At 42.2% G+C, this 72,089-nt stretch overlaps 1 protein-coding gene across 3 annotated transcripts; it reads right to left on the bottom strand.

The window, feature by feature from the left end:
* Positions 1-2,929: 2,929 nt before the first annotated feature.
* Positions 2,930-38,104, bottom strand: GNE (glucosamine (UDP-N-acetyl)-2-epimerase/N-acetylmannosamine kinase; the record flags this gene model as incomplete). Of its 3 annotated transcripts, XM_079548830.1 has the most annotated exons (12): positions 2,930-3,165; positions 4,460-4,576; positions 5,228-5,410; positions 6,313-6,534; positions 9,120-9,249; positions 12,375-12,585; positions 18,000-18,087; positions 18,695-18,907; positions 19,338-19,490; positions 20,662-21,113; positions 22,910-23,118; positions 38,054-38,104. In XM_079548830.1, 12 exons carry the CDS (start codon positions 38,102-38,104, stop codon positions 2,930-2,932), a joined length of 2,265 nt encoding a protein of 754 aa, XP_079404956.1. The 3 variants fall into 3 exon arrangements, with proteins under 3 accessions (XP_079404956.1, XP_079404957.1, XP_079404958.1); XM_079548831.1 differs by lacking the exons at positions 19,338-19,490; positions 38,054-38,104 and having other exon boundaries at positions 22,910-23,073; XM_079548832.1 differs by lacking the exons at positions 6,313-6,534; positions 38,054-38,104 and having other exon boundaries at positions 22,910-23,073.
* Positions 38,105-72,089: the final 33,985 nt, after the last annotated feature.

The raw sequence follows: 72,089 nt of genomic DNA on the forward strand, positions 1-72,089 counted from the left end.
CGGGGGATGCTGAGAAGGCGGAGATACTGAATGCCTTCTTTGCTTCTGTCTTCAGTGAAAAAGCTCCCCCTCGGGAATCTGAGACCCTGGAGGTGAGTGAGAGGATCTGGGGAATGGAAGACCTCCCTTCTGTCAGGGAAGAGGTGGTCCGGGAGCACCTAGGCAACATCAATGTTCAGAAATCCATGGGACCCGATGGGATTCATCCACGGGTGCTGAAGGAGCTGGCAGAGGTGATTGCTGAACCGCTTTCGGTCATCTTTGAGAAGTCTTGGAAGACGGGGAAGGTGCCTGAAGACTGGAAGATAGCCAACGTCACCCCAGTCTTCAAAAAAGGCAAGAAGGAAGACCCAGGCAATTATAGGCCAGTCAGCCTCACCTCTGTCCCTGGAAAGGTGATGGAACAGCTTGTACTGGATGTCATCTCCAGACAACTGGAAGAAGAGGAGGTTATCAGGAGTAGTCAGCACGGGTTCACAAGGGGGAGGTCGTGCTTGACCAACCTGGTAGCCTTCTATGATGTTGTCTCTGGCTGGGTGGATAGGGGGAGAGCAGTGGATGTAGTCTACCTTGATTTCAGCAAGGCATTTGATACTGTCCCCCATGACGTCCTTATAACAAAGCTGAGGAAGTGTGGGATAGATGAGTGGACAGTGAGGTGGGTTGAGAACTGGCTGACTGGCAGAGCACAGAGGGTCGTTGTTGGTGGTGCAGAGTCCGGTTGGAGGCCTGTAACTAGCAGTGTTCCTCAGGGGTCTGTGCTGGGTCCGGTCTTGTTCAACATCTTCATCAATGACCTTGATGAGGGGATAATGGCCACCCTCAGCAAGTTTGCCGATGATACGAAGTTGGGAGGATTGGCTGACACGCCTGAAGGCTGTGTTGCCATTCAGCGAGACCTGGATAGGCTGGAGAGCTGGGCAGAAAAAAACCAGATGAGGTTTAACAAAAGCAAGTGTAGAGTCTTGCATCTGGGGAGGAATAATTCCATGCACCAGTACAGGTTGGGGGATGAGCTGCTGGAGGGGAGCTCTGCGGAAAGGGACCTGGGTGTCCTGGTGGACGACAGGTTGGCCATGAGCCAGCAGTGTGCCCTTGTGGCCAAAAAGGCCAATGGCTTACTGGGGTGCATTAAAAAGAGCGTGGCCAGCAGGTCAAAGGAGGTGATCCTCCCCCTCTACTCTGCCCTGGTAAGACCTCATCTGGAGTACTGCGTCCAGTTCTGGGCTCCCCAGTACAAAAAAGACAGGGATCTCTTGGAAAGAGTCCAGCGGAGGGCCACGAAGATGGTGAAGGGCCTGGAGCATCTCCCCTATGAGGAAAGGCTGAGTGAACTGGGTCTGTTCAGCCTTGAGAAAAGGAGACTGAGAGGGGACCTGATCCAGGTCTATAAATATCTAAGGTGTGGGGGGCAGAATGGCGAGGCCGGACTCTTTTCAGTGGTGAGTGGAGACAGGACAAGGGGAAATGGCCAGAAACTGGAGCATAGGAAGTTCCGCACAAACATGCGCAAGAACTTCTTTACAGTGAGGTGACGGAGCACTGGAACAGGCTGCCCAGGGAGGTGGTGCAGTCTCCTTCTCTGGAGATGTTCAAGACCTGCCTGGATGCCTACCTGTGCGACCTGCTGTAGGGAACCTGCTTTGGCAGGGGGGTTGGACTCGATGATCTCAGGAGGTCCCTTCCAACCCCTACAGTTCTGTGATTCTGTGATTCTGTGACAGAACTATGTATCAAATAAAGACTTAAAGCTAAAGAAACCTGCCTTCCTTAAATGTACACAGTGCACTGTGTGATCTTCGGCCTCTATGCAGGTCCCAGAAAAGCCCTCTCTCTCTCTCAGAATGTTTCCTGTAAAAATTTCCAGAGTGTCATATAAACTGTGTTTTAACAAGGCAAGCCTCTAAGGTTAGCTGCTCCAAGGCTAATAAATACCTTGTGAGGACGAGGCTCAGATTTAACTTTCCATCCTATGAGTTGATGGTAAATGCAGGACATCACTGACACTTCACCTGCATCCCCAGCACTGCTGAGGAGATGCGCTAAGTCACTCTGCAGTGAATGAGATTTCTCAAAAGGCAGTCTTTATGCTTATATATACCACATTATTGGCTGTCAGATAACTGGCCACTGAAGAATAAAGTCCCCTCTGCTAATTTGGGAGACAAAGTGGTAGACTAAGTCCCTTGAGAATACCCATTAAAATGAAATTCAACCTCAAAAATAAAAATACTTACTGCGGGCTGTAGCCAGAACACAAAGGTGAACACTGCTACACTTGTCAGTTTGTTTGGGCTGCTCTTGCAGCCTGCAAGCTCACGAGACAACTGTCTTTCTCCTTCATATGCAAAGCTTCTAAAATGGGACTCTGCCCTCTAACGGCAATGTAATAAATAACTGTATCCTCCAAGTCCTTCACAAACCACTTCTAAATAGAGCTTGCAGAGGCACCTTCTGTTGTTTCCACTTACAGAAACTAACACCTGCTGTTGGTGATTGTATCCTATTTACTTTGTGGGTGGAAACCTGTAAATCGAAAAGCTGGTCACATTGTAGACTTCTCATTTCACAAAGGTGAAAAATGAGAACTGGATCCCCAAGTATTAGCTATAATTTGACACAATACACATATTCCCTACCTTACATCAAGATACGCTCATAAATAATTCAGCTACACTTAAAGCAACATCTGGGCTTTGAGGTGATTAAAATCAACAGAATTGCACAATAGTTCCTACGAATTTTGATGAAATTTAGAAAAACTACAAAAAGCTAATACCTCAATTAGGAAATGTTGAAGTAGTCACTAACTATTTAGAACATCATTACTCTGATTCTGTAGCTGCTCTAGTCAAAAAGATTTTGGGCAAAGTATTCCCTCCACCCATAAGGAATATGAATAGTTCATATCTGTAATTCTTCCAGGCACCTAGTATATTCTACGGGTAGTATAATCCAGTACCAGGCTAGCAGCTCCAAGAAGAGCAGGGTCTGCTAGATTTGAGACCACCACATCCACAGTTTTAACAGATGACAGAGCCTGTCGATGTATCACATCTTTGACAGCATTAATATAGTGGCTGGCTAGAACTCCAGAAAGGATCACAAGGGAGGGGTTCATGGTGTGCAGAATGTTCACAACTCCAAGTCCTAATGCTGTACCAGCTGAAAAAAATAAATGAAATTACATGGAATACTCAAAGCAGTGCAAACACAATTTTTTGAAATAGATCTGATAGCAGCAAATCACTCAGTATTCAGAAGAGTGTTACAAGTTTTGAACTTATGTTATCAGACTGTATTAATCTTTCCTTTAAAAGGAAAAAAAGAAGTGCAGTAGTGCATTATTCAATAATATGGATGTGAAAGATCAAGCTGTGTATTACCAGACTTGTACTCTAGAAGAAAACAGCAAAGCATTATTCTAACTTCTCAGTGCTACCATGTATGTATGAAGAAAGGCCAATGGCATCCTGGCTTCTATCAGAAATAGTGCAGCCAGTAAGTGATCGGCACTCTGTACTCAGTCCTGGTGAGGCCATGGCTCAAGTACTGTGTTCAGTTTTGGGCTCCTCACTGCAAGAAAGACACTGAGGCCCTGGAGCACGTCCAGAGAAGGGTAACAAAGCTGTGAGGGGTCTGGAATACAGGTCTTATGGAAAGTGGCTGAGGGAGCTGGGATTGTTCAGTCTAGAGATGAGGAGGCTCAGGATTGACCTTATTGCTCTCTACAACTGCCTGAAGGAAGGTTGTGGTGACGTGGGGGTCAGCCTCTTCTCCCATGTAACTAGTAATAGGATGAGAGGGAATGGCCTCAAGTTCTTCCAGGCAAGATTCAGGTTGGATGTTAGGAAATACTTCTCCAAGAGAGCAGTCAGGAGCTGGAATGGGCTGCCCAAGGAGGTGGTGAAATCACTGTCCCTGGAGGTGTTCAAGAAATGCTTAGATGTGGTACTGAGGGACTTGGTTTTGTGGGAAATATTGGTGATAGGTGGATGGTTGGACTGGATGATCTTAGAGATCTTTACCAACCTTGATCATGATTCTATGACTATATGTTTCAAGCTAGTAAAATAGTAAATTATCCCATGTAAAATAATAGGCAAATTGCCTCTACTTGCTCAGACTAGACATTCACTTGCATACAATAAGATGTCTTTTCCCAAATTCTTCAATATGAAGACCTTGAGACCTCATTTCTTTTTTTCATTTAAGACCAAACTGATCTTTTCAGGAACTTTTAATCTTATTTATTAGAACAGAAAATCTTCAATATACCTTCTGCTCACACTTCCTCCAACACTTGTGTTTAACATTTCATTACAGGTAGAAATTATACAGATAGAGGTCCTCAAATGTACATTGGAGTTGTGTTTGTAGTGTTAGAGTGCATTACCATATCTGTATCCCCAAAAATCTAATCATGGGAGGGTTTTTCCATCTTTGGCTATCTTCTTACCTGTTCTGAGAATGCTTTCTGCCTTTGTGTTTCCAAGTTTAGCTGCTTGAATGAGATGTGCAGCACTAACAACCTCTTCATTCTTCATTGACATTCCTTCTACTAAAAGCAGATCCTCTGTTTGGAGGGGAGGAGAGAAAGCCAAGAGATAAAAACGGTGATGTGTTAACTTAAATGGAATAAACAGCAGTTAAGTTTCCTATGTCTCTACTTACATTCTGAAGTCTGAAATTTGAGCTATCGGCTCTGCTCTGAATTTAGTGATCACAGTTCAGAGAACTGCTTGTAGAAGGAGAGCATCAAATTCAAATGAAGTAATTCACTAATATGATTGCCTGCACCAAAACCTTCATAAAATCAAATATAAATGTTATCAAACTCAGTCAACAGAATGAGAAGCTGTTGCTGAAAGATGATGCCTGTGAAACTCAACTGCTCACAGAATGCCTGTCAAGTTGCAAAACTTACCACATCATTAAAAAGGAGAAACTGAACTCTGCTACATGTTTATTGCAATTTTGAAGCCAGAGGTTCTAAATATGGCATGACTGCATACTACCATATCTGAAAAAGAATTGTTTGGTACTAATACAGGCTGTTGCAGCTCCTCCACTGCCTATACACAAGACCTTCTAGCCAGTTGCCTGTATACCTGCTATTGTCTCCTCCTGGTGGCAGGTCTTTTTTTCAATGTCTCCTTTGAATTTTTTTTAACTATACTGCAATTTAGGAATCATTTAAATGTTTTAAAAGTAAAACCATAGATACCGTCATGCAGTTTCTTAGCTTCTCTCTGTAATGCTATTCCAGAGGCATACGCTTCTATACATCCTTGGCTACCACACAGGCACTCTGGTCCATCTAAAGATACTACAATATGCCCAAGCTCAGCAGCACAGAAAGAACTGCCATGGATCAATTCATGTTGATGTATGATTCCACCTCCAATTCCTGCAAAGATACAAAACCAGCCAATAGTAAAAAAAAGTAAAATGCAGTCTTCAAACACCCCAGTTCAGTAAGACATTGAAATTGGCTTATTCTAATACAGATTGGAAAAAGTATGTGCATCCATGGTCTTCTGTACGGGAGCCCACAAATGACTGTTATTCAACAAATTTCTCCTATTCAGCATACATACTAAGTAAGCTTGTATTACCTCCTGTTCTTATGTAACAAAACCAGTATATATTGCTTGCTATTTTTTCCAAGCTTATTTAAAATCTGTGGATGACACGGGACTACTGTAACAGATCTTTTAAGCTTGTGGATCATGCCTTTTTCCTCAAAGATGACACCAGAAGTGGCCTTAAATTTTTTTATTTTCAGAGGTTTTAATACTGTATTTCAACAGCTGTTTAGAATAACTAGTCATAAAGAATACTGTAAATGTTGTGGTAAATGGTCAAAAGGACTGTATGCTTAGGAAGAAAAGTCTACATCTGCACTTGAGATACTATCTGTCTTACTCAGTTTTCTTATCTAGCTATTCTACATATATACTCTGATCTTGTATTTCTGCAGACAGAAGAGAAGTAATTAAGATATAGAGCTGAACAAACTAAAATTACTCCAGCTAAAATTGATCAAATTTTGCTTATTTCAAGAAAATGTCTTGTCAGCAACAGCAGAATTTACATTTATCAAGAAAGATGTACCATGCAAAGGGTATCATATCATTCACCTGAATAAAAGTACAAACAGATATAGTGGCACAAGGATTTGTGGTTTAAGAAGTTAATATATCAGAGCTTTACAGGTGCTTATCAGGTGTTTATGCTTTTAAAACCAGATGAGCCTCTGAGTATTCTGGTGTTTCAACTTCACTTTTCATTGAACTATAACATACTCACCTGTACCAGTGATGAGTGTTACAAAATTTTCTATTCCTTTTCCATGACCAAATTTCCTTTCTGCTAGAGCAGCACAGTTTCCATCGTTGTCCACCCAGACTGGCAAGTGCAGAGCATCAGATATTGGGGTTCTGAGATCTACAGAGCTCCACTCCTGAATGAGTTTTGTGGAGTGAAGCACAATTCCTTCTCGAGGGTTTACCCGTCCACCTGTGGAAATACCTAAGTCCCAGAAGTACAGGAGAGAAAAAGCAGAACTAAGTCTCTTTAGAACCTTAAGTAAAAATTAGTTTTTCTCTGTGCATTGAGAAGTATTATTTCTCCTATTAGTGTTGAAGCAAAGTGGTAAGGTAAAAAATTCCATGTATTATTGCCAGTGTTATTGCTACTACTGACATGTAAAGAGAATTGTTACCATTAACCAGTTTTCTCTAGCTGGAGAGGATTCGAAAGCTGATGGACTCTTTCAGGACCTCTGAGAAGCCACTCTATAATAGAGATATCTGGGTCTAGACACCACAGTTTGGATATTTTAGTCATCATTCTAGAGCAGACACTATGTAATTCTGTAGTTTATCTAAAGATACCCAGAAAATCCTTACCAAAAAAAAAAAAGCTTTCCATGCTAACTCAGCAAGAACTTGTTAAAACATGCCTTTACTTTTACCATTACCTATGATAACTAATCAGTAGTACTGACAGTGGCTCTAGGATCAAGTCTAGTCCTTCTAAGTATTTGTAGGACAGAAGAGATCACTTGAGTTTATGATTTTTAGCCTTAAGGAAATAATGATAATTTAGCAAATTAGTTATTCCCATAGAAATTACAAAAGAAATCTTAATTTCAAGTAACAGCCTGATTCAAACTGCCACACTGAATGAGGCAAGTATCAGTCAGCAAAAACAAAATAACCAGGTAAGAAATGTATCTTATTCTGTAGCAAAATTTTTCCTTCAAGAGCAACCAAACAGTAACAGTCAGTCACTGAAAGTCAAAGAAAGCGGGCTCCCAAGGAAATAGGAATGTAATTCTGACACAATTAAACAAATAAAAGGAAAGCTTTTTCTTCACATAATAACACTGTATATTGGTTCTTGTAACACCATTATCCTAATTCACCTAGGTGATGATAAAAAGTTCTTAGACATTTGGGATACCTATTAATGCAGAATTTGCGACCACTTCTACAAGAAGTGTGAGGCTTTCAAGACTGAGCATCTGGGCACAGTAAACTAGTCTGGGTGGTTAAGTCATGGGTACTATGCAACAGGTAGTCTGAAAGATGCAAAGTGCAAAACTGAGACTTCTTACTGACTCTGTGCTTAACGCTGTTTCAAAAATAATAAACTTTCAAAGTTCAGAATAACTTTGATATGCTAGACTGAAGGGATGTTATCTGGCTTGAGGAGTGGGTCTGTTAAACAAGGCCAAGTGTAAAGTTCTGCATCTGAGCTGGGGTAATCCCCAAGGTCAGTACAGGCTGGGGGATGAATAGATCAAATCAGCCCTGTAGAGAAGGATTTGAGGGTGCTAATGGACGGAAGACACAACTGTATCCTGCCTGCATAAAAAAGTATGGCCAGCACATTGAAGGACATTACTATCCCCCTCTGCTTTGCTCCCATGAGACCTCTCACAGAGTAATGTCTCCAGTTCTCAGTCCCCAGCACAAGAAAAACATGCACCTGTTATACTGCATCCAGAGGAGGGCCACAAAAATGATCACAGAGAGCTGAAGAACATCTCCCATGAAGGCAGGCTGAGAGAGTTGTGGTTTGAGAAAAGAAATGTTTGGAGAAGAGAAAAATTTGGAGAAAACACTTGGAGAAGAGAAGACTTTCAATGTACATAGGTAACTTATAATAAAGACTGCAAGACTTTCTACCAGATCATACACTGACTGGAAAAAGGACAATGGTTTAAAACTGAACAACAGGAGACTTAAATTGAATGTAAGGAAGAAAAATTCCATGATGAGGGTGGTGAGACACTGGAACAGGTTCCTGAAAGAAGCAGTGGATGCCCCATCCCTGGGAATGTTCAAGGCCAGGTTGGGTACGGTACTTTGGGCAACCCAAACTAGTGTGCAATATCCCTGCCTATGGCAGGGGCATTGGAACTGGATGGTCTTTAAGGGTCTCCTACAAATTAAACCATTCTATGACTCTACTACAGTGTAAGCAAAATGGAAATGAATTAAGAATGTTGCCTTTGTTTCTGTTAGCTGCAAAACTGATATAAGATTGTAGCCTTTTTGTTCTGCCTCAGTGCGACTGAGACTTCTACAGCACAACCAACCCTGGCCATAAAGAAAGGCTTACAGGTAACAAAGCAAACTGAACTCAGCTGAGGTTGTTTCAAGACCTGTTTCAATACAAAGATTCTGCAGGGAATTTCACAATCCACTTCTGTGTACCATGGACTTCATATATGTTTAATTCAGAGAACTTTTAGAATGTGCCATTCAAATTCAGAAGTATAGAAACCATATAATAAGTACAAACAGCCATTTTTTTCAGTAACATGGGAGCCTTTACTGTAAGCTTAACTGTGCTAGAGATTATGACTTGGGCACTGTTAAAACTCAGATTACCTTCCTGGCTGTTACAGGCTAGAGAAATTTCAGTATTTATAGTCAGCTTCCTGTTTTCATAAAAAGTTAATTTTTTCAGATGTGGTAGGAATGAAGCGTAAGAGTTCAAAATACACAGGATCAGTTTGAAAGAAGTGCTTTACATTAGTCAGTAACATTTCGTTACATGTTGAATTCTCAGATGAAAAGACAAAAAAGTATTCACTAACTTACCTACTCCCAAAATTCTGCAGTTCAGATTTACTGCCTCCGATGCAGCTTCTACACACATCTTTAGAATTAGATCTAGTCTGTCTTCGTAAGTTTTAGGGTTGAGCTGGGTATACTTCTTAACTATTTCACCCTAGAAAATAAAAACCATAAGTGTTCTCCACAGAAATTTACTTTCTAATGAAATTTCTCTTTAATTTCAATACAGGTCAACTTAAAAAGTGAAAGATATATGTATATACATATATATATATATATGTATATATATTTAATACATCTTAGACTTTGGTGCTACAGAACAGATTGTCCTCTGATTCCTGAGGACTCTAGGGGACAAACTTGGAAGAGGAAGGCTTTAAATTCTGTATCTTAGGCCTTACATTCTGCTTCAATTTTCCCTAGCTGAAATAAAATACAGATGGAACATGTGAATTGGATAAGGAAATGTGCTGGAACTGTTGTTAGGAATAAACTGTGACACAGCAGTACTCTTCAGCTCAATTCTTAAGTATTAAGAAAATTAATAATAACTGCTAAAAAAAAAAAAAAATATCCACTGCACTTAAGAATGAGATGCTTCTAATCTGACTGCATGGAAATTTGAATGGTGTTGCTAGCAGTAGCTAGCATCTTGTTGCTATACCAGCCAGAGAGAAGTGCTTCAAATTTTAAACGTACAACTTACTATCCTTTCAGAAATAACCTTTCTTCTAAGTGGTTATGACTCTGAGTCACTGGAAATATTTCTGGAGTACATCTACTGTGACATCTGATGTATGTGGGAGGGAGGATGCAGGAGGAAGGGATTATTTTTAAAGCCTGTGAGTCATGTATTGGTAGTAAAAAAATTAATTACGCACATCTGAATCTGTGGTACAAAAGAACTAACCTTAATGTAATGATTATATTGCAGGACAAGGCTATGAATATGCAGAAGATGCTATTTTCTTTAGCAAAGCTGTTCTTTGTATTATATAATGAGTACTCTACAAAAATATGCACAAGTGAGCAGCAGTGTATTTTTTCCTTAGCACAACTAAGGAAAAAGGAATAACAAAGTCAGTCAGTCTATATGCCACACATCTCACATGTTCTTGCCAGAGTAACTAAGAAAATGCCAGAACTTTGATATTTTTGAGCATTACATTTCACTCCATCAGCACCAGCAATGGTGCTTTCTGTTGTTATTTTAAATCTTATGTTTAGTTTCCTCTTCTGGTTTGGAGGGGAAGGCAAAACAGAGGAAGTTATTTGTAAGACAAAGCCACAGCAAACCTCCTAAGACAGCATCTTTCAAAAGGAGAACTTCCTGACTTCTTGAAAACTACTATTTTCTTCCTGGAAACCTCACCTTCATCTCTGCCACTTGCTGTTAAATGCTTAAAACTGTGGTGTAAATTTTATTATGAAGCGTTGATCTTTTGCTCTGATGTGCTAACATTTTAACTTTCATAAATGCCACCTCAAACTACACAATGCAGAACAGACAGCATTTTTTCCAATTTAGTTACCTTCATCTTTGTGTTGGCAGAAATCGTGGCATTAGTTTGACTGATAAAAAAAATTATAATTGAAAGTGTTTTCTTCCAGACCTCAGCTGCCACACACATATTTTCAAGTGAATACAAACATTCTGAACAATAACAGGTCTATTTAAACAGTTCTTCCCATTTCTTCAGGGACAATGTTTTGTCCTCTTTTCTAACTATGTCTAACTGATTTAGATATCTGAAAGTACACAGTGCAACAGAAGGAGTAGTTCTCCAACACTACAGAGAATAAAAGCCAAAAACTTCATCACAAACTTTAATCAAATCCTTAAAGTGCTGCAGAATTCAGAATTTTTATTTTTCATTATTACTTTGTTTTCTAAAGCAGAAAAGCTGATGTTTAAATGAGTTTAAATTCTTAACTGCCTTCTCATTATCACCTTGATAATAATTGTTGCAAGAATTTTAACACCATAGCTAAATAATAGTTACATCAATACTGCCCCTACCTTGAAGCTTCCAAGTTCAAGTAGATATTCTCTAATTCTGAAATTCTGATTCTGGGAAATCAGCTGATGATCATGGGTGTGTTTACTTGTTTCACTACAGGACACCTTCACAAGTGATCTGACACCAGACTGATACTGATGCCATTTTGGTAGCCTCTCTTTTTTTTTTAGGACTTTAGTTTACATTACCTTTCACCAACTACGTATCTTCACCTTGTTGAGTTAGTTGGCAAGCACCCATGATATGCTGTCTGTAGGAAGCAAAACTATGCACACAATGCATCCTTATCTGTTCTATGGCACAGGCAAAGAAAAGGTTCTTACTGTGCCATGTTAGCAGACAAATGGGTAGGTGAAGTTCTAAGCATGGGTACCATTAACTCTCCCTGCACACTCTTAATTTCAAGCTGTAATTTCAAGCCTATTTCAAAAGTAGTTCCTACTATTTCTGTGATGAAGACATCATACTGTCCCAAACAACCTGTTCCAACTTTTGAATTTACAGCTAAGTTGGATAGTAAAAAATCCTTTAGAGTAATTTTCCACTCTGTAGTTTTAATCTATTGCTATTTCTTCATACACATATTGGACTAATTTTTTCTCCTTGCAGAAAAGGCTTCTACATATCTGAAAGCTTTTTTCTACAGTACTTTTCTCTGTATTAAACAACTCTAGTGTATTCAACTTTTCCCTGTTTTCCAGGCCCATAATTAGTATTTTATTTTTTGCCTGCCTCTCTACAAGTGGTTTACATCTCTGTGGTGTTATGTCTTACACAGAATGCTTTTCCATGTACGGTTTGGTGCCGCTACTTATCATGATGCTGTGTAGGAAGATACTAAGATTTTTTGATTACTTACTACCTTTTCCTCTCCAGGTAGAAGAGATGCAAAACTCTGTGTCCTGTGACCACCCACCATCTCCTCTGAGTCCACTGCTTTTATAAATACTGGCTGTTACTAAAAGTGGTTCTGTGCATCTGTTACATAGCTGTGTAAGTCAACAGGAAAGTAACGAGACAGGGTATGGAACCCTTCCCTCTTTGCTGACAAATGAAAAGCTGCATGGTGAACTCAGGCCAACAAATCAGAAACTTGCTCTGTACTTCTAAGATCATACGACTTTGTGCGGAAGGTATGCAACTAGGACCATACTGCTTCTTTCCTCAAGTCTTCTGCATCCTAAGCATATCTCCATTCTAGGAAAAGAACCACAAAGTCCCCAAAAGTTTGCAGAATAGCTAGAAGGATAGTATTTACCTTCATACTGACAATTGCTACTCGGAGATTTGTTCCACCTAAGTCCACAGCCAAAGCACTCTGTGTCTCTAGAATGTGGTCTATATCTTGAGAGATATTATCTTTGACAGGAGGAAAACAGAATTTCTTTTGCAATGGCTCTTTGAGGTCAATAGATTTAAGGAACTTCAAAATCCTTGGAACAGCATTACCATCACCGTATATTTTTGAGCTATAATATGAAAAAAAAAAAAAAACCAATTTAAATGGAAGTAACACTGCAATCTCCAAATCTTTTTAAATGACAGAAGGCTGTGATACTGTATCATTACAAAATTATAGTATCACTATTATGATAACATTACACTTTTGACTACTCAAGTATATTGTGGTATGTGGTAGATAGAGTACAGTAGCTTGAAGATCACACACAACAACAGATTGTGCAAGTCTGACATTAGCTTTGTTTAGGAATATGCAACATGGGATGGAAAAAACTGGAAAGTTTAAAAAAAAAAAAAAAAAAAAAAAAAAAAAAAAAAAAAGCAAATAAGAGTTCAATTAAAGGCCCCACAGAATAACAATCTAAAATTACAGATACTAAGAACTGAGTTTCTGAACATGCTACACACTCAGACAAGATATCGCAAATATAACAAGTAGTAATAGTAATAAATGGTAGTAATAGTGATAAATGGTATGTTCACAGAATCACAGAATCGTAGGGGTTGGAAGAGACTTCAGAGGATTATCTAGTCCAACCCCCTGGTAAAACAGGTTCCCTACAGTAGGTACCATAAGAAAGCGTCCAGATGGGTTTCAAATATCTCTGGAGAAGAAGACTCCACAACTTCTTTGGGCAAACTGTTCCAGTGCTCTGTCACCCCCATAGTAAATAAGTTCTTCCTTGTCTTTGAATAGAACTTCTGTGTTGCACTTTTTGTCCACTGTCTCTTGTCCTGTCATTGGGCACTACCAAAAAGAGTCTATCCCCATCCATTTGACTCCCACATTTCAGATATTTATAAACAATGATGAGATCCCCTCTCAATCTTCTTTTCTTCAGCTTGAAGAGTCCAAGATCTCTCAGCCTTTCCTTAAGCAGGAGATCATAGAATCATAAGGCTGGAAACGACCTATAAAATCATCCAGTCCAACTGTCTCCTCATCACCATTGCCACCACAAGCACTAAACCATATCACACAGCATGTCATCCAGACGCCTCTTGAACACTGCCAGGGACGGCGACTCCACCACCTCTCTGCGCAGCCATTCCAGTGCCTGACCATCCCCTGAGAGAAACAGTTCTTCCTTATGTCCAACCTGAACCTCCTCTGATACAACTTGCAGCCATTACCTCGTGTCCTGCTCGTTGCCTGGGAGAAGAGGCCAAAACCCTCTTCACCACAACCTCCCTTCAGGAAGTTGTAAAGTGCAATGAGGTCTCCCCTGAGCCTCCTCTTCTCCAGACTGAACAATCCCAGCTCCCTCAGCTGCTCCTCATAAGACTTGTGCTCCAGACCCCTCACCAGTTTCGTTGCCCTTCTCTGGACACACTCCAGGACCTCAACATCTTTCCTGTAGTGAGGAGCCCAAAACTGAACACAATACTCGAGGTGCGGCCTCACCAGTGCTGAGTACAGGGGGATGATCACCTCCCTGCTCCTGCTGGCCACTCTGTTTCTAATGCAGGCCAGGATGCCGTTGGCCCTCTTGGCCACCTGGACACACTGTCAGCTCATGTTCAGCCGAGCATCAACCAACACCCCCAGGTCCTTCTCCTCTTCACACTCATCCAGCCACTCATCCCCAAGCCTGTAGTGCTGCATGGGGTTGTTGTGGCCAAAGTGCAGGACCTGGCACTTGTCCTTGTTGAGCCTCATCCCATTCACCTCAGCCCAGCAGTCCAGCCTGTCTAAATCCCTCTCTGAAGGGCCTTCCTACCCTCAGGCAGATCAACACCACCTCCCAGCTTGGTGTCATCTGCACACTTACTGAGGGTGCACTCAATCCCCTCATCCAGGTCATCAATAAAGATATTAAACAGGATGGGCCCCAGTACCGACCCCTGGGGGACACCACTTGAAACAGGTCGCCAGCTGGACTTCACTCCATTCACCACGACCCACTGGCACGGCCCTGTAGCCAGTTCCTTACCCAAAGAAGTGTATATCTGTTCAGACCACGGGCAGCCAGTTTCCCCAGAAGAAGCCTGTGAGGGACCGTGTCAAAGGCTTTGCTGAAGACTAGGAAGACTACGTGGATGCTCCAGGCCCCTAGTTATCTTTGTGGTCCTCTGCTGGACTCTCTTCAAAAGTTTGTTTTTGGTTTTTTCTTTTTTTTTTTTTTAAACTGAGGAGCCCAGAACTGGACAAGACTCCAGATGTAGCCTGACCATGGCAGAGTGGAGAAGGATCACCTTCCTCAACCTGCTGGCCATGCTCTCTGCAACACATCCTGGGATACACTATTCTTCTTGGCCACATGAGCATACTGTTCACCGTACCTGCTGTCCACCAGAGCCACTAAGTCCTTCTTACAGCTACTTTCCAGCAGGTCAGCTCCTAACCTGCACTGATGCATGCAATTACTTCTCCCCATGTGCAATACTCTACACTTGCTCTTGATGAATCTTATCAGATTCCTCTCTGCTCAGCTTACCAGTCTTTCCAGGTCTTGTTGAATGGTAGCACAATCATTCGGTGGTGTGTCAGCCACTCCTCTCAGCTTTGTATCACCAGCAAACTTGCTGAGGGTGAACTCCATCCCTTCATCCAGGTCACTGATGATGTTCAGCAAGATTGGGCCCCGTAACCACCCCTGGGGAACATCATTAGTTACAGGCCTCCAACTGGATTCTGCCACTTATTGGAGCTATCTGAGCTCTTTCTGTCAGCGAGTTCTCAATACACCTCATTGACCTCCACTCATCTATCCCACATTTGACTTGACCTCATTACAAGGATGTTGTAGGAGAAAGAGTCTAAAGCCCCGCTGAAGTCAAGGTACACAACATCCACTGCCTTCCCCTCATGTACTTAGATGGTCATGACAGCATAGAAGGCTATACCAGATTAATCAAGTATGATTTGCCCTTAGTGAATCCATGTTGACTATGCTTGATAACCTCCCTTTCTTCCACTTGCTTGGAGATGCCATCCAGAATAAACTGCTCTACCACCTTCCCAGGGACATACGTGAGGCTGACAGGCCTGTAGTTTTACGGGTCCTCCTTGCCCTTCTGAAGACATGAGTGACATTGGCTTTCTTCCAGTCCTCAGGCACCTTTCCCATTCCCCATGACCTTTCAAAGATGACAGAGAGTAGTGTAGCAATCACTTCTGCCAGCTCCCTCAGCACCTATTAGAGCATCCCATCAGGGCTTGTGGATTTGTGTGTATCGAGTTTGCAAAGACAATCTCTGACCAGATCTTCATTGACCAAAGGGAAGTCTTCCATTCCCCAGACCTTCTCTTATCTCCAGTGTCTGGGATTCCTGAGGGGCAGTCTTAGAAGTAAAGACTAAAGCAAGAGAGGCATTCAGTAACTTCACCTTCTCAGTGTCCCTGTTACCAGCGCACTCACTTCTCTCAACAGCAACCCACATTTTCCCTGGTCTTCCCTTTGCTATTCAAATACTTAAAAGAAGTCCTTCTTGTAGTCCTTGACCTACTTCGCCAGATTTAATTTCAGGCTAATTTAAGGTGAGCCTTAGCCTTGTTGTATCCCTGTGTTCCCTGGCTACGTTCATATATTTCTCCCTCATAGCGAGACCTCTTTTCCACATTGCACTGACCTTCTTCTTCCATTTGAGTTCTCCCATGAGCTTTCTGTTCATTCATGTAGATCCTCTGCCACCTTTGCAGAACTTCTTTCTCTTACAGATGCACTGAACTTGAGCTTGGAAGAAGTGCTGCTTGAATGTTAACCAACTCTCTCCAACCTCCTTGCCTCCCAATGCTCTAATTACTGGGACACCTCCAAGTAGGTTCTTGAAGTGGTCAAAGCTGGCTCTCCTGAAGTTCAGAGTGGTAATCCTTTAATCCTATTTAGTACCTTTCTTCTTCCACATACGGTTTTGAACTTCAGTATCTCACAATCACTGCATCTCAGGGTGCTCCCAACCATCACATAACCAAGCCCTTCCCTCTTTGTGAGAACAGGGTCCAGCAGCACACCTCTCCTCATTGGCTCCTCCATGATCTGCCACAAAAAGTTAACTTCATCTCATTGCAGAAACCTCCTGGACTGCGTGTTCCTGGCAGTGATGATTTTCCTGCAATTATCAGGGTGCTTGAAGTCTCCCATTAGAATCAGCACCTGGGACTGTGAGACTACTTTCAGTTGTCTATAGAGGGCCCCATCAATTTCCTCCTCCTGATCAGGCAGCCTGTAGTGAATATCAACAATGGTGTCACCCGTATTAGTCTATTAGTTCTTACCTTAGTTCTCACCCACAAGCTCTCCACTCATTCATCAGTCATCCCTACATGGAGCTCAATGCATTCCAGTTTTTCTTTCATATAAAGAGCAATTCCACCATTTCACCTTTCTGGCCTGTCTTTTCTAAAAAGGACATATTCATCCATGACAACATTCCAGTCACATGAGCTGTCCCACCATGTCTCTGTGACAGCAGTGAAATCACGGCCCTGTGACTGCACATAAATCTTTGTTTCCTCCTGTTTATTCCCCATGCTGCATTGGTATACAGCCACTTTAGAGAAGAAAAGGGAGCAGAGGATGCAAGTATCCCTAGAGGGAAGCAAGAGGATCCCCTGTAGCTATACACACCTGTGAGGCAGCTGGCATTGTGGCTCTTGTCATGCAACACAGCTAAAAAACATCTGCCACTATTCTGGTTGGCCTGGTTTATTCCCCAGTTGATTGCAATGGGGTTTTATAGTCTTCTTGGATTCTGCCCATGTTCTGCTTTACTGCATCCTTCATGCCCATGTGAAAGAGCAACAGGGGATAGTAGTCTGTGCTCTTGACAATCTATGGTACCCTCTCAGCGATGTCCCAGATCTTGGCTCCTGGGAAGACCTCTCAAGACTCCCATTTACATCAGTTTGCTACAGATAAGTTTCATTTTTAAATATCTCTGTACATAATAATATCAGACATTTAGTTCTCCAGTGTTTAGTTTTATTATTATACTGAGATCTTTAACCAATACACTCTTGAGTCTTGTCCTTAATGAAACATATGCAACATCCTGAAGTTTTTAAGAGCTCAGTTGTTTTAGAACTGAGGCTCAGTACTGTACGTATGAAGAGCAGTGAATACATCCAGCAGCCTCTCTGAGAGTTTGTACTCATGGCCCTGCACTTATTATGCCTGAAGCCAATCCTGCTACAAAGTACTGTATCTTTCAAGCAGATGTCAAATGTAGACAGGCAGGATGTTCTCCCCATACTCTGTGTTCCACTATGGAATGAGCTGTCTTCATAATTCTAGTCTAAACTAGTACATGAATTTTTTCCTCTTTGCTTTCTGTTAGATGTTAAACTACCAATTATATCAAAACATCATTAGTAACCTCAGATTAGCACACTAAAAAGTCTGTGATCAAATACGACAAGCCACATCTAAATACTTTCCTGAACTACTTCTACACCCCCCCCAGTGTGAAACATACTTACCATGGATACTGCTTACCAAACTGGAGCTGTAGCGCATGCAGAATTTTATCCTGTGTGTCAGCATCACGAACATGAAGAACATTTTCACCTAGACGGTAAAAGTTAACAAAATAGGATGAGTCACCTACTTAAATGATGTTAGAGGATAAGAACTGCTTTACAAATGAATAAGGAAGTAATCATTTTTAGTTCTTCTGAGCAGGAGACTCCAGCCAAATCAACGTTACTCTTACAGAACATGAAGGGTAGAGTACTAGTTTTCAACAGAATTCTGTAAGTATAGTGTAAACCACAGACAAGTGGTCAATCTGCATGACTGAAATACCACAATACAGGTTTATATATACAATACACAATTCCTAATGTGGTGATGGGTTCCTGTTTTTAAAGTGAAAAATGCATACAAGTGAATATGGAAGTAGCTATAAAGGACAACAATTAGTCACCTCTCTGCTAAATGGGATGCACTGCAAATGGAGATCTATATTTAACTTGTCTACAGATAAATGCCTCATTATCTCATCACTAACATGATACAGAAATATGGGAATAGCCAGCAAAGCTTTAAGAGGTTAAAAATTAAGTTGTACTGACACTGCAGGATGGTCTCTGTAAAGCCTTTGTTTTACTTTATTAAGTGAAACAAAAAATCTTCAGAACTACAAAAAAATTAAAGTAGTTATGCAAACACTTACCTGTTTCTCTTCCTGTCTGGCGTGTCCCCAAGTTGATAACAGGTGTGCCAAATGCTCCCACTTCTCTGACACCACAACTGCTGTTACCAATCATACAACCAGCATGGGCAACTAGCTGAATGAACTGGTCAAATGGGACATGCTTCACTGCCCGAAAATTGGGATGATGTTCAATGCCCTTTTTCCTCATCACCCGAACCATCTCTTTGCTTCCTACACAAAAGCAAAGGACATGAATAAAGGAAAAAAGTTCAATGAGAGTCTCAACACACAAAGAAGCGAATAGCAGCCTAATGAATTGTCACCTCTGGGCTGTTTTTGTTCCCTTTCAGGCACATAAACTTAAGTTTAATCCCCAAAATCATTTCAACAAATCTAACATAATTTTTCAGTTAGTGCAGGAGGCATTGCATGTTGCTTCCATATGTAATACAGTTTCCCTTCATCTCCCTTCCACACTGAAAAGCTGTGATGTCCTTCAGCAATTTGGACAAGGACAAGTTGCAGTGGATGCAAGTCTGACGCTGAGATCATCCAGCTATTTCCATCTGGCTGGAGATTCTGGGAAAAAGCACTCTGTATGAACCAATGTATGTTTCACAACTAGTTATCCACCCTTCTGTCACGCAGGCATTTTACTCACCTGCGTCTACATTGGGGAATAGAACAAGCGTTCTCTTGTTAAAGGAAATGAGCGCATCTAGTGTCAGTTCAAACATCTTTATGGAATGTTTAATATCTGTGGTTACAGGATGTTGCAGAGCAACTATATAATCTCTGGGTTTAACATCTTCACCTGTTCAAATGGAAAAAAGAAGAAAAGTGTTTTTTGTTTTTCAGTAGCAGAGAACAGTAAGAGGAGGGAGTGATGTGACAGCTTATTATTTACCTCTCTAGGCATGACTCGTAACTTTTACTCTCCAAAGCTCAACACACTGTTAACTTTCAGGCCTAGATCTCAATCTTTGCAGGTCTAAACCAGAGCTGAGAGCTGTTCTCACATCTCCCTAAGTCTGTAATAACATGAAAGCTTTGAAGCTCCTCTTAACTTTCACTGACGGCAGCAAGAAATGAATCTACTTGAAGGGCTGCTTCACAACAGGAGATGAGTAGGTTTGTGGTTTGTGATTGTCATTATCACTCATTACTTGGGTTTTCTGCCAGCTCTCCATCATAATGCAAAGAAAGACTTTATTCCTAAAGCTACACTTGTTTTTGCGTATTTATTAAACAGCTGATCTGCTACACAGTCACCTACTAATCTAATAAGATTCCATTTTCCAAGTACTCAGACTACTGTGCATTATAGGAGACTGCTTTGTCAAGTTTAACTAGAAAGCACAAAAAATCAACATTTACAGGAAATACTTCTAAGTAAATCAAAAGTGGTAAGCACATATATGGCCCTGTTACAATAAATTCTGCAAAGGAATGTTCAGAATGTAAATTTGCTCAATTCTTTTTAGATTAGTTCTAAATAGCTCTGATTCTCTTTTGACACATTCTTTACACCATAATAAAAGTGTTCATATAGGAAAAAGTCTATTTTTAAATTGTTTGCATCAGAGAAATTACCAATTTAAGAAGGTCTTGGTGGTGGGGTTTGTTTTGTTTGTTTTTTTTTTTTTACTTTGTTAAAGGACTAAATTTTCTGCTAAGACTGATTTGCAGCTTTTCTTACATACAGAATAAATACAGAATAAGGCCAAATGTACAAATAAAGCTATGGTAGATACTGGTAGCAAATACATTCCTTCTCTTTGTTTGTTCTTTCTTTAGAAGAAATACTTTCATAATAATCCCCAATTAAAACAAAACCCACTACCAATAAGTCTGTCCTTCTTTGTTTCCCATACATTTCCTAGAATCACTGGGCAATAGATCCCCAAGGCAGCACAGACCATGGATTAAGAACTCAGTGAGTTTGTCTAAAGTCATTTGAAAACCATAAAGAAGTGGATGCTCACCTAGCCATACACGTATAACACTCATGTAGTCCTTATTTTTGGCAGAGAGAAGCTTGTCATATGAAGGACAGCCTGCTAAAAGGATGCGATCGTGGTCTTCACACATGGCTATCAAATGCTGCTCTGCACTCCTTGTGCAGCACACGTGGTAATGGGCAAGTTTGGTGATAGCATGTCTAATAGAGTCGTCAATGGTCCCACTGACTTCCCCACCTTCAATGTGAAGAATGCGAATATTCATCAGGGCTGCAGATGTGGCTAGTGCCAAAGCATCAAATCTGTCACCATGAACTATCATTATGTCAGGTTTCAGGCGGTTCAGGACATCTGGTAACTTCACTAATGCGAGGCCTACTGATTCCACCATGGCTGCCTCATCCTCCCCTCTCACAATAGTGTGCAATCTTGTATGAATATCGAAGTCATCTTGTTCAATCATGCGATAAGTGTTACTGAAGATAAGAGAGAAAGGGTTAGAGGAAATAGAACTTGGATTTACAGCAACACAGCTTGACAATATAATTGCACACCAGAACACTAGAATAGTTGTACTATGTTTGAACAAAAGCCTGCATATCAAGTCTCCCTCACTAAGGAAAGTAATCTGGGAACACTTTAGTCTATATAAAGATCATTCCTCCTACTCCAATTCCATCAAGTTTTCTGTACACCTTTAATAAAAAGTTTTGCTAAGCATGTTCCAGAACCCCTAGAAACTAAACTCTTTATTCATGTCTTTGCGGGGTCTACTGGAAAACTGATATGGCTCATTTTCTTTTCTGAAAAGATATGCCAGTTCTTCACCAATAAACAGACCCTGCTGGATGAATGTATAAATGCAACAGAAAAAAATGCAACACTGAAGACTGCTGCCTGCTTAAACCTAAGAGAGAGAAAAAAAAAAAAAGTTTTCCCATTTTGTCTTCAACCTATCTACATTCACTGCTCTTATCTAAAGGTTACACTTATAAATTAATTTAAATCAGACTGGAACAACAAAAAACCCTCTTCAGCTAGCGAAGCAGGACTGGCTTATTTTTCCAGCCTGACCATATGCTAACCTGACAACAGGGTTGTTTTTTTTTTTTTTTTTTGAATCAGGTTAGTTTTAAGGTATTGAATTCACATTACCGTATTATTGGATGAAAACAATGGCCAGTGCAAAGCAAGAAACAGAGTGCAGTACTGAGAATGGGCAGCAGTTACATTTGCTCTCTTTGCAGTCTGATGTAACAAAACTACCCATGACCTCACAAAAAATCACACCTTAACTTATTATGTGCCAAAATTGCTGGTTGGGAAACCCAAAAAGTGCTTTTACTTGAAGATATGCATGACATTTCTAATAGTTTAACAGTGCTCGAATGCTGAGACCGTTATGCTAAAACCTTACTTTGACTTGCAAAGTGTTTTCTTAACAGTTTAATTCTCTTAGCCCAGTTTGATAAAGGCATCTGGAGCAAGATCAGACATAAAGAACCCCAGCAAAAGTATACACATTCTTCCTTCTGCTTTCCTCCTTTCCCTCAACAGATAGGAGAATGCTTATCTGGGATATAGGAAGTTCTTAAAAAGGAAAGGATCAGAAACAAGACATTCCATCTACCAAGGCAGGTAATGTGACTGCTCATTTACACATTATTAGGAAGGGGACCCTAATCTCTCCTGCCAAATGATATCTAATACCCCTCCTTCCTCTACCTCTAGTCACTCATTTTGTAAGAAAGAGATTATCCTACGCTGCTTTCTTCCCCTGCAATCCTGGAGGTGAGAACTAACAGTACTTACCTGCAATACCAGTTATATAAAAACTTTATCCAGTTAAGTATGTAAATTACAAGAGCTTCAACTTAGAATGACTGCAAGTTATCTTTTTGCCATGAAAATTCAAAATTGTAACACATTTTCATTTGACGATAACCAGATTCTAAGGTAAGTCCGAATGAACTGAATTGCTCACTTTATTAGAAACTGTGTTGAAAACCTCAGTTCCAGCACTTACACAAAACTTTCTAAAATTCCAAGACTGATTTGTAAAAAAAAAAAAAAAAAAAAAAAAAAAAAAAAAAAAAACAATCTTAGTAGAAGCTGAAAATTGAGATAGAATATAATCTCTGAAAAATGATTTTTAAAATTTTGTTATGTGCTTTCATGATTTCAAGCATTTTGTGACCTAGCATTCAATGACTGTACTGCCAACACATCAGAAACAGAATGAGAATGGAAGAGATACAAAAATCCACCTTACCCATAGTCATCAATCAAGTGGGAACCAAGCACTACGACATCAAGCTCAAAGAACTGTGGTTCTGCCTTAATACCAAACATAATAGGAGCTAATTTTGAATAATCAGCACGGTTGCAGGTAGCAACACAAACACGAAGTTTGTGGTTGTTTCCATTCTTCTCCATGTCTTCTTTTTGTTTCTGTTTTGAAAGATTCTTGAAATATAGCTCCTGAAAAATAAATGAATAAATAAATAGAAACCATTAGTAACAATGTTATAGCAAATAAATGGCACACGTTACGAATAGCATATGTAACTGTAGCCCATAACTATAGACATATACTGCCTTACCCACTGCTAGCAGACAACTGATATCTTACAGTACTTAACATTAAAAGATTTCAGAAAATAAAGAGTAGGGTTGTTCTTTTCATTTATTTAGAACTCACTATTTTAACACATTTTCTTCTATAGGTAATTCACATATTCTATACGAATAATATTTAAATACTACAGAGTTCAATTGTAACTCTTAAACTCTGGAACACTGAAAAAGGGAGCAAACAGTGTAGAAAAACTACAAAGCTGTGGTCAACTTGTGCAGGTAGAAAATTGGAATGGCCAAAGCTCAGCTGGAAATCAATTTAGCTACTACAGTCAAAGACAATACAAAATGCTTTTATAAATGCATCAACTGCAAAAGGGGGATTAGGGAGAACCTCCATCCTTTATCAGATATGAGGGAAAATGCAGTGATGGAAGATGATGACAATGTTAAGATACTTAATGACTTAATGATTAAGTTATGGTTAAGATACTTAACCATACTTAAGCACTGCAATAGGCTCCCCAGGGAGATGGTTGAGTCACCATCCCTGGATATGTTTAAAAACTGTTTGGATGTGGTGCTCAGGGACATGATTTAGCAGAGGGTTGTTAGAGTTAGGATAGTATGGTTAGGTTGTGGTTGGACTCAATGGTCTTTAAGGTCTTTTCCAATCTGAGTGATTCTATGACTTTTTGCCTGCTTTTTTTTGGAAGGACAACTGTTCCCAGGATACACAACCCCTCTGAGTTGAAAGATGGTGACAGGGAACAAGATGAAGCACCTATAGTTCAGTGGGAAACAACAGATAACCTATTACATCTTTTTAATATTCATAAATTCAAAGGGCTGGATGGAATTTATCCATGGGTACTGAAGGAGGTGGTGGAAGCACTCACCAAGCCATTCTCAAAAATTTGCTGACAGTCCTGGCTAACTGGGGAGGTCCCAGTTGACTGGAAGTCAGTGAATGTGACTCCAGTCTAAAAGGAAGGCAGGAAAGAGGATTAAGGTAGCTACAGCTCTGCCTGTACTCATCTTGGTACTGGGAAGGGTTATGGAGCAGATCCTCTTGAAAACTGTCAAACAGCAGACATGGAACAATTGAGAGATCAATGCAGCCAGCATAGCTTTATGAAAGGCTGTGGATGTTGTCTATTTGAATTCTAATAATTCTAAAGTGTTTGACACCATCCGCCACGCTATTCTCCTGGTGAAACTGGCTACTCATGGCTTGGACAGGTGTACAGTTAGCTAGGTGAAATGACTGGATGGATGGGCTCAAAAGGCAAACAGAAGTCAGTCCAGTTGGTGGCTGATCAGCAGTGATATTCTCCAGGGATCAGTCGTGGAGCTAGTTTTATTTAACACTTTTATTACATATCCACTTCCAGAGGAAGGATCAAGTGCACCCTCACTAAGTTTGCTGATGATATCAAGTTAGGCAGGCATGCGGATCTGCTTAAGAGTAGGAAGGATTTACAGAGGAATCTGGTTAGACTAAATCAATGGGCCAAGTCCAACTGTATGACATTCAACAATACTCAGCGAGTTAAATCTATCTGGAAACCAATCACTAGTGGGGTTTCTCAGAGCTCTCTTTTAGGTGCAGCTCTCTTTAAAGTTTCTGTAAATAACTTGGTTGCAGGACTGAAAGGAACTGTGAGTTTACTGATGACACTAAATTGGAAAGAACTGTTGATTCCCTTGAGGGTAGAGAGGTCTTGCTGGGAAACCTTGACAAACTAGAGTTCTGAGCAAGCACCAGCCACCAGAAGTTTAAGAAGAGCAAGTGCCAGATTCTGCACGTGGATAAGGTAATCCTGGTTAGACGCAGACTGGGACACAGGAGGTTGAAGAGCAGCTCCATGGAAAGGGATCTGGAGGTTCTGACTGATGACAAGTTGAATGTGAGCCAGCATTGTGTACTGGCAGCCCAAAGGGCCAACCACACCTTGGGGTGCAGCAGGCCCAGTGCTGCCACCAGGCGAGGGGAGCGGCTGTCCCCTCTGCTCTGCAAGAAGGATATTAAGTTACAGAGAACTGTTCAGAGAACAGCAATGAAACTGGAGACTAGAAGAGTTATGAGAAGTGACTGAGAGACTTGGGCTGCTTCATCTGGAAGAGGCTGAAGTAAGACCTCATCTTTCTCTGGAAGGACCTGAAAGGAGGTTGCAGCGAAGAGGGTGTTGGTCTCTCAGGTGATAAACATAAGGAAAAAAAACCACATGTTGTGCCAGGGGATTTTTAAAATAGACATTAGGAAGAATTTCCTCCTCGAGAGTGTGCTCAAGCATCGATACAGGCTGCTCAGAGAAGTGCTGCAGTCCTCATCACTGGAGGAATTTAAGAGGCGTTAGAGGCATAAACTAAAGGAGCTGGTTTAGCAACCAGACTTGGTAGGTCAGGCTGCTGACTGAACTTTACGATCTTGAAGGTCTTTTCCAATATAAATAATCCTATAATTCTAAACAGTAGGATGACTTTTCCCTATTCAAATGGAACTTTCTAGCTAAGAAAATTATTGGCACAAAAATAAATCAAAGAAAAAAAAAAAAATCTGTTTTAGAACTACAGAATGGAACAAACTGCTAAGAGATACATTCACTGACAGGCTCCGTGAACAAAAGGAAAGTTTTTGCTCAAATCAGTTTATGCATCTGTCAAACACACTTTGGTGAAATACAGTGAGTTAAATATTGACTCCTAATCCCTTTCATACTATGTTGCGGGGCAAAGTACATCAAGATATTAAATAATACAACATTGGGTTAAGTTACAGTAAAACAACAATTTTTGGAGGCAGTAATGACAATAATCAGTAGTTGATCTGGAGTCTATTTTTGATTGCTGTTGCTGTTGTTTATTTTTAAAAAGGATTCTTAACATCTTAACAATTAAGATGCCTCAGGAATTGAATACTTTTTTTAATTAAACAAACAAAACAACAACAACAAAAACAAAACAAAAAGCAAACATCAGCAGGTAACGTAGCAAGACATTTACTCTAATGGACTCTTCTAACCTGTTAAATAGCTGATTAAACTTTGTAATCCTGTTTAATATTTACCTACCCTATATTTACCATTTTACCTTGCTCTTTTCGGTTATTTCAGAAAACGGGGGAAAAAAAAAAAAAAAAAAAAACCAGCTTCAGAGAGAAAGAAAAATTCATTAAAAAAATATAGAGGAACCCAATTTACACTTCTGCCTCCCTTTCTCCCCTCAACAGAAATCACCATTTTGGTAGGAGAACATCAGACCAGGTATGTTTTTGTAGTTCTCTTTCTGAGAATAACTGGATTTTAAATAAGTATTATGCTTGGGGTAAGAAATGTAATGCTATGTCAGATTTTTACTGCATTTTAGTGGCAAGTAAACTAGAGGTGACTTTTCCCAGCTTAATGCAGAAGGATGCTCCTCTCTGACACAGATATAGCAGTATCAATCTCTGTGCTCGTTTAGTTAGCTAGGGAAGCTCTTCCCAAGCAGCTGCTGTGTAAGCACAACAATAACACTGACTGATTTCATGCCCCTTTAATTTTTGGTATTTACAGGGCAATGGAAGTTTGCTGTGGGGAAAAGAGAGAATTACTTCCGCAAGGTCTTAGCCATGATGGAAGGATCAAATTTTGTACTTTCACAGAAGACTCAAGGTCAGATGACAGCCAGGGGTTACATGCTGTGCACTATACACAAATAATGCAAAAAGAAATAAGTTTTTAGCTTTGTCACATTCTGACATCAATATAATTTTCCTTTAGTTGATTCTCTATTACTGACACTATTGCACAGATATTCCTCCATGTCCGCCTTATAAATGGGAAAAAAAAAATATCTCATTTTTCAGTAAATTTTTAAGACAAAGTCTATTAGGCTATTTTAACATCCCACCCTCGAGACAATTAAAAAATTCATCAATTTTTCCAAGTTCTCCCTATTTTTCATGCATATTACATTTTGTCACATATAATAGCCACAACAAAAAAATATTTTGCATAACAGTCATGTTAGGACTATCAGAAATCCGTCTCAAGTTGTCAGTGGTAAAAGATATTTCTAGCTTCCACTCGCTATCCATTAAGGCTCTGTGAAACTATAATCGACATGGTGACTTTTTTTTTTCCCTGATAAAACTCCATCAGTCACAATTTACCTTTGAGAATGAAAGAAGAGCGGCAAAAAAGCAATGACAGCTGCCATGACTGAGCTCATCAGAAATGGCATTTCTCACTCACCCTTGCAAAACAACAATGCCAGCCACCTTCAGCACAACAGATACAACCTGGAACTTCAGCGACTTATTCTTACGACAAATTAAGCTGAATTCTATAAATCCAGCCATAAGTTAATAGTATTTGTTCTACAGTGAGCTGTTACATTTGTATTTTCATTAGACCCTTGTACTGTGTTAATTGAATACCGGATTACACTTTCAGACGGTTAACGCCTCAAACAAATTAATTACTTCCTCCTGCTAGAACTTCCGCAGTTATCTGTTTAGATGATGGCAGCTTTCATGTGATCTCATCTTTCCTTTTGTCCAACGGTCTACTTAAAAAATATTTTAAGTGCACATACAGCGCTCAGTCCCTCAAACTGAAAATGGGAGAAAGAGTGCCTGCAGAGCCACATACACTTAGGTCAGGGCGTGCGTTACCCTTTATCACCACACACAACCTTGAACCACATCACCAGCAGTCAGACCCAGCAGCAACACTGCTTCCCCAGTTCTAAACCAGCCTCTTTTGGAGATGCTCCTGCGCAGCACATCCCAGCTCTGCACGCCTAAAAACAGCAACGAATTCAAATGAAACCACATCGAAGATGTGAAACCGACATCCCTAAGGCGTGCCTTTGAAGCCGCACGAATGACGTTCCCGGATCAGACACAAACCTCTCACCAGAGTCCCGCATACGCTGCCGCACACAATTCCACATTTCAGCTTCAGTTAACACTAGGTTTTGGGCAGCCCCGAAGCGGAATTATTTTTAGTACCCTCTGCAGCACAAGTTTAACAAACAAACCCGTGTGAGCCACGCGCAGGCCTCGGTGCAGGCGGGCGTTCTGCGGCTGCCAGACCGACGGTTTTCCCCACCCCGCAGACGCTCCCCTAGGAGATCCGACCCGCAACAATCCGAACCGAACCGTCCGCCGCCTGACGGCCCGCAGCAGAAGCGAGGCGCTCCTCCCCGCAAGCTCGCTCCTCCTTTCCCCCGGACCCGCCGCCTCACCGGGGCCCGCTTCGTCCCCGCGCGCCTGCACCCACCGCCGCCGCGCCCAGCCCCGCGCCCGGCCGCCCGCACGCCCGCGGAGCCGCCGCTCCTCGCGGCAGACCCTCGCCCTCCCCCACCCCCGACCAGCCCACGCGACGCATGCGCGCCCCGCCCGGCGATGCCCCCGCAGGCGGCGCTCCTCCGCCGGCTGCCCGGAGCCCTCCCCGCGGCGCGGCGCGGCCGCCCCCTCAGGGCCCACCGTCGGTCACCTCGCTCGGCGGCCGCCTCTCCCCGCGCCGCGCTGAGGCCGCAGTGGCGGTGCCGGAGCCGCGCGCGTAGCAGCCCCGCCCACGGTGGGCGGGCGAGGGACAGGCGCGCAGCGGCGGATGCGCGGCTGGGGCACGTGTCTGACCCTCGGGAGGTGCTGCTGTGCCGGGCGGTTCTGCGGCCCGGGTGTTAATTCAGCCGAGAGGGCCTGTATCGACTTCATCCCGTTAGCGTCACTGGCAGTGCCGCGATGGAGCTGCTTTAAAACCTGCCTCCAGGCGTTACTCAACACCTGTGTGTTTCAGATGACTGCAAAAGATGCCTCGTTTTCTCAGGCTGGGTCTGACCTGGATCTGGGTTCAGTTCCTCAGCAGCACTTGCCCACTGTGTTTTCCTACAGAAATGCTTAAGTAAAATGCTGCAGTGCCACATAATCCTAGTCAAAGGAGGGTTCTTCACTGCGATTTTTCTCCCTGATGGATCTCTGATTAGTGCTGCTGAAGCCTGAGAAACTGACAGACTGATGTGGCAGGGCCATCCATCCTCAGACACTTAGAAAATACCAAGCTCATGGCACATTTATCTATTTGGCACCTACGCTCTGACAGTTGTTTAGTCCAAAGTGTGTCTTTCAAAGTGTGTCTTTCTCCAAAGTGTATTCATCCATCCACAAGGGCTGCTCTCCTACTATTTTATGATATTGGCCCATGACATCAGAGGATGGTGTTGGTGGTACAGCAGTAGAGGTGGATCCTTCCCACCAATATCCCATTATATATTGTTACCATGGGAGAGATGGCAGTAGAGGGGCACCCTGATACCATAACGGCTGACACAGATGCGTGTATGAAGCAAAGGTGGGTCACTGAATTCCTCTGTGCAGAAAAAATCACACTCATTGGCATTCATTGACACTTGGTGAACTTTTATGGAGACCAAACAGCAGATGTCACACACTGAGGTGGCGTGTGGCATGTTTCAGCAGTTGTGACAGTGATGTGAAAGATAAGCCATGTTCCAGATGGCTGCATACAGCTGTCACACCATGAAATGAAGAACGTCTTGATCAGCTCATCCATGCAAATAGGAAGATTATGAACAGAGCTGAGTGTTGGCTCCTGTGCATTGGAAACGATGGTTGCAACGTCAGAATAGCACCAAGTTTGCACCAATTGGGTCCCACAAATACTCTCATGGGAACAGAAAGAACACTGTACGCCAGTTTGTCAGGACCTATTGAACCAATATGAGGCTGAAGGTGACCATTTCCTGGATCACATCATTACCAGTGATGAGATGTGGTGTCACCACTGTGAGCTGGAGTCAGAATGGCCATTCGTCAAATGATGACACGTGAATTCCTCATCAAAGAAAACAAGACACAACACACAGCCTTTAGCAGGTACAGTGATGTGCACTGTCTTTTGGGATAGGAAAGGGGTGATCCTTCTGGATTTCCTGGAAGCCAGACAAACCATCAGATCTGACTGCTACTTCATGACACTGACTAGGCTGAAGGCTCAAAGATCCAGAGTTAGACAAGAGAAGGAGACAACCTTTCTCTTGCAGCATGCTAACACGAGGCCCCATACCTCTTCGAAGATGGTGGAGCACATTGCCATACCCACCATACAGATAGGCACCTTCTGATTTCCATCTGTTCAGGCTGATGAAAGATGAACTGTGATGGCAACATTTTCCTAGCAACCAGCCTTCACTGGTGTTACAAGAGCAGCATGCAGGCTTTGCTCATTGCTGGCAAAAGGCACAGATACTGGTGGGGACTACGCTGAAAAAGAGTATTTTGTAACTGAGAATTTGCTCTTTGAAATAGTGCTATTGTGCTCTTTGTATCTCTTGTAGTTTTCTTGTAAATAAATAGGAGACATTACTTTCAGATTGACCTATATAACGTGTTATATCCCTTCTGCTTTCAATTTCAGCTTCTCAAGAAAGATTTATCTTCATAGTGCCTCCTGTGGGCAACTCAACTAAAAGAAAATAAAGGAATCAGAAAAGTTATACTCCTATCCCCTCACTAGGGAAAAAAGAATTGCCTTTTCCCACAAGGTTTTGAGAAACAAGTATAGAAATTTTCAATCATAAGACATTTAAGTGGCTTTTGTTGTAAGAAAGGAATGAAGGGAGGAAGGGAGAGAGGGAGGGCGGGAGGGAGGGAGGGAGAAAAGGAGGGAGGGAGGAAGGGAGGGAGGAAGGGAGGAAGGGAGGGAGGAAGGGAGGAAGGGAGGGAGGAAGGGAGGAAGGGAGGGAGGAAAGACAACAATCCACCTAAGGCAATACTTATCTTTGGGAATATTTCAAACTCTGCTTGAAATTGACTGTTTCCAAGAGAGAAAGAACATCTTAATGGGATCAATAATGGGAGATGGACTTTTTCCAGAGAGGGCATGTTTGCTGCTTAGCATTTGAACAGAAGACCATCTGATCATGTCCTTTGGTCTGCATCTGGCTTAGAGATTGCACTGTTTGGAAAGCCATCCTGAATGAAGTGACAAATACAGACTGTGGCCTGCACCTGGGAGAAGGCACCTGTCAGTGCCTGACCAGATTGTCGTACAGAAGATGGAAAGCGTGGGCTAACACTCAGTGCCGCTGCCTTCTGCACGGAAGTTACCTCCTCCCACCCAAAAGCAAAAGGACATGTCTTTTTAAACATGTACATCAAGCGTAGGTGTTATCTCCCTCTTTAACTCCCCATACATCTGTTTGATTTATGTCAAAACCAGTTGCTGAGTATAAGGAAGTGAAAACTCAGTCTAAGATTTTCACAAGTAACCAGAAGCAGCTGTGCATGTCCTTGTACATTGTGCCACCAAAAATGCACGAAAGAACTTGAATAATAGACTTGAATAATAGAAGTAAGGGCTTCCAGGACAGCTGGTCCTTCTGATGCAGTCATTATTTCTGAGGAAAGTGGTGTCCAGAACCATTCAGCTGCTGTGAATGCACTCTGTTATGAATGTACCTCATAGGAAAAGACTGGGTAACACCTACTGTATGATACAATGAGAATATAAGCAGATGCACACAGCAGGAAAAGCATAATAAGGCACTGCCTTTCTGCATCTTCTTGTTTGTTCTTCACAAAACTACCAGGTGAACAGTGCAGTCAATACTTACTGCAAGCAACCACAGCAATTTTAGGTCAGTATTACCACAGCATGGGCTTGCAACTTATATCTGATGTTTCAGAGAAAGAGGAGATAGGGAAGATGAGATGAAGTCATTTACACTATGCAAGATTTGGAGTTTTATTTTCTTCTCCTCACAGCACAGATCTCTCACATCCCTGCTCAGAATTTTACAGATAGATGACATGGATGCTGGTAAGCTTGTTAGGCACAGAGTTCCTTGCCAAGGAAACAAAAACTTAAAAATATCTGAAAATTGGAGAACATATGATAAAATGAAGTCCACCAAAACCCCAGGTAAAGAGAACTGGTATTCTCACTGAAATTACAGGAATTGGATAAAGACATCACAAGACTTTAGAGTTGCCAGTGTTCTGTAACAGATTAATAACCTTTTTCTTACTAGAACAATAACATATGGTGATTTTTGGTGATTTATTATATAATTTATAGTTACCAATAAAATTTGAATTAAGTTTCCAGCAACTTGCTAGAGCAGAAGGATGCAATAGATGCACAGTATGAAAGGCAGCCTCTGTTCTGATGGCCTCCTTGGCCGAGGAGGGCTAAGATAGTACCTATATAAAACCCACGCAAAAGAGTGCTGACGACTTCAATTGATTTATCATTTCATACAATCTCTGATGACGTGAGCCTACATCTTTAACTGAATGAAACTTCACACAATTCCCCCCCCCCCCCCAACCCTGTCTCTCTAAAAATAAAACAGTGGAACTGACCCACTTTCTGCTGCCATCGCATGATCCACTCTGCTTGTGTGATCAATCCAGTGCTTCAAGGGTCTGTTTTCTTTACTTGAGTTAAAAGCTCTTAAGGACATGGTTTGTCTGTTTCAAGTTCCTCTCGTGCGCACTTCTGCTAGAATAAACATGATTGCTATTGCTGATTCATGCTTGTTGACACACGTCAAGCATTCACTAGGGGATACAGCACACTTCAAGCTGGCTTTGAAGCAGGTGGGGTTGAACAGTGATAGCAGCCTAGCTGGGGTGATGCTTGTAGCAGGATTTTCAAGCACGATGGCAAGATGCAGTCTGCTGAAGCCTGTGCTGTGTCTAAGCCTCAGTTAAGCAAAAAAGACAGTCTATTCAAAACTGGCTAAGATGTGTTCAAACAGGAATGAATACGGCCACTGTACCTAATCAATAGTATTTGGACAAAAGCTAGGGAGGAATCAACATGGTTGCCAGCTGTTGTCATTAGGTAAGAACAGTGGTAAGTCTGTCAACAAACAGATTTCCACTTTCACTTCATCTTTGTTTGGGAGTGGTATTTGTCAGGCATACTTGATAAAGAAAACATGCAGAAGAAATGGCCAAGTTAGCTTGATGCAAATGCCTCTCAAATGTGAAAGGCCATACAACAAAACTAAGTTCTTAAAGCATTCTCAGTTTTCCTCACCCTGGGCTTCTACCAGAACTTGTTAATTCTGTTTAAAGAGACTCGGTTACAAAGCATAGCTTGATCTTCTGTCTGGCTTTCAAGAGGAAGCTAAAGCTGCATCATTTCTCCTTCATGCATGCTGTATTATCTCAACCTTAAAGATGTAAGACACCAAAATTATTATCTGCCAGTAGTGCTGTGGCTCTAATCTTGTGTTCCACACTCCACCCAGCACTTGGCCCTCACTCCAACCTTCCTGTCAGTGTCGTCACTGGTGGTCTCTACAGGTGCAGAGAATGAGGGCAGATCAGACTCCCTAATGAGAGAGGAGCTGCTGTGCTTGTGGGTCTGTGCAGGCTTGCAAGCTCCAACAAAGGTGTAGGGATGTGCTGCCATGGAGCAGGAAGTGCAAGACAAGCCAGAAGCTGGGAGGAGTGGGAAAGAAGCAGAAACGCACATCTACTGATAGGATTGCCTGATTTTTCCCACTTACAATTGAGATATGATATTGAAAAGAATATTAAAAGACTGGCAGTGAGGAATGTTGCAGCATCAAACTCTGTCATTCTGTCAGTATTAATAAATACTTCCAGCACTGTGACCAGGTCTAGAGGTTTCTACTTGTTCGTCTTGTCCAGCTAGTACATAAGCTTTACAGCTTTTTTATAGCTTCTAATGTGCTACATCCTACTTGCTTGCAACTGTGTTTTCAATGAGACTCTGATGACAAATATGTGCTAGTCCATAATTTCTAATTTTAGGGGGGTTAATACTACTACATAGCTACAAATAAATAAATCACAGATAAAGCTCAGATCTAGACTGAAGAATGATACAAGTAAATATGTATTTCATCCTTTTTTTCCATGGTAAAATTGCTTTGTGTAATTTGTAAAAGTCTAATTTGGCTTTTAGCTTCTATGAAGACAAAAAGAAAAAGTGATTGTAGAGATGGTTATGCTACACAATACAGACAGTTCGCAATTTCAGGAAAGCTGGGGAAATTTTTAGAGACAGAATATAAAATGTGCAAAGAAGTGAGAGAAATCTTTCTTGTTCTTCTTTTGCGTGTATGTGTGTGTGTGCGTGTCTATGTCTGTGTGTATGTGTATAGCCTTCACTAAGAAATGGGCAAATCTTCCTGACAGGTCCTATTAGCTCAGTTATGCAAACATCATTTTTATTTCTGTGACTTTTAGAGCAGTCTTAATTCCTACACTATTAAGTGGCTGTTATCTGGTCCTGAAACAATTTTGTTTTTTTTTCATTTGAAGATCCTTGCAGAAATGCTGTGGAAGACTCAGATGACAGTCAAAAGCACAGCACCAAGCACTATCTACAAGTACATTCTTGTTTTTAATTTGGTGCCAGGGATAAAACAACCTCATTTTTTGTTTGGATTATCTATAGCCCACATTTTCATTACTCGCAGTCTCCAGAAATGGTTTTGTTCTCCAAACAAGAAGCAAAAGTCAAGGTAAAGTAAGAACAAACGCACAAATTTAAAGGAGGCACAATCTCTAGGGACTGTGCAAGAAGACTGCACAGACCTTCTGTAAACACATTTTACTTGGACAGGAAGCCAGGACTTTGCAAATGACAAAGAGCAAAGTTTTAAAGTTCAGGATGACATTTAGAAAGAGGAGGAAAAAAAAAAAAGCAACTCATACAGTAAATGGTAATTTACTTCTTTCCTTCTTTCCTTTACATAGTTAACTAAAACAGAAAATTGCATCTAAAGCATCTGAGTTATGATCAGCAGTTATTCTTAGTCAACTTCCAGGACAGTCTCATTTTCTCAGCTGGACTTCTACGCATGGTATTTCATTAGGGCTTTGATTTTGGTACTCAATGTTTGAATGAAAGATAGTCTCAAATTACAAATTAAAAACAACTGCTAAAATATTCCCTGACTTTGCAGGAAAGGTGATGCTCCCAGTAGGTGCACTAACCTCCACAGGCTGTGCTGAGGCTCTCCTGGAAAGGCTGTATGCCTGGAACACCACCAGAGACAGGCAGCCTATTTTCACAAGGTGAGATGTGTGCCAGGATGTAGAAGGCCACCCAGAGCCATATGGTTACAGACACCTTCTGATCAGCTTGGCTGCAGAGGCAGTCATGTTAGAAACCTGCATAAGCATCCCTGCCTTTGACTGAGGGGACTATTTGCCTGTGCTTTCTAAAACCTTGCCAGGCAATTCTGCAGTACTGACAATGTGTAGCACTCTCTTGTGCCTCACACTAAGTCCCATGAGCCGTCTCATTCTTTTACAACAGAATTATGAGAAAAATGTGGCAATTCAAAAAGGATTTTCAAAAGGATGGTTTGCATTTTTAAAGCAAGGTACTTAATGGGAAAGTCACCACGACCAAATTCCACCAAATGGAATTATGCAGATTTGCAAAAAATATTAGAGAGATCCTTGACTCTGCCCTAGTCTCACTTTTATGTAATACATAAAAATCCCCTTTTCTTGAGCATCACAGCATTGATGGGATTCTCAGTTCCTTAATTATTTCCCACGGCGTGGGCTGCCAACTATCTCACTAGCTAAATACTCCAGGCTGCAGGTAGAACACTTAAATATAAAATGTCACAGGAGTAGAGGTGAAGGTCCTTCTGATACAAGACCAAAAGTCAAAAACTACTCTCAGTTTTTGTGTGGTAATATTCTACTGTTAGGGAGGACTTCTGCCTTCTGTTGCCATCTGTGCTGCTCACTTCATTGTTATGAATGGGGAGCTTTGATAAGGTTAGTTCCTATCTCTATGTTGGTTTACTCTTTTCAGACTCTGATGTCATGACACGATGGTGTCATGTTTAAACTTAAGGCACCATGGGGAAACACAGCTACAAGAGGTCAAAAAAACTTTGTCAAAGAATTTTTTATTTAAAAATAAAGACTATGGACATATTTTCAGTGCTTGCTGGAAATCCACTTTTTTAAAGTCTGTATCTTAGATGGATGCTGTCACTGGAGGATATCCAAGATGATGTTATTTCTCAGCACCTGCAGATCTGAGGGAGACTGGGAGCCAGATCTGAGCTCAAAGCTGGCTGAGAGGCAAGAGGAAAGCCAGGATGTGTAAAGACACACTTTTGAGAAAGAGGAATTTCAATACAACATGGTAAGACATTCAAACGGGACAAGACCTCTTTGCACGTACAGGCACACATCTTTGGTTTTGTACTTTGGCAGACATCACAGAATCACAGATCGGTAGGAATCAGAAGGGACCTCTGGAGACCATCTAGTCCACCCCCTGCTAAAGCAGTTTCCCTACAGGAGGTTGCAGAGGAGAACGTTCAGGCAGGGTTTGAATATCTGCAGAGAAGGAGACTCCTCAACTGCTGTGGGCAGCCTATTCCAGTGCTTTGTCACCCTCACAGTAAAATAGTTTATCCTCAGGTTCATCTGGAACTTCTTGTATTCCAGTTTGTGCCTACTGCCTCTTGTTCCATTACTGCACACCACTAAAAAGAGTCTGGCCCTACACACTTGACAGTCGCCCTTTAAATACTGATAAGTACTGATAAGATCTCTCAGCCTTCTCTTCCCCAGGCTGAACAGTCCCAGGTCTCTCAGCCTTTCCTCATAGAGGAGATGCTCCAGGCTCCTTATCATCTGTGTGGCCCTCTACTGGACTCTCTCTAGAAGTTCCCTGCCTTTCTCGAACTAGGGAGCCCAGAATTGACACGGTACTCCAGATATGGCCTCACCAGGGCAGAACAGAAGGATCTGCTGGCCATGCTCTTTTAAAAATGCAACCCTAGATACCATTGACCTTCTTGGCCACAAGGGCACACTGCTCGCTTATGGCCAACCTACTGTTCACCAGCGCAACCAAGTGCTTCTCTGCAGAGCAGATCTCCGATGTCTTTTCTGCATCTTTCCTGCATGCAGTTGTATCTTCTGGTCACAGACACAAAAAGGGATGAACCTGTTCTACAGGTCGTATTGAGCAGCCAGTAGTAACCACTTTGGGCAGAGCAAACCCTGTGCTGAGAGTGCTGCCCAAGGGGATGAAACAACAACCTGCCTGGGGTTTGGTGGAGATCTCGAACCCCTTGGGAGCACCTCGTCAGCCCCCATGGCTCAGTGTCCCCTTCTCCCTCTGTCTGCCTCTCTTTTGCTTTTCCCTCAGCAGCACCTTCACTTCCGTTAGCTGAACGCATTCAGAGAAAATCTACTCAGAAATACAGCCCCACAGAGAACGAAGCTCCCTGTCAGTCCGCTGGCACCTACAGCCCCCCACCCACCCACTGCCTATAACCTGCTTGGGATGCGAATCTTCCGAGGCCCCACATCTTTCTTCTCAATGGGTGCCTACCGAGCACCCGGCACAATAGGGCCATACCTCATCGCCACCAGGACAACAGCAAAACAAATGTAGTGACTGATAATGCTAAAACCTAACATCCTGAAACCTTCTCCGACCGCCCTCCCGGCGCTAACCCTAAGCTTTTAGGGAGCCTAAACCCAACGCATCATCAAACAGTACGCGGGGAAGTCACAAGAAAGACGGTGCCGGCTGAGCGAAGGCTGCCAGCTCTCAAACCTTAACACGGACTATCCAGCAAGGCTGAAGCCGCGCAGCACGGCGGACCTTCCGGCACGGCGGCCAACATCCCACGCGACACGCGGGGATCGGGGGCTCCGCATCCCGTCCCGTCCGCCCGGCGCCGGCCCCGCGGGATCCAGGCACGGCATCTCGGGGCGGCGCCCCGCTCCCGGGGGCTCCCACACCGCCTCATCCCCCTCCCCCGCGGTCTGCGCGGAGCCGCGCCGCTGACTTACATGGGGACCTTGGGCGGGCGGCTCCCGGCGCGGCGGCACGTTGGTGCCCATGGCCGAGCCCCTCGCCGCCGGTGCTGCCGGTGCCAGGCCGAGGGAGTAGAAGGAACGGGAGAGGCGCCCTGAGCCGGGGGCCGCGGCTGAGCCCCAAGCACCGCCCCGAAGGGCGGGGAGGAGGGAGGGATGCGGGAGAGAGGGAGGGGTGCGGCAGTCAGCCCATCACCGCTATGCCCAAGCACATTCACCTAACACCTTTATAGCACGACCACTTCAGTCAGCAAATCTGTGTCAGTTCTACTGAGCAGCTCCCACCCTGTGGTCGGATTTGTGCCTACACATATCCAAATCAGCAGTAGCGGCCATAACCATCACTGAAAGATTTTGTAACTCAGGACCCACATGCTGTGCTAATAACTGCTTTCATCCTCCTCCCATAGCCAGATAGTTTATGGTTTTGCATTTTTTGCCGCTGTGTTTCTGGCTGCTCATTTTACACTATTACATACTTAAAAGCTAGGCAGCTGCAGCAAAAGGTTTCAAAAATGGACACTTGTAGAATAAGAGCTTAAGGAGGTAGTTTGCTGTGAAAATTGTGTTTTTTTCCTTGCTCTCCACACACATAACTGGCACAACTATTATTTTTTTAAATGTGTTTTAAAGTAATTTTTTTTTCTGTTGAGTTCTTTGCTTCTTCTGTGTCAGAAAGTTACCTTAAATTTTTCTGTCTGCAATCTGAACTGAAACCCATCCATGCTACACTCTCTTCTATTAAGTCACATACCTTTCCTTCACATTTTTGCAGCTCATAGTGCTTCCCAGCTTTGAAACACCAACAGATTTTCTTCCCTCAGAGCAGTATTATAAGTATGTATGTATTTCCATAAATATACATAAGTCACTCTGACAGAAACATCTCCTTCCTTAGTTCCTAAAGGAAACTACAACAGATACAAAGAGCACAGTAACACTATTTCAAAGAGCGAAGAGCTGTGCGTTTCTAACAGCAGTGAACAAGAGCCTGCACGCAACTTTCCTAACAATCTGCACCAGCAGAGGTGATCCACTGTTGCTATCACTATTTCTGAATTGCACCACCCAGTGCCTCACTGCGTGACATCTGCTGTTTGATCTCCATAAACTTTCAACAAGCACTGATAAACATCAATGGGTGCCTTTTTTTTTTTTCTGCATAGAGGAATTCAGTTCCACCCCTTTGCTTCAGACACCACTCTGTCAGAGTGCCCCTCTGCTGCCATTTCTCACATGGCAACAACATGTGATGGGATATTGGTGAGAAGGATCCACATCTACTGCCCTAAGACCAACATCAGCCTCTGATGGCAGGGGTCATCATTATAAAATAGGAGGTATTACTTTCTGATCAGCCTTCGTATATGTAGGTATGTGTTTTTTTAAAGATTTGTCGGTTATGGGAGATTTCAGAGAGCAAACTGTATTCAAATTTCCCTGTATCAGATGCTTGGCTACTAATATTTCCCCACTGATAACAAAAAAGGGCTGTTAGAATTGGAGAACAAGGCTTTGTATTTTCCCTGTGACAGCACTACATAGAAAAAAAAATGTAACAAAAAAACCCACCACACCTAAATGCCCATGAGCTTCCCCATCCCCAACTTCCTTCTTACTGTACTTTTCCACCTTAGCAGACATTGGTCATCCTGCTTCTCCAGGCTTCAGTAATCACCCGTCTGGCATGGGACCTCTACTTCCTACTCTCCTGATGATTAATCTACTGCCAGAACAACCGGCCTTTGTTCTGGAGGGATAATAATGCAAACTCATTCATGCAACTCGCTTGTTCCTCTCATACTACGCTAGAAAGGTGTGAGTCTGCTAGGAGCTCTGTCTGTGAGAGTGCTTCCATTTTATCCTTACCTCCCCACATCATGCCTCTGATTGATTGGCCCTATTTGCTTCTCCTGAAACTTCACAGCAGAGGAAGCCACTGCTGGCCTGGTTGATCAGCTGGAACTCAGGTCAAAGCACCCCTGTTGTCTAGTAGCGAGAGAAGGGAGAAGCTTTGATTTTGTACAGTTACATGGGATATTAATATGCATACAGTGCTGTATGGGCAACACAGTGATGGCACTGGAGCTTCAAAAATTCATGCCTACCAGGGCATCTCCACATATTTCTCCTGGTCTTTCCTACCAGGACATAGGCAGCACCCTAATTTTCCTTGGGCTGTCAACACCTTACAGGTTCACCCCTTCTGAGGGATATGTGGCTCAGAGTCCTCTGGCCTGACCAAGTGGGGAGGCAAGAAGGGAACTGAATTTTTTGCAGCGTTTTTCTGCACCTGCACAGGAATCCAGAACCCCGAGCTGGTGGTGCAGGAAGCTGAGAGTAAACAATGACTTCTCTGACCTCTTCTCCTTGCTTTGAGGCAAGGAGGAACAGGGAGAACTTTCTGAGCAAACTCTGATTAATCTTGCTACACCAGCTCTTCTTGTTCTACTCTCCCTATGTCCCTTTATTTGCCTGTCAGCGGTTCCTGCTAAGATGGCATGCGAAAAAGATATACTCAGAAAAGGCAAGATACTTCTACGTAGTTCACGCAGGCTCTGTTACAAAAAGGCACTCCACAAACACTGCAGGAATTCAGTATAACAGTGAGGGCAGTAAAGTTGCTAAAGGAGAAAGGAAGTGTCAGTTTTTCCAGTATGATAGAAAAAGAGGAGTTTTCACCAATCATTGCAGTGAAGGGCTGTGGACTCCTCCAGCCAAATGGGGCTCTCCACTGGCATTCTACAGCCCTCCTGGGGTTAGCCAGTTTTAGTGGATGAAGTAGAGATGAAGCAGATGGAAGCCGTGAGTAAGTCTCTTTTCCTCCTCTATAGATAAAGCCTGGCCACCCAGGCTTGTCTTGTAAGAGTGGAAAAGGGATTTTGGGTGCACAACAGCAGGGACTCTGGATTGAGAGGGAGTGGAATGTCTCTATGCTTGCAAGTTTAATGAAACCCATTAGCTTGTTCTAACAGGGAATTAAGATTAGCTGACCCATATTCATTTAAAAAAAAAACAACAGAAAACATCAAAAAACCACAAACCAACCAACCAAACAAACAAACAAAAAAAAAACATCAACGTTCCATCCAAATATCTGGGGGTGTAAATGTGAAAAAGGTGCATAAGTTTCTGTAGCCAGTGGCATGGTGTGGTCAGTGGCTAATACATTTTTTTTGCCACAACTTATTAAAGTAGAATCAATAACATCTGAAAACCTCACTGCTACCAGAAACAAACCACCAAATTTATTTGCACATCCATAGGCTTTTCCAGCTCTCAGTGAAATCAGATTTTACTCCTGAGTCCTGTGTAGTTTTAGAGGTTTTAGCTAAGAACTGTATGATAGTGCCAAAAATGTGACTGTATGTAGTATGGTGCACAAGACACACTGTGCCAGAGGTTAGCCTACTAAATTCAAAAGCTTCAGGCTACCCTGCACCTAAAGGAAGTATTTGTAATAGTGATTGTCTTCTGATTTTATCTTCTGATTGCTTAGGTCTGTAATCTCTTGCTGCATTCATGTGGAGCAGGAGTCTGGAAACTGTAGGTTTGTATGCATAAAGATGTGTGGGAATAACCTGGAGAAAGGATTCACCAGGGATGGCATGGGATGTTTACCTAAAGAAGAGTGGCCTTCATAGTTCTGTGGAGGGGAAGGCAAGGCAAGGGAAGGCAAGGGAAGGCAAGGGAAGGCAAGGGAAGGCAAGGGAAGGCAAGGGAAGGCAAGGGAAGGCAAGGGAAGGCAAGGGAAGGGAAGGGAAGGGAAGGGAAGGGAAGGGAAGGGAAGGGAAGGGAAGGGAAGGGAAGGGAAGGGAAGGGAAGGGAAGGGAAGGGAAGGGAAGGGAAGGGAAGGGAAGGGAAGGGAAGGGAAGGGAAGGGAAGGGAAGGGAAGGGAAGGGAAGGGAAGGGAAGGGAAGGGAAGGGAAAAAAAAGAAATTTTTCTTGCAGCTTTTTACCTCAATACAATGCAGATTCCCTTGCTGTCTCACAAAATAACACTTGGTTTTGGTGCTAGGAAAGGCAAATGAGAACAACAAATATTGTCAGGGAGTCGAGTGATTAGTTCAAGGACAGCTTTGTGGATTTCAAAGAACTCTGAGGAGATCTGTGAAGCAGAAGTCATGAGGCCTAATTCATCCTTCAGAAGAAAGATCCTTGTGACTGATAAACAAGCTGGTGAGAAAGAACATGCAAAAAAAAATGCATTTGGCTGTTACACTGAGGATGGCCCTCAAGTAATTCATTCCTTTTAACCAAATCTGGGAAAGATACCTTTATCTCTCTTCTACCTGACTCCTGTGATGGGTACTGATGTATTCTCAGCAGTCATCAGGGACCTTCTGCACTCTGCCATTTGATTCTGTGATTCTGTGATACAGCAAGAAGACCAGCCACAATCCAGTGTTTTCCAGTAAGCCTTACTTCTTCACAGATCTGGCTGTTTAAGAAGATAGAAAAGCAGTCCGGAGTATGACACAGTGCTAGCTGATGATTCTCAGGATTTCCTGTCAGGTCTCCCTTAGCAGATAAGTGAAATGCACTGAGTGCTCCTGTCCCAAATCTCAGAGAGTTACCTGCTCTGACAGTAGCTCATCTCTGTTACAGCATATATCTGGGCTTGAAATCTGCACTGAAAGATTTTGCAGGCTGTTCTGGTACGGCTTTGGTAATTGCTCATTCCCTGTCCTTGATCAGACCAGGGGAAAACTGATAAAAACTGAGAATAATAACATGGGCTGGGAGGGATCTTAAAGATCACCTAGTTCTAATTCCCAGCCATGGGGAGGGACACTTCCCACTAGACCACATTGCCCAAAGACCCATTCAACCTGGCCAAGAACACTTCCTGGGATGAGGCATCCATGGCTTCTCTGGGCAGCCTGTGCTAATGTCTCTTCAGAGTAAATATTTTTTCCAAATATCTAATATAAATCTAATTTCTTTCAACTAAAAGCCATTATCCCTTATCCAATAGCTAAGTGCCCTTGCAAAAAGTTCCTCTCCATCCTTTTTGCAGGCCTGCTTCAGGTACTGGAATTCTTCAGTGTAGTCTTTACAGGTAGAATAGGTGTTCCAGCCCTCTGGTCCTCTTTGTGCTCCTCCTCTGGTCTCACTCCAACTGGTTCTTGTTGTTCTTACACTAGGGGCCCCAAATGTGAATACTGAGTACACCAGATGAGATTTTACTAGAGTGGCATAGGAAAGGAGGGTCAGCCCCCATGGCAGTTTGGTCACTCTTCTTCTGATGTAGCCCAGGATACAGGCTCCAAGTGCACACTACTGGCTCATATTGAGCCTCTCATTAAGCAACATCCACGAATTCTTCTCCTCAGGGCTACTTTCAATCCATTATCTGCCCAGACCACATCTGTGCTTGGAACTGTCCCTACCCAGGTGCAGGACCTTGCATTTTGCCTTGTTGAACTGTATGAGATTTGCACAAGCTTACTTCTTGAGCCTGACCAAGTCCCTCTGGTTAGCATTCCTTCCCTCCAGAGTGTTAACTGCACCACACTGCTTGCAATCCACAAATTTTCTGAGGATGTACTCAGTACCACTGTTCATGACACCAACAAAGTTGTTAAATAGTGCTGGTCCCAATACTGACCTTGCAGAAACACCACTCATCACTGGCCTTCACCTGTACATTGATCTATTCACCTAATATCTTTGTGTGTGGCCATACAGTCAATTCCTTAACTATGGAGTACTCCATCCATCATGTCAATATCTCCCCAATACAGAGATAGTGATGTCATGAGAGCAGCCCCGAGGAGAATTTGGGAGTGTTACGTGATTTCAAACAAAGAAAGATTCAACATTAGCTAGCAATGTGTGCTTGCAGTCCAGAAGAAAACTCTATCCTAGGTTGCATCAAGAGGAGTGACCAGGAATTAGAGGAAGGTGATTCTGCCCCTCTGCTCTACTCTCATGGGATCCCACTTGGTGTACTGTGTCCAGTTCTGAGGCTCCAAACACAAGAAGGACATGGAGTTGTTGAAGCAGGTACAGAGGATGGCCACTAATGATTGGGGACCAGAGCACCTCCACTGTGAAGACGAGCTGAGAGAGCTGGGGATCTTCAGCATGGAAAAAAGACTCTCAGGAGACCTTATGGTGGGCTTCAAGCACCTGAAAGGTGGCCTACAGAAAAGCTGGGGAGTGGCTTTTTATGAGGGCATGTAGTGACAGGATGAGGGGAAATGGCTTTAAACTGTAAGAGGACAGATTTAGACTAGATATTAGGAAGCAATTCTTTACTGTGAGAGTGGTGAGACATTGGAACAGGTTGCCCAGCTAGATTGTGGAAGCATTCAGGGCCAGGCTGGACGGGACTTTGAACAACCTGGTTTAGAGGAAGATGCCCCTGTCTATAGCAGAGGAGTTGGAACTAGGTGATCTTGAAGGTCCCTTCCAACCCAGGCCATTCTGTGATTCCGTGATTCTATAATTCTATGAGTCTATGTGTCAAATGCTTTGTACAAGTTCAGGTAGGTGATATATGTTACCCTTCCCTTATCCACCAATACTGTAACTCTGTCATAGAAGACCAGCAAGCTTGTCAGACAAATTTGTCCTTAGTGAAGACTTGTTGTCATTCACCTCCTTGTATTCCATGTGCCTTAAGAGTGTTTCCAGGAGGATCTGATCCATGGTCTTGCTGCATAAAGAGGGGAGATTGACTGGCCTATAGTTCTCCATGCTTTCTTTTTTTTTTTTTTTTCATTTTTAAAAATAATAGTTATGATTCCACTTTTGCAGTTATTGGGAACTCCATCAGACAGCCAAAGCTTCTCAAATATGAGTGTCTTAGCAACTTCAAGCACTAGTCACTAGTTCTCCCAACTCTACAGCTCCATCTCATTAGGTCCCATGGGGTTGTACTTCTTCATGTTCCTCAGATGGTCATGTACCAGATCTTCTACAGTGGACAGTTCGTTATACTCTCAGGTCCTGCCTTTGCAACTTGCACAGCATGGTTAGAGCACTTTCTGGCAAAGATTGGGGCAAAAAGGCATAATCACAAAATCACAAAATTGTAAAAGAGTCTGCGTTGAAAAGGATCATAATTATCATCTAGTTTCAACCCCCCTCCTGTGGGAAGGGTCACCAACCACCAGACCAGGCTGCCCAGAGCCACATCCAGCCTGGCCTGGAATGCCTCCAGATTGTGGGGCATCCACAGCCTCCCTGGGCAACCTGTTCCAGTGCTTCACCACCCTCTGTGTGAAAAACTTCCTCCTAATATCTAACCTAAACCTCTCCTGTCTTAGTTAAAAACCATTCCCCCTTGTCCTATCACTATCAACCCATGTAAACAGTCATTCCCTCACCATTTATACATTCACATCAAGCACTGGAAGGCCACAGTGAGGTCCCCCCAGAGTCTTCTCTTCTCCAAACTGAACAAGCCCAGTTCCCCCAATCTTTCTTTGCAGCCCTCTGATCATCTTAGAGGCTCTTCTCTGGACCCTTTCCAAGAGCTTCATGTCCTTCCTGTACTGGGTACCCCAGGCCTGGACGCAGTGCTGCAGATGGGGCCTCACAAGAGCCCAGTAGAGGGAGACAATCACCTCCCTCTCCCTGCTGGCCACCCCCTTTTTAATGCAGCCCAGAACGCAGTTGGCCTTCTGGGATGCAAGTGCACACTGCTTGCTCATGTCCAGCTTCTCATATACCAGGACTCCCATATCCTTCTCCACAGGGCTGCTCTCCATCTATGCCATTGATGAAGATGTTGAAGAGCATCAGTCCCAAGATTGACCCCTGAGGGACACCACTTGTGACCAGCCTCCACTCCGACACAGAACGATTAATCACAACCCTTTGGCTGCATCCAGCCAGCCAATTCTTAATCCACAGAACAGTCCATCCTTCAAACCCGTATCTCTCCAATTTGGAGAGGAGAGTGTGGTGCTGGATCATGTCAAAGGCTTTGCAGAATTCCATATAGATGACATCCGTCACCCTTCCCCTGTCCACCAAAGCTGTCACTCCATCATAGAAGGCCACCAGATTGGTCGGGCACGATGAGCCCTTGGTGAAGCCTTGCTGGTTGTCTCGAATCACCTCTTTGTCTCATATGTGCCTTATCATAGCTTATAGGAGGATATATGCTCCGTGATCTTCCCAGGCACAGAGGTGAGGCTCACAGGCCTGTAGTTTCCCTGGTCTTCCTTTCTCCCTTTCTTAAGAATGGGGAGTAATGTTTCACTGGGACAGCCAGGTTTTTCAAATGTGATCGAGAGCAGCTCAGCAACCACATCAGCCATTTCTCTCACAACCCTAGGATGGGTATAATCCAGCACCATGGACTTACATACATTCAGTTTCATGAGAAGGTCTCGGACTTGTTCCAGTGTGACAGTGGGATGGAATTCGCTCCCCACACCCCCACCAAGAGGTTCAGGGTTCTGGCAAACATGGGGAGCTTGACAACCATTGAAGACTGAGGCAAAGCACTCATTGAGTACCTCAGATTGGTACTTCTGAGGAAACCAGCTCCCCATTACCTTTTATGAGGGGAGAGTATGTACCTCATCTTTCTTCATATCCTGGGTGACTAAGTCTCCTGTTTTCTTCTGGAAGTTTTCTTCCACAGCGAAAAGTGCCTAAACAGAAAAGGACAGCTAAGGTTTCAGATGGGCAGTCTTTTTTGTTAACAGTAGTTAGACCAGAGAAACAGCAATCTCCAATCAGAAAATAACAATGATCTGGATTTATAGTAGTTGTTTGAAGAGTGGTGGTCTCTCCACAGTTAGCAATGAGCTTTTTCTCAGCTTTGCCTGGAAATATGCTATACTCAGCAAACAAAGAGACAGACAGGAAAGAACGATCACTATTCTCCTAGTTATGCTGTTTAAATATAAGTACTTAATTCTGCTATATTCAGACACAGAATGGTCTGAGTTAGAGGTGTTGGTGGATTTGTGCAATTCCCAGCACCTGGAAACAACCGAAACACTTCTGCTTTTGTCCCAAACAAAAAAGTAGGGAGCCAAGAGTTAGACACGGGTGACTAAAAATGCCTTTGTTTTTTCGCACAGCCAACAGTTAGAATGTAGGTCTGTGTCTTCACATCCCCCTGATCTGTGCTGTGGTCAGACTCCTCATTGCATTGAACAGTTCTGTGTCTGCTTACCAAGTGCCCTTGGAATGACTCTTTAAATATCCACAAGGCTGAGGTGAAAATCTGGAGAAAGTAAGACATACTCTTGGTGGAAGACAACCAGGCTGTGGAATACTTAATGAAAAGGACATTGTCTGTAGACCCTGAGCAATGCATCCATGAGTGCTGACAAAGCTGTGCGATATCATTGCAAAGCTGCTATTGATTATCTTGAATGATCATGGCAACAGAGAGAGACTTGTGAGAACTGGAGGAAAACAGTCTCGAAAGAGGGCAAGTAGGAGGACCCAGAAAAGCATAGGCTTGTCAGCCTCACCTTAGTCTCTGGAAAGGTCAAATAATTCAGGAAAGTATTCTTTCTTGGAAAGAAAGTGATACTTATTAGTGAGCATGAATTTACAAACAGGAAGTCCTGCTTAATTGGCTTAATAATCTTCTATGATGGAAGGACTGGTTTGGCAAATGAGAAGACAACTCATTGTGGATATTGTCTACCTGGATCTCACTAACACTTTTGATGCTGTCTCCTCAGACAAAACATGAAATTTGGGCTGGATGAGTGGACAATGAGGTTGCACTGAAAATTGTCCGAGTAGCTGGGTGGTGATGAGTGGCACAAAGTCTGGCTGGAGTCTAGTAACAGTGTATCTCACAGATCAATGTTGGGTCAAATACCGTTTCAGCATCTTCATTAGTGATTTGCATGATAGAGTAGAGTGTGCAAGTTTGCACATGATACAAATCTGGGAGAACTGGCAGAAACACTGGAGTGTCATGCTGCCATCCAGAGGGACCTTGTCCTCATGCAGTTCAGCAAAGGGAAGCACAAATTCTGGCACCTGGGGAAGAATAACGTCACAAACTGGTACTTGTTATAGGTCAAACAGATGGAAATCAGCTTTTCAGAAAAGAAACTGGGTTTCCTGATAGACACCAAGGTGAACATGAGCTAGAAATGTGTCTGCTTTTTCTGCAATGAAAGCTAATGGTATGGTGAGCTGCATTAGGAAAATATTGTCAGAAGACTGAAAGAAGCAACACTCTGCTCTGGTGAGGTTGCACCTGGAGCACAGAGTCCAGGTCCAGGTCCCCCAGTACAAGAGAGACATGAAGGCAATTAAGAGTGTCCATGAAGGGCATCAATAATGAAAGGGCTGGAGCATCTCCTCTATGAACAGAAGCTGAGATAGTTGAGAATGTTCAGCTTGGAGAGGAGGATCTTATCAGTGTGTATAAATAGCTGAAGGGAAGGTGCAAAAAAGGGTCTTTTTAGTGGTGCTCCGAACAAGAGGCAAAGGACCCAAACCAGAACAGAGCAGATTCCCTGTGAACATGAAGAAACATTTCTGTTCTGTGTGGCAGAACGTTGGCATAAGCACATTGTCCTGGCCAACCTGTTCTGGATGTCCCTGCTTGAGCAGAGGGAGTGGCCAAGGTGACCTTCAGAGGTCCTTCCCTATCATATCCTGCAGTTCTGTGATAGATATTGTAAAGAAGTAAAGACATGGACAAGGTCCTACAGATAATTTACTGGCAGTGTGGTGAGGACTGTAAGGTGTGCTTTAAGTTCTCTAAAATGACACTAGACACCTATGTTTAAACAGCTGAGTGTTTCTTGGCAGTAATTTCTCCACCTGTTCTACTTGGTGTTGAAAGGAGGAGGTAATAAAGCAGGTGCAGGATGTGGATCCTGTTGAAGAGGAAGAAGATATTTGACTTATAGGTGTTGGCAGTGTGGTGTGTCAAAAGACGCAGAAATTCCTGTAGTTCTTTTTCAAGACTGAACATTTTAAACAGTCTTTTGATCTTATTGTCTGATGGTTTGGATCATTGTAGAAACATACATATATTTAGCTTTTACAGTGGAAAGGAACTATTTGAAGACTGTGGCCTCAAATATCAGGGTAGATTCTGGGACACTAAATAATTATGTAGATCTGGGACTTCCTCTTTTTCAAGAGAAAGTCTAGGTCTGCTGACCTTGATGGAAGAGTTGAAATCAAGGTTGGACACTGGTATCTTCAAACTGAAGGGCTAGGCTTGGGGTCCATTTTGGATGTGAAGTGTGCTGAACTGCAGGAAAAGTCCTTTTACTGTTGAGAGAATGTTTTCGGGATTGTACTACAAATACTCTGTAGGCACACAGTCTTTCAATCTGCCATCTCTTGCTTCCTGACTACTAGCTATACTGAAACAAAAATCTACTGGAACAGATACCTTTTTACTGGATTCTTCTCTGTGGAAAAATTTAGATCTGTATTTGATTTCTGCTTCCTGGCACAAACTACGATTGACAGGACAGTGTTATTTTCAAGTTTTTCTATTAGATCAGTCCCAAAAACAGAAGGCCTAGTTCTGTCAGGAGAGTTTCAGTAAAAATCTGAAATACGTTTCACCTGAAATGTATTGATCTACAATCCAACAGAACTACATTCCCTTTGCAGTGTCCCAGGGTATTTGTCTTTATAAATGTCATAGATGTGCATCCTTTCAGAAAGGATAAGAAAGCATATGTGGAGTGCACAAGTTTCAAGCACTCTTGGAATTAAATATACTGAAAAGTATATATATATATATATATATATATATTAATTTTTGTTTTTGTTTATTTGTTTGTTTGAACTTCAGGTATTTTTTGCTTCTGATATCTGAAAGGCTTTAAAAATACTTTTTCCTCCATATTTCAATTAGTCTAAAATAGCCAAACTGAAGTGTTTCGTAAAGGAAAAAAATAAATAAATTGCATATGAGAGTAGAATAAAATGTTTCAGATTGAAAGGTTTAATTTGAATAAATTATTCGCAACAAAAGGCAGATGTGCTAAAACACATGCATGAATTATTTTTCCTCAGCCTAGTTCTGAAAGCCATTTTTAGTAGATAGCTCTTGCTGAGTTTTGTCTGGGAGAGGGCAACTTTTTAAAGCTACTTCAGCATTTCAAATGTAGAGACACCACTTTCAGATATGTCTCAGAAGTTGTTTAGTTTCCATGTTTAGCTCTAGCACCTAGCCCTCTAGGATTCAGCCAAGACCTTCCCCCTGCAGGGGCTACAGAGCATCTGGAGAAGGTCTTTGAAGGTGTTCAGCTTTGTCCTAAAGCAGAGAACTCAAAGACTTTAAAAAACTCTAAAAATACAGTTGTTCTGGTTTGCAGTCCTGATGGCAGGCATTAAATCTGCCTGGGGGACTGGTAGTACTCTGAGATGACCTTCTCTCTTTGTCTATGTCAGAAGACTTGCAGCAGTGGCATGCAGGAGGCAGCGCATGGTGAGAGGCACTTCTGCTTCCTTCTTCCCTTGAGGTTATGTAGCTGTTATAACAAAGAGGATCAGTTCTCACGCCAGACCCCAGCTCTGTCCCGTGTGTACAGCTAGGCAGGCTGCTGCTGTGCACTCTGCATCCAGTCAAACAGCAAGAGAAGAGGGGCTGCTTTTACTCCCTTGTATGAATGGCTGCTCTCAGGGCCCTGTTACAGTTGCAAAGCTCAAGGGCGCATGGTTCTGATAACAGAGCAGCGAAGGGCAAGCATGGCTTTGTTGTATGCCAAAATGCATTCAGGGGAGATAGCTTTAATATTTCTGTGAGAATGGTATTCTTAACACTCTACAAGCTTGAGAATGCTGGTATTTGGCTAAAATCAACAACATGTAAAACCCAACATAGGCCAGTCTTTACCTTCTCAAAACAAACAAACAAACAAACAAACCAAACCCAACCAACCAACCGAAAAAAAAAAAAACCAACCCAAAAACCCCAACCCCTCCCAACAAACAAACAAACAAACAAACAAACAAACAAAACAAAAAAACAAACCACAGATAAAAAGAAGTCAAAAATAGCACAAAACACCTGCTTCAAACATGCAGGAAACACCAGTTCTAAGGGCAAGACTATAGTAGATACGCCACCCTGGCAGCAGGTGATAGGGTGACCTTCTCCTTCAGACCAAGGATATTCAACACCGCCACATAAGTGACTGTTCCTCTACATATCCAGTCCATATAACTCAGTTTAGACATACATTTAACACCAGATTACTGTGACACCCATCCATATGCTCTTGAAAGATTCAAAGAATGAATAAATTTTTCAAAATTTACTGCATGATGTTGAAATTGGTAGGAAGTACAACCGTACCTTGCTACTTTGCTGACTGTTGTTGTATGGCTTCTCTTTTCCAAGGGTCTTTAAAAGCTATTGCATTCAAACACCTTATGACTTTAATTCTGTGCTTACTCAGTCTTTAGGCTTTCTCCACTGCAGGCATTTGATGATGACTGTAGGGTGTGGTTTTGGAAATCCACAGACTGGTATGTGCATAACATTCCCTTATTCATATAATTTTATTGCTGTGTTCATAGGGAAGAATATATGGTCAGGTGATATCATTAACTTTAGGATTATTAGCAATATTATATAGCTGTAAACACTTTCATAGACATCAAAAATTTATGAGGGCTGTGCAGAAAATAATGTCTCCTCCCTTATGATGCCAGCCCACAATGTCAGAGGCAGATGTTCGTGGCACGGCAGTAGAGGTAGAACTTTCCCACTGACATCCCATCATACTTTCCTGCTGTGACGCAGAATGGTGTCTGACATGGAAACGCATATGAAGCAAAAGTGTGTCTTTGAATTTCTCCATGTGGAAAAAAATGATACCTATTGATATTCATTGATGCTTGGGGAACATTTATAGAGACAAATGTGAGCAGAGTAAGGTGGTGGGTGGTGCATTTCAGCAGTGTAAATGATGACAGTGGGTCACCTCTGCTGGTGTAGAGTATTACAAATGTGGCATGAAGGCTCTTGTTCATCGCCATCAAAAATGCAGAGCTCATGGTGGTGGCTAAGTTGAAAAATAGTGTTTAGTAGCTGAGAATTTTCTCTGTCATTATGCTCTTTGCACGTATTGTATTTTCTATGGAGACAAATAGGAGACATTACTTTCAGAGCAACCTACGTAGTAACTATTTCCAACATTCAAGGCAATGCAAGATGTATTGAATAAAACCTGGGATAAATAAAACTCCCAGAAAATTGCAAAGAAAGAACTGTTCCCTACTCTTCCGCGGGAGATGCCACATCTACCCCTCTGCCCTATTCTCTGTCCAAGCCCTGACAGACTGTCTCAATTTCAGATGGAAAATAATATGCTCCTGAACTCATACTTGGCTAGGTGATTAATTTTGAGTATGTGAGCAGGATATACTAGCTTTTTGTCAGAAACAAAAGAATGCTGCTTCTTCAAGACTGTAGGGATTTAATTCCCTTCCAACTCCTAAATCAACTGGCAGCAGAAACTTCCTTTTTCTTTATGTTTTATTTACTTGGTCTCCAGGGACCTCAGTTTTATTTGTTCTAAAAGTTTCAACAGAAAGTGACTCAGTTTTCATTTTCAGCAGAAACCTAGCTGGCACATACCAAATGTCTGTTGTTAGTCAATTGGTACATTTAACCAAGGTGTGTTATATTTGTTCTTGAACCTGTCTCTTTTCCAATGCATCTTTCAGGAAAAGTCAGGGGAATATTACATTCTCTAACAAAGATTAGGAGGGGTTTTCAGTCCAGAAATGAACTGAAAATGCATGGTGTCAAAATCCTCCATTACCTTTTTGGGAAATAAGAAATGAAAATAATAATCTACCTGTGATTCTCTCTTCACCCTTTTGCTTCTTACAGTCCATTTGGTTCCAGATTCTTTTTGGGAGCAGAGGCAAAAACATATTTCCTAAAAAGCCAAGGACCCTGTAATCTAAGAAGATTTTCAGAGGAGACAGATATCCTGAATATCTGCATACTTGCAGCTGAAAGAACAAGGGAGTACTTAAGGAGAAGAAGGCAAGGAAAACAGGCCTTCATCTAAATCTGACTGAATCTTTCAAATTTGAGAAGTTTGTGTTGAATTTGGCTGGGGACTGCTTCCCAGGATCATCACCAAGAAATACAGTATTGTCAGTATTAACAACCAAAGTACCAGTCTCGTGACACCTAATTAAGTTATTGTCCCTGTCCCTTTGTCAAAATTTTGACTTCCAAGATGCAACAAAATGAACTTGTAGACTTTGGGACTGACAGGTAAGAACATGCTCTTCAAAGGCAAGTGGAGCGGTGAGACCTAAAGGGACTCAACTGTGGAAAAATAAATAAATAAGTAAATTAATACATTACTCTGATTGTAGCTGGCACTTCTGTGGTTCTATTCTGCTCACGTTTCTGGGTGAGTAATCTTCATTTCCTGCTTATGTGTTGCCAAATGAAATAAATGTTAACCTTCAAGATAAAACAAGAACCCACATACTGGACTTTGTACCTCTGACAGATACTTCTGATATGGAAATACCTGTCCCGGTGGGGCAGCAGCTCTATCAGTATCAGAATGGTGAGGTTCAGTGCCCAGCCTGCTGAGGAGTGCAGCTCACGGAGAGTTCCTCTGGAGTTTCCCGGTGCACTTGGAAATCATACCATAACACCATACACCAGTATGGTTAAGATGCAGAATGACTCGTTTATTGTTTAGATCAGTGTATTTTTATACATGCTAGTATTAGCAGTGCTTGTAATTGCGTTTCCACGGTTACATTCACAAAAAGTTTCGGTTCCAGATGCCATTCTGGAACGGACATTATCATGTTCCTGCCCTTGTTACCAACTCCCTCAAGTTGGCTTAATCAGAGGTACCATCCCTGAGCCCACATGCTGTTTTGCTCGCTGTTTTGTTGATGGTGTCCTGACCCTAGCATTTTTTCTAACAGTGCTCCTTTAATCTGCCAGACCAAGGCTTCGTTCCAACTTCATTTGCAAGTGCTGCACAACAGGAAAGATGCAGTGATATACTCAGTATTGGTTACAGGGATTGCAGGACTTTGAGAAACATTGATGACAGCTATAAGACCTGAGTTTTTTCTGTTTCCAGAACAGCTGCTGAGCAAAAAAGTGATGGACTGTGGAGATATGTGGGGACCTCAGCTCTCCTGAGCAAACTTTGCTAGCAAACAGGAACTGACTTCAGAAGAAAAGTTGTCTTGAGTTTCAAGTCAGAAGATGCCATTTAACAACAGTCATTGATTTCAGTGAGAGCTCCTCACTGAAGCCAGCTGAAATTTCAATCTGTTCTTCAGTGTATTTTTCCGTAGTTTTATTTCTCTTCTTTACTTGGACATAAATGATGGGGAAATTCCTGTCCCAGTGGGCAAAGGAGAATTTTTGCACTTTCTCTTTTAGCAAAACAGAGTGCTTCATGCAAAATACTACTGAAATTTCTGGAAACGTTTGCTTGCTTAGAATTAAGTATGTGCTAAAAACTGTAAGACACCAATGCAATAGTTTTCTCCTCCTTGATTTTCTTGATTTTCTTTTCAGATATTTACCTGCGTCCATCTTCTCTGCTTTGACTATTCCCACTTGTAGATGTGTACATTTGCTGTTCATTCTAGGTTTTACTAATAGAATATTTCCAAAGATGTTGATCCCTATAATGCAAGACATACAGAAAGTTTAAGGCATAGCTCCTACTTCAGACAGCAAACAGACCTTACACCAGAGACCATCGAGTGGATAGGCTAGGTGAGGATGGGAAAATGAAGTAATGTATGGCTTGGCAGGAAAAGTCACAGCTCTTCTGCAGGCAGCAATGGAGACAGTGAGTAGCTGTGTAGAAATAGTGCAGAAGGATCTGCAGATGCTGCATTTTGTATGGTCTGCTTCCACCTCTGGGCAAGGTGCTACAACACTGCTGTGTTCACCAGGCCGTACTGCTCCCACGCGCTGGAGCATTTAATAAATGGCTCTGACTGCAGCTGTCACTGAAGGCAATCTTTCCACTCCTATGACCACTAGCTCTCAGTAGACAATTACTGTACTCAGTGAGTTAAAAATAAATACAATGCAGTCTGAGCACACCTTCTGTTTCACACAAGTAATAGGTATTGAATCGATGGCAGTCATGCAGATGAATTTTCAATGCAAACCAGTTCTAACTGGTATTTAAAGGTCATTATTTCTGTGCAAATGTTTGTTTAAAAGTTTATGTGTAATGTCCAGTACTGAACACGTCTTTTTGGCTTTCTGTCAGCTTTCTGCTGACAATGCAGAGAGGTGAGATGGTGTTCAGGCCTCAGCTGGACAGGCACTGTAATTTCAGCTGCCAGCCCAACTGTGTGAGCAGCAGCCTTTCCTTGTGTCCCATGCTGGTGCTGGGGTGATGGGCAGCAGGCTGTCAGCTCCTCATTTGTGCTGATGAGAGCAAGGATAAGGGCCATGTGCAACAGTAGGCTGGCTGTCCAGACTGGTACAACCCAGACACAGATATAAATGTTGCTTGCTTCCCAAGATGGCTGAATTGCATCTTGGTGAAGAATTCAGGCTGAGGCTGGGTTTTCAGGCTCATTTTATCTCCAGGGCCTGTGCTTTCCCTTTTTGTTCATCTGCTCCTGTGTTTTTGGTTTGCCATTTGGTGAGCTTTTTTTTTTTTACTGGGACTATCTTCCTTTTTCACATAGACCTCCACTACAGACTCCCAGCTCATTTGAGGTTCCAATAATATTTTTGGGTGATAGCAGGATGGAGTCCTAATCTCTGAGCAAATAGTTTCTTTTCAGCTTGTGCACCTGTAGGACCAAACTTTTAGTGGACTGAGGATTTATGAATATTACTAGAAACTGAGTATTTCACAGTGAATGCTAACTCATCCTCACAAATCATCTGCAATTTTTATTTTAATATGGTGGCCAAGCTGAAATTTATTTTCATTTAAAGTGACAGAATATTCACCAAATAAAAATTTCCACCTTGTTATACACCTGAGGTCCTTAAAAAGCTTGTTTATCTAACTTTGATTTGTTTAAGATTCAGGTGAATTAAAAAAGTGATCTAAAATGTAAATGGATTTTTTTTTTAAAGCCATGAATACCTGACAGGACAAAAAAAAAAAAAAGTCTTTCTCAAAGACTAGATTTGCATTTGAGCAAATGACTTGTTTCACTGAAATCTTTTCCTTTTTTAGCAAAAATTTTTCAGTTAGTTCTTTTTATTTCACTCTGCTCTTCAGCTGGGGCTTGAAAAAACGTTCACAAGCTCCTTCTGGGAACAGCTGCTAAAACCCTGCCTGACAAATTTGGCTTCTTCAGCTATATTCTAGTTTCTATATATTCAGGGAGGATGATGTCATGCTGAAAGCTCTCTCTCAGCAGTGGAAAAAGTTATGTACATGTAACCAACCAACCCAAACCTATGCCTCTGTCCCACAGGATTTGCAGTCCTCAGGAGATGAAGCCACAGAACATGATAGAGGGAGGCCAGAGAAAATTCCAGTGGCTAAGGCTGTTTGCGGAAAATGTAGAGACTTGCAGGACACAGCCAGGATAAGCCACACAGGCCTTATCTCCCTCCTCCTGTAGTCAAATCCCAGACTATGATTCTGTGATTCTATAAACACTGCTTTCGTATCTAGCAACCAGGAACTATTGGTGTCATTAAAATTTGTGAACCGTTGTGCTTGTTGGCACAGAGTGCTGCAGAACTCTACTGGTAGAACAGGTTTACTTGCCTCTTGACTGCTCTGCGAGGGAGCAGTCCCAGGAGAGTTCTGCTTGTTGAGATTCTGAGATGTAAGGGAGATAATGCTGTAGGTCATGCAGAAGCTATCACCAGCTCCACTGTCACTGCTGGGTCTGGGAAAGGAGCTCCTTTAGGAAATGATCTATGCTCCTGCAGTGCACATCCCACAGCCTGAGTTTTACAGCCTTGCAGCAATATCAGAAGCTAACTGTTGTCCCCCTAGTGCTGGTAATGATGCACGCTGCTGCATCATTAACACCATACCAATGTGTATTCAAATAATCAAGACTAATGGGAAGTCTGGAAGTCCCTTGCACCATGGGATGAGACAGGGAATAAGTCAGCTAAGGATTTTAAGTATTAGGATCTTTGTGCATGTCAGATTCTCTAAGAAATTTACTTACTGATAATTAACCCAGATACTATGTGCTACAGAATATTGTAATGTAGAACGCTTCTACATGGATTGCAGTCTGTGATTCAGAAAAGGAACTGAAGAAAAAACATCCATCTACCCTCAGAAGTCCATTCTTATCTGTGCATTGTACTCATGTTCTGCTGAAAGGGTTCCACTAAATGCAGCTTAGAAACCACTGTCTATGCAATGTGAGTTTGTTTACAAATTTTCCTTGTGGAAGTGAACATTCAGTTCCTACTAAGAAGAAACTGGTCAAAACTGGACATCTTTGATACCCGAGTATTTAAAAATACTCAGAAAAAGAAAAAAAAATAAAAACAGCAATTTTTGATCCTTTGCTTTGAAAAGTATTTTCAGTTCAATCTTTTTTTTTTTTTTTTCTTTTTTCTTTTTTTTTTTTCGGTGAGATTTCTCTGCAGCCATGAAAAACAAAACAGTAATTTTTCATTAGTAAGGAGCAAGTCAGATGATGTGACTCCAGGATTTGGTACTTTAGGAAAAAATGCAGTGGTTGCCTGTATAGTTAGTTGAATCTTCCTCCTTCAAACAGTGCCACAGTGTATATTTGAGGCTCCATATCAGGCTCCTGGGATGGTGTGAATTGTCTGTTCAGTGGGCAACATTTCTCAGAGGCTAGTTGTTTAAACCACAAATAAATTGACTCTGCACAAAGCATTTCTTTTTTATGCACAGGGCGGAAATTCCTTTTTGACTGTGGTAAGAGCCAAACAATCTTTGTCATATTCCCAGGGCTAACTGAATGGAAAGCTGGGGTGACCTTGCTCTAGTAGGATCGCGCTCTGCAGGAGAAGTGGAGCAAAGTGCCAGCTTTCCCTTGTACTTCTTCATATCGCTCAGACAGAAACCCTCTCCTGTTACTACACTGAGATCGCCTCTGTGCACTGTCTCACTGTAGACAGTGCCACATCCTGGGCATGAGTGCAGGGGTTTATGGAGATGTCAGAGAATAGCTGGACTCTGCCCTTCTGCTCCTGCCCTCCATACCTCCTCTCTTCCTCCCTGGCAATTTTGTTCTTTTTTCAGTCTTGAAGGGGAGGGAAAGGACTTTTACCAGCAAGGTGAAATTCCCTCCTAAATGTTTCTCAGTAAGGGGAAAAAAAGGTAGCCCTCTCTGTTGTGGGTTAAGGCCAACACTACAGTTGTCACACAGGTGGAATGTGGATGGCAGAATCTCTACCACTAAAGCTGAACCTGATTGGGACTGCAGACTGTTTCCCTCAGTGACTCTTGTTCCAATCTTTTGGAAGAGAGAAACAGCAGACTGAAAGACTGCCTCCACTCCTTTCATTCTGCAGTCAGAAAATGGGTGATGAATGACATCTGGGGACAGTTTTCGCCCTTGTAATGGCAAACACAAGCAATCTTGGCACAGCAGGTTGTGATCATACCCAAACTATCAGAGCATGTTTGGATTGGTGTCTGCAGTAAGAAAAACAGTGAAGACTTTGAATTTGCAGAGGTGTAAATAGTGACACAAGAAGTTTGTCTCTAAAATGAAGTGAACATGTTGTGTGGTTTGACCAAAACATATTGGCAATGGAGCTGGGATTTCTCCAGGAGCTTACACATCCATCCAAGTCCAATGAAGAATTTATGAGATCATGCAAACATGACTTGTGCTATTTCACTGGAAGTCTCCAACAGAATTCTGTCATTGCTGCACTGGATTCTACAGATACACAAAACCAGCCCTTTCATGTACTACTTCCTTTCCAAAGAGGAAAAAAAAAAGGGTGGGAAATGGCAGGATGGATGAAAAAAAAAAGGGTGGGAAAAGGCAGGCAAGTAAAGCCATGGAGAGAGAAAGCTGTTTGCCTCAAAAATTACGTAGTAGTATCATGTCCTGCTTTTCTAGATTTCAGTCATCAGCTTCTCTGTTGAACTATGATTCCTAATACCTTTGTGCTTAAATTATGTCTGAAACCAAAGAATTACACCTATCTTTACAAATCAGTTCTGCTTCTGAATCAAATCATTACACTTGGTTTCTGTCAGGCCACTTTTGTAGTGGGAAACCTGAATGTCACTGTGCATTGGCTAGCCAGGAACGGAAGTAAGTGGCCTTTGGCTTTTTGATATTTTTCTTTACCACTGAGGAGAGCTGGCTAGAATGTTTTTAGCAGAGTAGTATTGTCTGGGAAAGACAATTTTGAAAGAGTGATTCGTGAAATTGTTGCAGTTTTAAGAACAATTTAAGAATTTTTTTTTTTTCAAACAGTTCCTAAAAGTTGTGATCACTACTGTGGGTTAATTTTGTTTGGCCATGTCCTTTGTAGAAACAAGTCAAGACAGACTGGTATTGTAAAAAGGTGATCAGAATCCATAGAAACTAAAAAAATCCTTGAGTTCCAAAAAAGTGCTTTCCAACTTAAGCTGAGATGAAAGCTCTCCATTTTAAACTTGAATTGCTACTAGAGCTTTTCTCTCCTCTGTAGGTCTGAGTCCATTTAGCTGGGTATCCTGAAAACCCACCTGTCTTCCCAAAAATGAAGAGCCAGCATAATCTTTCATGCCTCACTTTGGGTACATCAACAGTGAGTCCGTAATAAATGTCACAACTTTGAGAGAAATATGTATCACACGTTTATGTTTTAATACTTCAAAAGCTCAAAGTCCCTTGTCAAGGAGAGAAACTCTCAAGCAAGACTTGCTGTTTCTTTCTTTCTTTCCAGTCTTCTGGGCTGTGTCCATATAGCATCAATATTTCCTTCCTTGACAAAATGTTGCAATAGCATTTATCAGGCAGAAGGGGAGTTTGTCATTAGTTATCTTGCCTTGTTGAAAGCAGATGAGCTAGATGGTGGATGTTGGATCTGTTGTGCTGGTAGAGCCAAGGCAGTATTTCTAATATGACAGAGGCACTGACATCTCCCTAAGGTGTCTGGCTATACCAAGAGTTATTTCTGATGCCTGACACCTGTGCACTGAAGCTAGGCTTCTTCAAGAGATTACAAGAATTTTGGGGTTTAAAATAAACTGAGCAGAGATAATGTCAGAGCATGGGAAGGAGATCTCTTGCTGCACAAAGGAAATGATTTGTTAATTGTTCTTTGGTGCACACTGAATCACTGCACATGACCCACACTTTATCATGTGCTTCTTTTCCTCTTTTCAAGGAAAAGCACCAAATTTCTCTTATGTCTAATCAAACTAAATTTGGAAGGCAAAATGACTAGCCATCTGGAGTAAGGAATAAAGCTAACCTTTGCAGGCAGGACCACAGGGTTTATGCAGGTAGAACCATGAGAAAAGCATACAAGGCTGATTTCTCCCGTTGAAGAGGAAAGGTGGCTGCTACCTACGTGGCAGCATGAACATTTGTTCACACACACATGAGGGAATGCGGGACTACTTTGTAGGGGAGTGAGGCTGTGGACAGGATCTAACCTCAGTTTGGCAGGTACAGAGAAACTCACAAGTTCTCGAATGCCAATTTGTTTTTCTGATGTTGGGCTATGCTTCAGGGAGAGTGGAGTTGGTTAGGTCCCTCAGTTTGCTATCATGGGAATGTGAGCAAAGGACATAAATCAGCTGGGTTCAGTGCAAAAAAGGCTCCCACATGTTGTGCGGAGTCACCACTTATCACCAATGAGAAATTATAGACATGGAGAGATGGACTCAGCAAACTGCTGTGCTGGAACTTATTCAAAGAGATATGGCATTTTCAGATGTCTCAGCTCCCTTCTTAAAGAAGATTACTTAAATGTCCATTCATTGTATTTAAAATATCTTAAAAAGCTAATTCTAGAAAAATGAAATGGTTTAACTGCCTGTAAACCTGATCTTGTGCTTTTCAGTTTGCTGCTGGGAGTCAGGACAGGTTGTTCTTTTTTTCTTTTTTTTTTTTCTTTTTTTTTTTTAATTATGTTGAAGATTTTTATTTGTTTTGGCAAAGCTGATTTCCTGCCTAGCTGGCAAATACCATTCCGCCCATCTCAGCTTTTCAAAATTCCACGAAAGTGCTCAAATATGGTATTCAGTCCACACATTTCTGAACCCTCAGAAACTTATTTTTCAAAATGGAAATTTACTGAAAATTCACAGCCTTTGTAATACCATTTGCAAACAGCTTGTGGTTGTGTTAGACGACCACGCAGGACATGAGTATGCTTCTCACAGCCCTATAGAGTGGTCTCCCTACTTACACTGGAAGGAGTGTCTAGAATATTTTCCTCACTAAGAAGAGGAAGGAATTTAGCCCCTTTTTTTCAGTAGCCAAGTGCAGAACTGATCTTTACTTTCTTACTTGCTTTTTTTTTCTTTCTGCCAGTGCCGTGGGATCACAATTCTGCTGAGAAACCAACATGTCTTGTGAATACAGGAAGTACAAGATCATTGCAGCCCCCCTTCTCATACTCTTGCAGCTACACAGTATAGCAGCCTTTTCTACTTCCAGGCCCCATGCACCAAGGGCAGATGACTGTCCTGCACACATCTCCTGTTGCTACAAAACCAAGAAGGGAACAGGCCACAAGCAGCAGCTGGGGATTCACCTTGCAAGAGCTGAGCAACCCTTGTAGCCCTAGCTCAGTTCCATATCTTAGCATTGCCTAGAACATGTTTTTGTTTTGACTCTTGAATGAGGTAGAACATTAAATGTGACACTGGGAGAGTTGTTGTGCTTTGGAGACATTCAAGAAAAACAAGAGTCATGTTGTTCCTCACAACCAGAGCCCTCCCTTGGCACGTGGAGCTGGGGCATGGCTCCTTTATCTTGCTGCAAGGAGCCAGAAAGCTGTCCTCGTTTCTGCAGACAGGAGGAGCAGGAAGTTTCAGCTTACAAAGGGAATATACAGCAAGCTAAAGTGTATGCAGAGACCTGACAGCCCAGCCCAGTGGAAAGTCCCTTCCTTCTCCAAAGCAAGCAGCCCACTTGCTGTGAAGAAGGTGGAGGGAGTGGAGGGTATGGGCAATCAGGCATGGCCTGACCTCTCAGAGTTAACGGGGAGAAACCATCAGGTGCCTCAGAGAGAGGGTCAAGATTTTGGTAGCACAGATCAATTCTGTAGGGCCCCCTGGCCTGAAATCACTTGCAAAGTGACTCTCAGCAAAGCATGTCATAGCTAGGCTGGGCCTCAGGAAAGTTGTGGTCACCGCCCTTGCTTTATGGCCTCACATTCCCTGATGCAGTCAGAAAGCTGGAACAGAAGGGGCACCCGCCCTGACATACCCACCCACGGCACAGGCAGCAACTTTGGGAAAGTCAGAGCTGGGCACAGAGTACTAGTTTGGAGGAAGAAAAGAAGCTGAAAAAGCACTGTTGAAGTTACTGCTGAGATAGGAGGGGATTTAGGCTAGGACTCACATTTCTTAACTCCTCTTCTTCTCTATGATAGGAATACATTGTACCAACTTTGAAATGGGATGACAGATTTACCTTTTTTCCTCCCATTTCCTTTATTTTTGAAATACAAATATTATGCAAGGCCTTAGGTTTTATTTCTAACCATTCTAATCAAAGAATGCTGATCCCAACGGAGGTTGTACATAAATAAAACACAAGTGGTGTTGGAGAGAAAGGTTGGGTTGACTCAAACAAATGACACTGAAGCTAAGCTGGCTGCTGTTGAGTGACATCTCAGAGAGAGTGGTGAGGTGCTGGAACAGGCTGCCCAGAGAGGCTGTGGATGCCCCGTCCCTTGAGGTGTTCAAGGCCAGTTTGGGTGGGACCTTGGGCAGCCTGATCTAGTATTAGATATGGAGGTTGGTAGCCCTGCCTGAGGCAGTGGGGTTGGAACTTGATGATCTTTGAGGTCCCTTTGATTCTATGATTCTATGATTCTATGATCCTTTGACAGCTGGACTGTTTGTGTTCCATGAAGAATATCAGTACTACATTTTGAGTTCCTCTGTTGCAATAATTTTTTCTGATGTTAAGATCTCCCACAGTCCCGGTTCTCTTGAAAATATTTTACAGCTGTGGAGCCAAACTGCTGTCAGAATAAGAGCTTCTACTTGATGTGCCTTGTTAGCCACCTTGGACTTCACACATTAGAGCATATGAGTTACTCACATCAGGCTACACAGTGTGGATTTACCACCTGGGTAAATTCTTCCTTCTCATTCAAGCTGAATGCCATTTTGAAGTTTGCCTCGGTACAGCTAAGGAATTCCACTGCAGAATGGCAGTCCTGCATCGTGTTTGTGCTCCATTTGTCAGAGTGTCATTCTCACCTGAGAATGTCATCTGAGTGTTATCTCCGAGAGAGATGCTAGTTCCTGTTGCAACATCCTTGGCAGTAATGTGGCAGGTTGTTGAGCACCTCTGGTATCATGTTTTGTGGTATGAAAAGGGAGTGCTTTGCAACTGAGGAAAGGCACATTTGGAGGAAGGTGGCAAATCATAGGTTAGGAATGGGGAAGTGGCAGTGCCAGGAAGTGTACCGTGAGTACATCAGCAGTCACTAGGAATGGCGGAACTGTGAGCAGCAGGTTGGACTGTTTGTTCCATGACCTGGTACAGTACTTAGTACAGTACCTAGAGCTGGGCTTGGGGAAGGCCACGCTGCATCCCACTGATGGTGAGAAAACCCATGCAAGGCAATACCACGGAGGCAGTTTATATGAGTAGAGAGCTTGTTCAACTTGTCCTGTCATGGGAGTGCAAATACTGGTTAATGCTCACTGCAGAGCTACAGTACCCTGAACTGTGTATCATTCTAGGTCTGTTCTTTCCACAGAGGAGAGACAGCTTTTCTATTGATGGTCTGCTTGAAATACCCACTCCTCACGCTAAACTTAGCATGTACGGCCTCTTGAACTCCCGTGCTCTTCTCTAAACCCATTCCTATTTTATGGAGGGCAAGCTTTATTCCAAAGACCGTACTCTTTTCCACCTCACTTTCACCCCTCTTCAAGCTGTCCCGGTTCTTTTAACAAAGACACCTGCCTTGAGCAAGCGCCAGAATGCTGAGCGTCCTGATCCGTCACTGCAATTACCGGCCGTCATTAGTGTGCATGTGGAGTAGCAGTGACACCCAGTGGCCAATAAGTAAATTCAGAAAGTCCCTTTCTGCTAAAACCTTCCCTGCTCTACTTTCCTTCTGATCTGTGAGGCCTGGAATTCCTGAATGCTAGCTTTGCCTCACTTCAGGCTGAGGCAGAGAGGGCATCGAATATCTTGGCCTTCTTCATATCTTCCGTCACCAGGGGCTGGTGCTTACTCCTTTCCTAGCCTTCCTTTTGCTTTTTAGCTACCTGTAGTATCCCTTCTCATCATTCTTCAGTTCTGTTGCCAAGTTTAACCAAAAACGGTCTTTGGCTTTTCTAATCCCATCCCTGCATAATCAGACAAAATCTCTACTTTCCTCCTGAGTTGTAGCTCCTCTTGCTCCTAGTTTTCTCCATGCTAGGGAGGAAGAAAAGACTGATGAAACTGACACTGATGAAATTGGTAGTGTGCTGAGACCACAGCTATTGACACCGACTACCAAAAATGTCTTGTTGCTTCTTGTTTACGGCTTAAATGTTAAGCTTTTTAGACTTGGAAGAGTACTTTTTTCTGTTTTTGTATTGTGTATTTGTAGCACAGCTAGGTTAAGTGGCAACAACAGTATAACAGTAAATAGTATTAGCTTCATTAGTGACACTACAGTTTTTTCCCCATATTAGTGTAGAGAAACAATATGCATACTTGTTAATTTGTTCATATTTGTACTTGAGTCACAAAGACAGCAGGATTTGTTCATGTCTCTCTGCCACAGAGCCATACAGTTACCAGAATGGTTTAAAAGTGATGAAAAGTAGGCAGATGAGCAGGAAGAGCTGACTTGTAGTGTGCACTCTTGGCAAAAGGTGTCCCTGGGATAAATTCTGTTCTATCCTTCAGGTAAGGATAGTCCCTTGGAATTCCAGATGTTTTCCTGCTGTGCTGCAATACGCTTACCTGAGAGAGAGAGAAAGCAAATTGTAGGCTTTAAAAAGAGAAATCATATGACATTTTCCTTCAAAACTCCTGCTGGAAGCTACACTCTACAATCACTTCAAAAGCTCTCAAGGTCGTTGCTCTTAAATAACTCAAAGATACCCAATGAAGACAATTTTTCAAATGGAAAAAGAAACTTCCTGTATTATATGCCGTAAAAGTTAAGAGAATATATGCCAGAAATGTCTTAGCCAAGGTTGCACTAGTTTAGATATTTTCTTTAATTATAAAAGCTAGGTAATTTTCTTCTACAGGGATCATATACTTGCCACTAACAAAAGTCAATGGGATCATTGCTAGTGACATTTGCTCCCATCCCAAGTTTCAAGCTGATATCCTCAAATACTTGCTAAATCCTCTGCTCACTCTGAATAGCTCTATCAGCCTGACTCCCTTAGGCTTGGTGGACCTGACCCTTACTCAGTTGTTAGCCCCACTTCTTCCTCTTAGTGTTGCAATATAATGCTGATGTGCAAAGGATGAGCATGACATATATCAACCTTATTGCAGTTTTGGCAAAGGCACTGAAATGAAGAGTACTTCCTGTTGGTTAGTCTAGTCAGGACTGGTTCTAAGCAGTAGTGTGGCTGACAAAGCAGTTTGTTTCAGTAAGGGGAACTGAATTAAATCTACTCAGTCCTTAGCTGTATAATTGGTCTGCATTCATACTAACGGCCATTCCAGTCACAGTAATATAATTAGGTGGGAAGGGTCCTCCAGAGGCCATGTAGCCCAACTACCTGTTCATATTCACAACAGGTTGTGAACCAGAGTGGCCACCTTATGATATATCTTACTGTCCCAATATCTCTAATTATCCTTAGATCAGCTTTGTCCTTACGGGTGACTTCAACTTCCCAGATTTTAACTTGGATTGTCACACATTCTTGTTGCTTGTTAAAACAGAGTCTCGGTGAAGTGGTGATTTGTAGCTGCCTTGGCCACTGTGACCAGTACAACACAAAAAGAAGGATGAGAGATAACATTGGACTGTTACTTGATGGTGTTAATCGCCTCACAAATAAGGATTTAGATAAAGCAGGGATGTTTAGTGCTACCTTTGCCTCTGTCCTTCTAGATGGTCTTTGGAATCCCAGTTGTCCCAGTAACCTGGAAGCTGCCAAACACTGTCCCTGTTTTCAAGAAGGGTATGAAGACTCTTGTAATAACAGGCCTGTCAGTCTTACAACAATGCCTGGCAAAATAATGGAGAAGATTATTCTCAGTTACTGAAAAACACTTGATTGACAGTGCAGTCACTAATCATAGCCAATGTGGGTTCAAAAGAAGCAATGCCTCTTTAGAGAAGATCAGCCTCAAAAGGCTGTAATAAATGGCCAGTCACTAATGGGGTTTCACAGGGCTCCATTTTTGGGCCAGTTCTTTTCATAAACGTTATCATAAATTGTCTAGATGCTTGACTAAAAGGCACACTAAGAAAGTTTGCAGATGACATCAAATTAGCAGGAGCTGTTGACTCCTTCAAGGGCAGAGAAGCCTTGCAGAGGCAAATTAAGCAGCTGTGCAGTCACCAACCACGTGAAGTTTGGCAAGAGCAAGTGCCAGATTGTGCACCTGGGATGGTGCAACTCTATCTACACTAGCTAGAAGTGCACCATGGCAGACCAAAGGGCCAATCATACCCTGGGGTGCAGCAGGTCCAGCATGAGGAGGGCTTCTCCCCTCTACTCTGTGCTGTGCACCTTCATCTCCAGCACCCTGCAGGTTGGGTGCCACAATTTAAGAACAGTACCATAAAGCTATTAGAGAGCACCCAAAGGAGGGCTATGAAGATGGTAAAGGTTCTGAAGGGGAAAACATATGAAGGGCATGTATAACTCATTGAAAAATAGAATTCTCATCATTCTACATTCCTGCCTGGGTGCCTCCTAAATATGAATTTCTTAGCAGGTAAGTGCCCTTTCCAGCTGCTTGCTCCTTCTGTTTCCTGTGAACCCTTGCAGCACCAGGTCACCAAGGATTAACCATACAAATATGGTGGAATGACTTTCTGTTTCTTTTTATCACACTGAATCGCTATGTACGCTTTTAATAAATAAGTGCATTGAAGTGTGTGCTCATGCTCAAGAGGTCTAAGTGGGAGTACTGCACAAGCTTTTCTCTTAAGCAGAAAAGTCTGCCTGGACTGAACCTATTTTGGTAAATAAAGCTGTTCGCTTGAAAATGATTTTCATTTGTGGATATCTGATGGAAGGCAGTTATGAAGCATGATTGTTTGCTTGGATTTTTTTTCTGCTATGGTACTGCAACCTAAAGTATTCCTCGAAAGTATCACACACACACACACACACACACACACACACACATAAATCTGAAATAAAAAAAAAACAAACAATCATGATTATCTCTATTTTCTTCAGAAGTTGAAAACAGTTTCCAAGTCTAAAAAGCTTTCTCTATTTCTGGGCAGCAGAAGCTGGCTTTAACTATAATTAACTGTAAGCTGCTCAAGGCAATTTGCAAACAAGAAGAAAAAGAAAAAAGATAAAAATCATCTTCTATTGTATTTACTCGATTATTTGCTAAGGTCCATTAGAGGGAGCTGATATTCCTAGTAAAGCTCTTTAACATCTGACAGTTGGTTCTTCCTGCCAGACTTGGATCTTCTAGATATGAGTATGTAGGGATTTTATTACAATTTATAGTATAACATTCATATATCAAACACAGTCCTTCACCCTCTTCCTTACCACTTCTAGTTCATTCATTGCCTAGGAAGAGTTAATGGCATCCTCTATTTTATTTTATTTTATTTTATTTTATTTTATTTTATTTATTTTGCAAGCTTCTGTGAACAGCAGCTAACCTTGATACACAGTAGATATTAACAGCTGTCTTTGATCTGTCATGGAGATCCCATTGGAATATTGAGTTCCTTCCTTGGTTACAGAAATTATGGATGAAGTTAATGAGAATTTCAAATTACATTCTTGATTTCTGAAAGGAATGTGGCACTAAAAATTGATCCTTAAATATAAAAATAAAAGTTAAACTCCTTAAATTGCTTGAAGGCTGAACAGAAATATCTATGGAAAATGAGGTTGGACTTCGATAGGTTTACACAAAGTTCATTGTGGAAAGAATGCATAAATATAGACATATAATTAGAGTAATATGTAAACTCTCAGGCCTTTGTTCTCGTCTTTCTTCTCCTCTCCCTCCTCTCCTCCTTTCTCTTTTCTCTCTCCCTTTCCTGTGTCTGAATCAGTTCTCTCTGTCTCTCCAAATGACTGCCCAAATGCAGAGAGGGACTTCTGCTCCCAAAAACTGCCCTGTTTCTTCCTATCCTATTGGGTGACTTAGTTAAAAATATTTTTTTCTCCTTATAAACCCCACTTGGCTAAGCATGCTGTAATACAACCAGAGAAGCAAGGATATTTTAAATCTACAAGAAAACAGCTATCTCATTTGAACTGCCTGCATTTAACACATTATCCTCAGCAAGGAAGGGATTCTCAGGACCAAGACAGTGCAGCTGAATTAAAATGTTTGATGAAAATTGTCAAGGCTGCAAAGGACTTTGAGAGACAAAATGTCTCTCTCTCAGAGTGCATACTACCTGATAAAATAAAGAAGCAGGCTACTGAAAAGTGGTGTAATCACCTCATAAGAGGTAAGGATAATTCACTTAGAGGGACTTGGCTGCATGGTAACGTGAACGGAAATGTTATCAGAACTCATGAGATCCTAGACAACTGGAGAAGTGTCTTGTTAAAACAGTTGCTCTGTGATCCTTTGCTTCCACTCTCCATGTGAAGGTAGGGTCTGAAAAAGCTGAATGTTGGACATTTGGAATTCAGGCTGAGATTTAAGTCCCAATTTAGAAGACAATGAATGTCCTTACAGTTTTCTTGCTCAGATATTTGCTCCATCACCTATCTCACAGAAGCAGTTTTCTGAAATTAGCACCTGAATTTCAGAGTGAATTGGTTGCTTTTTTCAATCCACTTCTAACTGAGACTTCAATTCTACTGGTGTCTATTTTTTCTTGTCTTTCTGCATTATCTTACACACTTTCCTTGTGTTACATACAGCTGTGAGATGTAAGCTGTAGTTTCACAAACACATTAAGCTAAGGAGGTTGTCCCAGACACAAACCCAGACCACCCTCCTTATTTTACTTCTCCATATGCCTGAAGTACACTTTTTGCTGGTATAACAGAGGACACAGTTCTGACATTAGGAAAAGGAGGAAGAAGGAAGTAACTCTTTCCTTCTGAGGTCATGATTGTGATGTATGGCCTCAAACACAGTTTTCATTTCTCTCATCAGAGGTTTTCTGACTCTCATCAGATTTTGCTCAAGATAAAGACCTTGAACCAAGCTCACCAGTTCTCTTTACTTTGTCAGTCCTTAGATACGGTGACCACAAAGAGGAAAATAGTGAGATGACATGGTAAACAACTATTCTTTCTGTGGATTTACTGATGGAATTCAGTGATGTTTTTACCTATGATAGGAGGATGAGTTTTGATGACCAGAGAAGTGTCCTTCTCTCTGCTCTATCTTTATGCTTCAAAGTACTCCTTCAGAAATCTGGCTTCAAGGGAAGTTGTTAGTCTGAAGGACCAGAAACCGTTGAATGCTGGTCATTGTTGATTTTCTGCTGAATTAGGAGCTAAGTTTTAAAAGAGAACTTTCCTGTTATTTCATCCTATGAAGTCTTGTTTCCATCTCCTGCTGAGAATGATTTCCTACTCTGTCTTCTGCTTCATCCTGATTCATAGAACATAGAATCATAGAAGGTTTCAGTTTGGAAGTGACTTGTAAGATCATCCAGTTCCAACCCTCCTGCCATGGAAGGATTTCCACACACTGGATCAGATTGCTCTGAACTGTTTTTCTAGATAAGGTGGTTACCTATCAGAAACAGTTCTTTCCTTCCCGTGCATCCATGCCTTACCTTACTTTTCCAGTTTTCCAGGTATTTTCAAGCACATTTATCCAAAAAGCTTTTTTTTTTTTTCCTTCCTTGTTTTAATTTTCTGTTTCAAAACCATTATTTTTGACCTTATCTTAATTTTCTTCTTCAGAGATATTTTCTGTTTAGTTTAGTAGGAATTGGTCATGGGCCCATCTAGTCAGCCCCAGATTTCTTCTCTGAGCTGGTACTTTGGGTAATTAGAGAAGGCTGTGCAAAAAACATTGATATGGAAGGCTTTCTTGACCTTGTGAAACATCACCAGTAGACATAATAGTGCTGGACAGGTCTACGTATGGTTTTTAGGCAGTTGTCCCATATAGAATTTCTCATATTCTTCCATGTGGATGATTCAGGTATTATAAGTCTCCATTTTTTTTCTGCAGTGATAGTCTGGATATCTCTGACTGAGACCTTCCTGACAGGTCTGGTCCCCACTGCCTCTGACTTCTCCAGACACCACCCAGAGCAAAATGCTAGATCTGGCAAATCACTAGTTGAGTAACTGTGATCCTGACACCACTTCATGACTCAGCCATTGGTGAAACAGGGCTGTGGGCTAGTCCCCATCCTCGGATGCCAGCACGGAAACTGTAGGGTGATTTCATTTCCTTCTGTCTGACTCTGTTGCTGGTGTGAGACACATGTTTATGGGAGGGTGTTTCGCTTAGCTTTCTCTTTGCAATGGGGTGGTGTAATGCTACCTTCCTGTGAGGAACCTGAAAAATTATCCCAGATGCACACATATTGACAAGTTAAGTTCCAAGGCAACTCAAGAGCAAATGCTTCATTTTTGGGATATTTTGGGAAACTCATGCTCCCACATATGCTAACAACCTGTTGTACAACCTTGAGTAAGTCTCTGCTAGGAAAGGACATGGGTATTGAAACTGACTTCAGCAACAGAATCGGAGCCCTTTTTTCTTTTCACCTCTTCACTGGTCAAAAGAATTGGGTGGAAGAGGAAGAAAAAGGTGGAAGAGGGTGAGGTTCCTTTTCTGACTTATCACATCTTTTACAAAGGAGCTTTGGCAGATTATGAGGTGTGCAGAGTCTGCATGGTCTGCATGTGCTGGAGGTGTTTGCTATAGAAAAGTACATGCTACTCAGAGGAGAACAGCTGTAGCTACCTGTTTATGCGGACACTTTGGGGATATAAAGTATCAGCTTGCTACACACCTGGAAATATTGACCCTAATTTCTATTTTTGGTGAGAGACTCTTAAGTTCTATTTGTGTTCGTGACAAATCACCCTGCTGCAGAGCAAGGCAAAAGCAATGGTCTGCTCTGTGGATGGATTTTGTCCTTGCCCGTGTTGGCAGATGTTAGAGAATCGTGCAGCTGTTATCATTATGGCTATGAGAATTTGCATTTGGCAGATGCCTCCATGCATGCAGCTCATCATGCCAGCTCTAATCCACTTTCAGGGACCAGTTGAGAAATAAAGTTGCATTCTGCAAAGTCCTGATAACATGGAAGACATCTGTCTTCAATGCAATATCTAGAGAGCAAGTAACAACTCTGAGGATTTTTCAAGGAAATCCATCATTACACAAGCCTGGATGAATGACAAAATCAGAGTACAACTATCATGGTTACAACTGATCTCTGTTATCACTGTAGATGAATCCAGCCCACCTTTTCTCAGAAGGTAAACTGTAGTTTGTCCTCAGAATTCCTCTTCAAAGTTAAAAAAATCTTGATGATGCTCTCGGAAGGAACCATTATTATTTATCATTCTTTAGATGAACTGTGCATTAAGATTTTATGTCATGCCGAAGGGATACTAAAGATATCTGAAGTCTTTCCTGGTAGCTTATAGGCTCAGGAAGATGAAATCTATTGGAAGGTCTAGAGAGGATTTGCCTCTTTACAATAAGGTATTCATGTACATTCAGTCTATTTTTTTAAACTGCCATGGTAAATCAGGGGACACAATCTGAAAAAAAAAAAAAAAGAATTTATATAACACAGGAAAAAGTGGCTTTTAAAAATACCTCCTTCTGAAAAAACATA

This window comes from Tetrao urogallus (genome assembly GCF_951394365.1).
Source record: "Tetrao urogallus genome assembly, chromosome: Z".
NCBI classification, from domain to species: domain Eukaryota; kingdom Metazoa; phylum Chordata; class Aves; order Galliformes; family Phasianidae; genus Tetrao; species Tetrao urogallus.